Below are 72,089 nucleotides of genomic sequence, written 5' to 3' on the forward strand. Positions count from 1 at the left end.
GAAGTGCAGTCGAACGTCCATGGCAAGGACGGGATTCGAATCCTGAACCTGCAGTCTAGATTGTGCAAATCAGCCGCTAAACGCGACAACAATAAAAACGAGGAAATAATAAACGTGAGTGCAAAGTCTATCTTCAGTATAAGTGCGATAGGAACAAATGTGAAACGAGAAACAAGTGCCAGAATAAACGCGATATCGGACTCATAGAAAAAAAGCGGAGTAGCAACACAGGACTTTCCCCATTTCTTATCTGCGTCAAGAAAAAGTAAATAAATGTTTTGTTTTTAAAAAAAAAACTTGCTCGCGTTCCAGACTTCAAGGATAAGCTGTAAGCGATATGTTTTATCTGAATTTTATCAGCGTCTGGGTTTATGTTTATGAGATTCGAGTTTAATCAAACTTTCAAGAACCGACAAGGCCTAAAAATTCTGCTTTCCAAACGTTTCTTACCTGACTAAAAAATACACTCAAGTAAAAACGAAACTCCATGGGCAAAAGTCCTCTGAGGCAGTGTTTCTAAACCGACGGTCGGTGAGAGGTTGTCCTGAAGTTTGCGGGTTGCAGCCCGAGCTGGCAAGCACATGGAAAGAAGGAGTTTCGTTCGGGTTTCCCTGCGATAACAGAAAATTCTCTCACGACAGAAGCGCTGAACGATCCAACCGACCAATTAAGAAGCTGCCGGACGACCTCCATGAACGATTTTGTTTGCGCAGTAATTTTCACTAACAAATACATTGAAGTGAAAATATTCTGATTAATTGAAACCTTCCGGTGTCCGAAAAGGAACATTCCAATGAGCACTTACCAAATACATTTAATGATATTGGCGAGAGGAAACTGAAAGATTCCATTAGATCCAGTCGTTGCCATGTAATTTAAACCAAATTTTATGTCATCAACAAGCCTACACATAATCGAAATAATACTATCTATGATCATGCTATATTGTATTTATTAATATTAAATTTCAAGGGTACATATTAATTAACGTATAAAGTTTATAAAAGAAATGAGAAAGCCAATTGCAAGTAAAATTGTTGGGTTCGGGGCAGGGTGTTGCCACATGAAGGGAAATTTCCCTTCATGAAGGGAAGTTCGAACCAAATTTTAAACGAAATGGGATGAAAAATACCAAAATTTCATGGAAATTTTAAGACTCCAAACTCAAAAATAGTACAATTATGTACTATTTATTACTATTATATTTAAAGGTTTTTAGTGAAGGGAAAACTGAGTGCAGAAAGGGAAATTTTGCTCCTTCGAAAGGGAAATTATGCCATCAGATTGTGGCAACACTGTCGGGGCATCGAGTTTGAAAAAAGCCCGGGCTACGGGCTCACCAAGGTTGAGAACCGCTGCCCTAAGAGCCAGGGGAACCTCCCTGGTAGCATAGTGGTAACGTCGTCGCCTTGTAATCATGGGGTTCCGGGTTCGATACCCAGCGGAGGCACATAGTGGTTCGGATCCCACTTTAAACTGTAGGTCCAGTCCCGATTAGCCTTACTGTGCATAAAGTGGACTTAAAACATCAAACCTGGAACTGTAAGGGGCAGGGGCTGCCACACTGCTTTTTCAGTGGATGACACGTGTTCAGCCCATCGAGTCCCATTAGCCGCTGTTTTCAAATAGTTCTCCAGTTGTCCGCACGATGGAGCTCCCACCGGCAGCGAGGCAGGAGGCTTCGTGGGTCGCGTTCGTGGAGTGGGAAACCTCTCCTCCTCGTGATTAGTAGTGCTGTGCGCCAGAAGAAACGGGAGGGAGTCTTCTTCCTCTCAACGCAAACGGCTTTCCCACTCAGTCAGTTCATGAGGTGCAGCGTGCAGGCGGAAGCGAGATGCTCAAGGCTGCATAAATTAATACTAAGAAATTGAGCTAAATTCTTGGACTGAGTCGATACCAGTTTGAACCGACATTACATACAAGATGCTTTTTCTTGTGTAATTGAATTGGTGAAACAAAAGTAAGAACTGAAAGCATGTGCGTGTGACGCATTAAAATTGAAACTTTTATACTCGTATTATTAGAGGGTGAGTCAGTATAAACACTGCAGTTATATTTGTGTTGCTGTTGTTTCTTCATGCAGCACTAGGCGTGCTTTCTTCAACTTAGTGCTACCCAGGTTCGAAGTGCCTTCATCAGTTGCGTTGTCGCCACTCGAGTTTGAAAGAGACGTAGGAACGAGAGGGTGGGTTGGTTCCATTACGGTGATGGAATACCCTATTGCAGGGGTTCCCAAACTTTTTCGTTTCACAGCGTCCTTAGTGTTTCAAGATTTTTCCGCGGCGCCCAAGTCAGAATATAGGCCTAGAGGGAAAGGATGGGTAAAGTGGCCAGTGCGGGCAAAGTGGCCATGCGAGTTTTCTTCGCTGTATAGTGCTTCCGCCACGCGGGAGCTGGGCGAAACAGTCGCCACGGATGCTGTCAGTGTTGTCTGTGACTTTGAAGCGGGAGGCTGCACTTTTCTAGATGTGAACTCATTTTATTGTTTTTTCGCAAGTCTAATTTTAGCTAAGTGGTACAAATTGTTGATTATAGCTAAATAATAGTAACTGTTATAATTATATGCTCTTGTGCTGTTTGATCAGCGGGAAATAACCTTTTAAATGATGTGTGTTTGAAAACGCTAAGTCATGTAGGTTAGACGTTAGACCATAGTTTTTGTAATGGCGTCATTCCGGGAAAAGTGGCCACGAAACAGACAGACTCGAAAGGCAATGAAGGATGGATTAGATGTTTAAAATGTAAGAAGTGGGCACATGAAGACTGCGCCGGTTGTGACGAAGAAGATGATGAGTTTGAGTGCGAATTTTGCAAATAGGCCTACGCCTAATCCTTTATTGATAGACTATTGATTACGAATTACTATTTACTTTATCTTGTAAATATTTAATACTTAAGATGATACTTAAAAAACATAATACTTATTCTTAATGTGTATTACTTCAGCTTGTGTTGATTAAATACACAATCTGAATCAATGTCATTTGATTTGTTCATTTACGTATGCAGGTAAAATGGGAAGGGGCTGGTCACTTTACCCAACCTAGGCGGGCAAAGTGGCCACTTCGTACATTTTTTTTAAAACAAGTAACGTGCACGTTTCTAAACAACAAGAATTAAAAAAAAAAAAATTAGAAGTAAAGTTATTATACTTACTATTGGTCTATGTTTCTATAACTTTGCTGACTAAAAAGGTATGATAAGAATTCATCAAACCTTAGAGTGGCCAATTTACCCTTCCTTCCCCTATAACCAGAGCCGCAACCACGAATTCACGTCGGGGGGGGGGGGGGGGGGAGGGGGGAAGTCTCAGAATAAACGTACCAATAATAATAATAATAATAATAATAGTAATAATAGAAACGTTATTATCCTCGTAAATTACGCAAAAAGGGGGTAAAAGTTGGTGCTAAAGCATTTGTATGGAGCAAACTATTTAAAGAAAATTTAAACACTTTCAATTTCACATTATCTAATAATGGGAAACAAACTGTATTTTTGAATGGCAGAAAATGCATGATAAATGCCTTCCGAATATAATTCTTTTTGTGCATATAACATGTATAACTTTTATGTACAACATATATTTTACACATATGCAACACGGAGCAAAGTAAAATAAGAAAATATATATGCAACATGCTATCGCTAAATTGTGTATGTATTCAAAGTTTATATACAACATATATTACTTAAATACATTACATTAGAGAAAACAACTATACTGCGAGCAAGAAAATTTTTAGATCAAATTTTTTGCAAACTGAAAACAATATTGCTTCATCAGGGCGCAAATAATCTTACGGGGAGCCATGGCCGACTCCTAGCTACGGCTCTGAACTTGGACTGAGAAAAGCAGGCATTGCGAGCGAAGCAAGCAAGAAAATTTTACGAAATGTGTATATATTTGCATAAAATTTGAATCGAGGAAGGCAATTGCCCCTCTGTGCTCCCCCTGCAGATGTCCTTGGCCATCAATGTTTCCCTTCCTTGCAAGGGGCAATGCTTCCCTTGTGGTTGCGCCGCTGTATATAACACTTGTAACGCTCACTTAGTGTGGTTAGGCTGCGTGTCTTAAGTTAAGAAATAAACACATATTTCAAATTCAGAAACATTTTAAGTGTAAAAAGTACTAAATAAGCATATATTTGGAACAATCATATCATTTCAGTGAAAATATTGACACATTTCGCGACGCTCCTGTAAGCCAGTCATGGCGCCCCAGGGATGTTGGTCTGAAAGGTATGTAATTTGTTGTGATCAATGCATGCTATTGTCTCCGTTTGAGTTGATTTAGTTTGTGTTTTAAGTCCACTTTATGCACAGTAAGGCTAATCGGGACTGGGCCTACAATTTAAAGTGGGACCCGTACCACTATGTACTTCCACCGGGTATCGAACCCGGGACCCCTTCATTACACGGCAACGACGCTACCACTGCGCCATCGACGATGCCCTTTATAGTCCCTGTGTCTGTGTGCACAAGTGTATGACTGGTTTTACAAGTGAGTGGGTGTCCGTTTATCAATTTGACTCTCGTCATATAGGGATTAGCCAAAAGTAACACAAAAACGTCTCAAAAATTAGAGAACAATACAGAAATCCAAAAATAGTAATTCTAGCTTTTCTGGTGACGTTATTCGAACAACTGTTCTTGGTTACCAGCCAGGATAAGTAGGCGTTTACTTCCAACGTTCCTTGTTCTCATCATCAGATAATGATGATACCTCTCATTCCCTGATGACCAGTGCTTGAAGGATGTAGGGGTTATCCTCTTCCCGCTAGCAAAATTTTCGCAAAGCAACCCTTCAGCTGTCTCACTGTCACCATGTTCAAATTAGCATCCCCTCAACTAGTACTGAAGGCTTGGACAAACATCCCCCCAGATAAGAATTTCCACTTCAACCCTGTTAATGATGAGAGCAATGCATGCGCTCGACACCGTGGAAGTAAACATGGACTAACCTGACTGGTAACCAAAGCCCACCGGTTCAAATCACGTCGTCAGGGAAGCTACAAATCGTCTTGGATTGAATTGTTGTTATAAATCCACTTTATGCATAGATATGATGGTCGGGACTGATCTTGCAGTTGAATGTGGGATCCGAACCACTGTGATTGATTTGCTTTATTTTACTTCGCTTTTTGTGCCACTTTGGGCTACTTTGCGAAGATGGGGATGAGTGATGACGTGATGGAATTGATGAATGGACACTCACAAACATCCATGTCCAGCGCGATGTGCTAACCACTCCGCCACGGGGCCGGCCGGAACCACTGTGCAATGTGCATCCACCGGGTATCGAATCCGGGGCCCCTTAATTCACGATTCGTAATTTCGATTCTTTTATAGAGAGGGGAAACTGGGCAGAATTCGCCATCGTCAACACCTGCGACAGAAGATGCAGACACCAAGACGGGTCTCGTGCGGGGCACACCAACCCATAGAGCACAATATGGCTTCAGATACGTTAGCAACACATAAGTCGTGAAACATTGTAACATTGCGGCCATGTTGCAGAACATTACAGAAATGTTTCGGGTAAGTTTCAGTAATGTGGAAATGTCCGCGAACATAACACAACTTTGATAATGTTACAGAAACATGTAAATGTAACATTACCGACATTACAGAGACATTTCCATTAGGTTGCATAATATTTCAGTTACATTACTGCAATGGTATTTTATATTGGGGCTATATTGCATGTATTCATGCATAGCATTGCTGAGGGGGGTTATTGGGGTTAAGCTCCTTCAAAAATTATTACAATATTCGCTTGTAAATCATTTCCTCAAAATAGAATTCACAGGATTGTACTTAGAAAACTAGGTTTAGGCAAGATATTTAAATGTATTTATTTTACCTCTCATGAATTGTCGCAATTAATATAAGGGGATAAAAACTGCATAAAAGTACTGGATATGAATTCACTAATATCAGATAACAGGTAGAGCTAAAAAAAAAGAAAAAAAAAGAAACAAGTGAAAATGAAATATTGACAACTAAATCACTAAATTCTAAAATAACATCAAATTTGTATAAAAGAATAGTATTTTACATGCTATAATAAAGTTCTCCCTGGTTTGTAACACCATGTCATGAAGAAGATGGGATTTGAGTGATGTTATCAGCATCATGCTCCAGTCGCTATCCATCCCCTTTACCAATTGATGAGAGGGTGGCAGCATGTAAAACATTTTGCAGAATCATGGTCATCTGAAAATTCGATTCTGTCTGCATTTCTCAGGAATAACGTATATGTTCAACTTTCATGGTTTTTCAACCTACACAGTGGTCAAACTATCAGTATTACACAGCAATATTCCAAATGTTACAAATTGAGCATGTGGTTCGTTGCAACGAACGCCAGGAGGAAGACTAAATGTTAGAGCTAAATCTAAACTGGCCCTCCTAACCTAATACATTATTAGACCTGAGCGGAATTGTTAGGTTAGGAGGGCAAGGTTTAAGCTCTTAGAATTTAGTGTTGGTGTTCGTTGCAAGCTGGGTGTGTCCCGCACCGGACCCAGGCCAAGACACGGGACCAAACGTCACCAAAAATGAAGTCGACAAGTGTACAACCGAAAGGTGCCTGTTTCCATCATTCTCAGTGCCTATTTCCCTGCCTTTACAAGTTTTCAGTGCCTATGGAGGATGTTCCTGATTAAACAAACAAAAAAAAAAAGATCGATCTGACAATTCGATTGTCGATGGCGGGGATGTAACTTCCGGTTTGGCCAAGTTCCCAATGTAAACAAGTGGAATACATATTGCCTTCGAGTTCATTTTGTTATAAAGGATCGGATACAAAAAGGATCACTTAAAATTTTTAAGTGATATAGAGTGTAGCAATTCTATGTTGCTGCATGTTGAGAATACTTTCCTTCGGAAAGTTGGGAACTAAGTTTCTTCCTGTGTGGGCTACGTTTCTTCCCTCCCCAGCCAGGGAGGGATCAGGACGAAGGAATGGGAGAAGTGACAAATGAGCCAGCCCTGTATCCCTTCGACTGGACACGGTCCATCGTCGCCGAACTAATTTAGCTAACATGTGGCAGAAACTGGAGGATCCAGAGAACATCTAGGGGATGCTGTTCCCACGGTTTGGTCAAAACAACGCCGGACAATCTCATTGGGCCAGGGGGACACGCGATCCACCAAAAGCTACAGTTTTGGGAAATTGTTTGGAAGAGAGGACAGTATGTGACGAGGCTCGAAAAGGAACATTACCCGCCAAGATGCGTTAAGAACACAAGAGTGCGCCAGTAACTGATACGGTACAGAAGTGTGTTAAGACTCGTGTGATAAGAGTTCGAACCCGGGATAGTAAGGTACCATGAAGTTGTACACGTGTGTGTGGTAAAAGTGCCAGTTTGATTAAAGTGTCAATTGGAGATACGTTTTGGTTTACATGTGACAAGTGTATCCTTTTTATGACAAGTGTATCCTTCTTGTGTTAGGTTTATCTTTATTAATTAAATATGTTAAAATCCATATTTGTTTCCCTTATCTGCAAGATTAAGAAATTAAGTATCTGATCACTGGTAAATGCAACGGATAAACAAGACCAGGTAACGTTAGGTCGAGCTCTTGGCTCATAAATTCCCCTAGCTTCCCTGGCCGAATCCTGGAACGGACCGTTACTAACCTCCAAATCTGTTGTAAGAGAAACAAAAGTACCTCGAAAAAATTGGGAAGTTCACGAATCTTTTGGATATAAGGGACAATACTAATATATTCCAAGGGAATGTTGATCTTCTACCAACAGTTTCGTTTTTGAAAAGACTTCTCCAGGTTGAATGAAGCTTACATTAATTATAAACATTGAGATACTTCGATTACAACACTAAAAGAAATAATAATAATTACTACGCTTAAAATTATTGTTATACATTAATAATATATACATATTAAATAAATTTTATTCGAATTTTATAATTATTATTGTTGTTGTTTATTATTATCATGCTATTCGGTCCACAAGGCGAGTGAATATCCAGCGGAACTATTTTCCATTAATTATTTTACATTTCATAGTTACTATACTGAAATGCACAGTTATTGTATTTTGTTATTAACTTTTGCAAGTGTCGTTCAAGAAAGGACTTTAGAAGTTAGAAAAAAAAAGTTTATATTGTGTGACCTCATCTTCGATTATAATTTTTCGAATTCTGAAAACTGTGGAACCATTTATTCTTTGGATGAAATGGTAGAATATGAAAACATAGCCTGGTTCCTGTATTTTTCACTCATTTCTTTCGATCTAATGCATATTTTACATTGATTACTCTGTTCGAATACTAACCAAGTGAACTTTATTTCTGTTATTGACGATAAAATTAACAAACTTTCTGCTCTTTTGCAACTTGAAATGAAGGATGCCAATTTCAAGGGGGGAGGGGTCAATTGACCTACCGACCCCTATGGAGAGAGCGCTTATCAACAACCAAAAGGCATATGATTATAAATATATAGTTCCAACTTTTAAATTTAGTCAACACATGTGCGCTAGACAATTATAATTTTCGAAACACGTAAAATATTGCATTTGATTTGATGAAGTGCCGACTGCAGAGCCTATTTCCTCGTGTCCAACATTTTCGATTTACTGCCTAAATCCACTGATCTTTCCGTATCGGGTCTGTCTGAAAACGATGCATAGATAACCTAAGAACAATTGTTTGTTCCCTATCTCGTGTTGAAACCAAAAGCCACACAAATATTGTCGCCTTTTCCGAAGACACTGCCTTTACACCTTTGAATTCCATATTATTCTTTTCAAAACCGGAAGTGCAGTCCCCGCCCGCGCCAAGGAAGCATAGTAATGTAAATATAAGTTGAATTTTAATAGCGCCCATAAATCCGCACCTTAGTGAGGGCAGCAGCAAAGGTTCGTTTCAAGATCTTGTAAATGGAACTCGCTTTGTTGAGCATGAAGACTCCTGGCGCCGTTTCGGGGGCGAGGGAGATGCCCGAACAAGATATCTGCGATTCTAGAGCCTCTAGCTGCCGTTGCAAGAATTCGCATTCCAAGGCCCGATCTTGCCGCATGCGCAAATTCTTCCATCCACACTGAGTCTTCTCCAGCAGTGGGAACTGGTACACATTCTCACACTGACCGCACTTTCTTTCTCACACATGCACAACGGAATGCACAATAACCGCTGAACGAAGCTGCTCTTGTGATTTTTCCTTTCCACCAAAAGTTCAACCAAGGGCAGCTGCAATCTTACCACACACTTTCTCCTTGCATATGGACGCACTATACTATTGTCTGTCCGCTATAAGAACGGAGTCAATGTAAACAAATACACGTGGTCTGTGGGAAATCCTATTGGTTGTTTCGAATGAATGCTCGCGTGTGATAAAACGTAGCTGCTATATTGAAGTTGTGGGACCTTAGCTAGTATATTCATGGGCAAAATAGCAACAGATCTAACACACAGGGAAGGAACTATTTTCAGAAGTCACGTGGTTTTGTTTACCTTAACTTCGTTCTTACAGTGGATGGAGAATGATGAATAAGTACTCAGGAATGGAGGAAATTGTTTCAGGTGGGGTCTACGTCGGTGAATATTCTCTCTTCAGCTCTCATTCTTTATTCCTTCCTTCTTCTCTTCATCTTCTGTATTCTTACCATTCTTTTCATCTTCCTTAATCTATTTCTTCCTTCCTTTCCTTCTTTTCACTACTTCCTTCTTTTTACTATCTCTTTCTTTCTTTGTTTTTCTTTCCTTCTCTCTCTCCCCTCCTTCTTCTATTTATCTTTATTTTCTTCTCTCTCTACCTTCTTCTATGTCCCTATCATTTTCCCTTTCATTATTGCTTTCTTCCATCTCTATCTCTTGCTCTCTACCTTTGCTTCTATTTTCCTTCCATCTCTATTTTTTCTATCTTCCTTCTCTCTCCCTCTCACTTTGTGCATGTATGACGCCTTGTACTCAAGGAGTTCCGGGTTCGTTCTTGATGGAGACAGTGGTTCGGGTTCCACTGTAAACCGCAGGTTCACTCAAAATTGTCCCATTTGAGCATGAAGTGCACTTGAAAGAAATTCTGACTCTTGAATTCAATATACGAAGGAATAGAATGTTACTGATACTGGTGGAGAACCTTGCCAACTGCTTCCTTGCCGTTTCCGTTCAATTCTTCATCGTCGATATGCATAGAACCAAGCGAGTGACCATAGCGATGGACAATTTGCCTGACATTATTCCTAAATTCGACCGCACGATTCACCCCTTCCGGCAGGGTTTTCACGTCGCGATTCCACTTCCTCTCCCGCTCGCCAAAAGCCTTCATTGATCGACCATGGTGTGTGCAAGGCGGGTGGATAGCAGGTCAGTCGATAACGTGCAGCGAGAGCGCATTGGGCAACGAGAAAATAACGCAATCAAGTGGAGGTGAGCTACCATCAAATATTCGGTTATGGATACTTGAACGACGCTGTTGTTGTTTTTTTATTTCTTCAATTTTCCGTCCGTTTTGTAAAAGAGAGTTGTTCGAGAATTGTAATGGAAGTTGCATATTCTTCATAAGAAATCAACATATATGCAGATTAATGACAAGAAATCAAATATTTTGTGCGACTGTATTTTCCCTAAACTAAACATTCAACAATTGTCTATTTGGCGCAGCTTAGAATAAAGAAAGAAGAAGGGCCTTCTGCCTTACCTTCCCTCCATGAGTGTTGGGAGTACGTTGCAGCGATTTTTGCAGCCAGGCCAGGTAAAAGTGGCAGCAAGGTATGGAATGCGGTAACTTGTTTCAAGGAAGAATTCATCGAAACAAATGGTACTTTGCCTTAAAAGAAAACGGACTATAGTATTTTTTTGCACTCCACTAAAAATATTATTTTAAATGAAAGCACAATATATACCATTCATGTATAAAAAGGGATACATTAAATTTCATGTGAATTAAAGTATAAAATTTAAGAAATTTAATGTATTACTTTTCATACGTATATGAACGGTATATTTTCTGTTTTTATTTAAAATAATATTTTTAGTGGAGTGCAAAAAATAAACAAAAGTCCTTTTTAATTTCGCTTTAAAACCCGGTCTCTAGTAATAACCATTATAAACTTAGAAAATGAACCAATTTTATTCCAAATTTATTATTATATAAACTGGGAGACTTAATACTCGATACGCCAGATGAGTGAATATCCAGTAAAATTATTTTCCATTATTTTTTACATTTATTTATGAAATGAATTGTTATTGTATTTTGTCATTAACCGACGCCCATATGTGATTTGGTTTCGATTTTACGCTTGCGGGTAAAGTTCAAGGATATGTATCCCCAAATTGTCACCACTACATTCATACATTTTGTTCTGGGATAAGATTTCGCTGAGTTCAAAAATTTGTTTAGGATATCTATGCCAGCAGGAGGCCTGTGTAAGGTGTTGCATACTTACACATATATACAGAAAGAAATGATTGTTTAGACTAAAAACAAAAGTGTTGGTGACCAGCACACATTTGTTTCAATGACTCTACTATAGCAACAGTGTTTAAGTAATTCTAACCATTTGTTTAAAACTACCAAATAATTTCGTTCAAATCACATTTTTCTGTGGTTTCCAAGCTCAGAAATTTCTTTTTTAAATCAAACAAATCGGTTTCATTCTGTGTAATCACCATAACAGTTGAATTTCACTGGTGTTCAAATTTACAATTTGAAAAACAGTGACCTCCAGAGAAAATACGCTTCTCACGAAAAGTTCTTGAAGTAAGAGAAGTCGATTCATGTGTCACTTCACTAAAAATTAATTTTTTTCCAAGTAACCTATGTGAATCTTACCTGTGAGGGGCAAGGGGAACACATTTCCACCTCGGGGTTAGGGTTGGTTGTGATACCACATACCACCATCATGTAATAACTACATTAGAAACATTTTTCATTCTGGTGGTATTGTACAAGGCTTATTAATATTTTTGATGGTGAATTTTGGATTTTCAGTTTGCTAGAGTTTTTGAATTTCAGCAAATTTTTGTCAGTTCTGTGTGTGGTGCAAATACCTGTCATGTGCAATCAACCATGATTACCAAGTAAAAGTCAAAATTCTCATAGTTACCATGCACATTTGATGAAACTCCCCAATAGCTAGCTATATCCGCATGAAAATTCTACCCAGCATTCCCCAATCTTTTGCTCTGCTACAGTAATCACCAAATATGCACACAAATGTGGTAACTATCATTTACAATGCCACTAGTAGATAGCTGAAAGGATGCATCCAGGCTATGGAAACATGCACACATGCAAGAGCACACATTAAACACAAGACACATGTATCCGCCTATCCTACATAAGGAAAAACAGCATTCATGCAATGTATGGTAAGAAAACAAAAAAATACAATTTTCACTTTTAGTGTACTATTTTTTTTATGTACACAATATATTTCTCTTCACATTTATTTACAAAGAAAATCTAATCACTGTTTTATAGTACTTTCAACATATTTATTTTTTACTTAAAAAGTTCACTGTAGACTGTAGACATTATTCTTTGAACAACTGGTGATCATCACAGTTTCGATATCCTGCTGGACATAACTTCAATGTCTTAATAATGTTATTATTTATAATTATTACCTCACACTCCTAAACGTACACTCTCGCACAATAACGAAACAAGCAAACAAAAAAGCTGGAATTTCACTTAAAGAGATCCACGTTTTTTTTTCAAACATTCTCTCTGAATGGCAAAAAGCTCTTACATATTTCTCAGTCAGTCATCTTTGGTACGTAATTTCAGTTTGTTTGACAGTTAAGCGACAAACTAGAGTATACATATATTGTTTTTTTTATTTGAAGTGGTACTATTTTTTTCTTGTTACACACTGATCTGTTGTTTCAGCTGTACTAGATGCAGGGAAACTTTTGAAGTTGCATAATCAAAACTTGAAAAAAATATCGATATGCTGCATGTGATATGTAAATACTGTTATATACATCGTCCCAGTTCCCCCCGCAAAACATTTGCTTTTTTTGCATATATTTCGTGCATGTGAGCATTCGATAGCTCAAGTTGTTTTTCTCTTTTAAAATGAAAACAAAGGGTAAAAAATATATGCCACTGTGTAAGGAACTTACCATTGTACACAGATATAGTATGTACATAATTTTCTTTTACAACATATTACACACCAAACATATTAATAGAATATATATAATTGTTCAAAGATACAAAATATATGTACTCAACTTGTTTTGACAAGTTATGCTAGAAACCGATACAGTAGCTGATTAAGAAATACTGTGAAATCCAAAACAGTAAAACCGAGTCTAACTGTAAATATACTCTTGAGTAAGAAAACATTACTTGAAAAAGTAACGAATGTGATCTGATTAACATTTACATATATGCATACACCTATATATATATATTTATATTACACAAAACAAGCGTTACAGGAAAATTTTATTGTCATTCCTATTTGCATAGTGTTATGTCTTTTCGAATGGCAACTGAAGCTGGATAATCTAGGCAACATTATCTACAGAAGCAACAGAAGGTTAGGCTCAATATTTAATTTCATATGCGATTTCTCCTTTCTTTTTCACCATGCTAATAAATAATCACAATGGTATGTTTTTTAAAATGCATAAATTTACTCCACAAAGACATGTCTCTAAACACATTAACAATGCATATTACTTTCAAAACTAATCCTCCAAAAATGCAGAAATATACTATACGCCTTGCATCATACTTCATAATGTAACACAAGTGATGAAAGTGGCACTGAAGTGTAAAAAATAAATAAAAAACTTAAACAACACAGATTCGACATATTAAAAACACAAAAAATAAGGACTTAAAATGTTTTGGGAGACAAAAACAAGTGGGTAGGATAGCTTTGGCATCTTCACTACACAGCATTAAAATGTTTTTCTTCACTGGCTTGCTTTCCCTTGCCTAACAATGTAACTTTCACAAAATTGCATTGGCTGAATGGCAACAATTAAAAAAAAATTCTGCCTGTCAATGGAATGAAAAGAATTTGCCAAAAACATGTCACATTGTTATGGTAATATTTTTTCGAACATGTTAGCAGGCAGTTGCGATTGAACCACAATATCTTGCATCGCTGAATGCGTTTAATAAACTTCAAAAGTTTCCCGACAGGCTGCATCGTGTAGAATAGTCTTTAGTGACAAAAGAACCACTTAAAATATGTAAAAATCATTGTGTAATATCATCCTGCATTTTTTTCCCAGGTTGGCTCCAATACGGTTGCCTCACCATGTAGTGGTACGGTGTAAGTTTTTGTGTCTGACCGGTGGATTGCAGCACATACTGGGCAGGCAGAGTGTATGTGAAGAAGGCACAGGAATGATTCTGTGGAGGAGCATCCTGGTGACGATTAATCCCCGTTCACCTTCACCGTCCTCCATGGCCAGGCGTTGCAGTTCTTCTGACTTGTAAAGACAGAAACTGAGAGTTAGGCCTAGCTGAACATGTTTCTGCAATCATTTTTTTGCATATGTAAAAAAACCATTTGCAGACATGGTAAAAATAGTGAACAACAGTCAGCCTAAACAATGGCTTAAGCCTAGTGTTAGTAAACATTGATGAATAGAAATGCACTCTTAAAGAAGAAAAATAGAAAAATTATTAGGGTTGGAAAGAGAAGAAATAGTGCAAGGTTGTGTTAGTGGAATTTTTTAGCATGTGGAATGCTAGGAGGTAAACATACATATTTGGTGGAGAAAAAATACACTTACACAAATATAAAAAGAGCGTGATAGGTTTGTCCTGTGCCATTGGCCACCGGAATAAGGCAAGAAACGAAGCTATAACATCACTACGAATCTTTTTGCATGATTAACATATGCTTCCAATGGTTGTTGATAGCTTGTGATCCTTTTTTGTCACAAGTTCAACTTAATGCTCCCCCTTCCAAATTGATTGTTTCAACACAACAATGCAGGATTTAAAAATTTAATTCATCTTCATGTAACATCTCGACTGCTGTAGGTCAACTTAAAGAATAGGTTAAGGTATCACTAGTTGCGCAGGATGAAAAAATAAAATAAAATGCCAACTAAAAAATAGATGGTCATGGAAATAAAGCAACATAATATACAATACACAAGATGCAAAAATAATAACCACTTAAGTCTACAATACATTACTGTGCAATGTATTCTTAAATAAGCATATGAATAATGACGATCAAGCTTCAAAAATGCATTTACTCTCATCTAGTATCCCTACACATACCATAAGGTCATGATTAACACTCTAGCCCTGAGATTTAAATATCTGATCGTCTATTCCTGATTAGTATTTTCGAACTATCCCACTGCATGGAACAAGTAGAAGTGATCATATGAATGGCATTAGGGTGGCATAAATTTACTGGTATGCCAACATGCATATATAACTTGTGTCCAGCATGCAGAAGTTTCGAATATTTTTTTAAAGGAAGTTTCATGGTTTTTCGTAGTTACAATAAGCTTGTGAACAGTTCTCTAGCTGAAAATTCCATTCCAAATCATTAGAAATTACATTTTTTAAAAAATAATATATTCCTTCTCGTACTATTAACTCGTGTACCACTTTTTACTGTACCAGTCCTCATCGTATATCGGCAGTGTCATGAAAAAGAAAACAATAACCCATTCTGCACAAAGAAAGCTACCAGTAACTTCTTATTCTCCAATAATGTTTCATACACAAGGTGTATAGTCAAGTTCAAAGATACGAATACCCAAATTGCCCATCACCATATTCACGCTCAGTTTCCATAATGTTTGAAAATTGTAACAAAACTGTACACCGGACCAAAAAAAAAAAAGAAAAAAGCACAAGAGAAGAACGAAAACATTGACAGTAAACGAGTACAAGTACCTATGAACCTGACTGTACTACAAGACGTGTGTGAAATGAAATCTCTTTCTGCAATATCGTTACACTGCACAATTCCATATGTGTGGGGTGTGGCATGCTATTATGTGCTAGTTACGCCCGACAGAGTTTTAAAATGTTGAATACAAATTGCCCGTCACTGATTTCGTTCATTTTATCTCACAACTTGTGATTTTTCTAAGGAATTGAACTGTTCTGATGCTGTTGCAGAAGTTGCAACTTCTTCGTTGTTGTTGATCAATTCTTGAACTTAGCACTGCGATGGACAATTTGCCCGGCAATATTTATGATTGAGTGATTTGGTTTATTTTACTTCGCTTTTCTGCCACTGTTGGCTAATCGCGCAGATGAGGATGAATGATCACCTGACGAAATTCATGAAGGGACACTCACAAAGAACACCCATGCCCAGGTCGGGATTTGAACACGGGACCCCTCCCACTGTGCTTTAGGATAATTAAGGTTTTACTCGTATTTCTCTAGCGATGGGTATTATAACCCAGGGCACTACTTCAACAAGACATTATGCCACGGTTTTATTTACACGGTGCGAGATTTCGCACAAACTTGAATTCTCGGACTTATGCGCAGTGGCGTATTAACAAACTTATCTTGTGGGGAATGCTGACACCCCCCTCCTCACCCTCCCACACACAATTTTTTCTTTCATCTGCTGTCTGGTGGACCAATCTACACGAATAGTTTTCAAGCCCTGCTAGATTGAGCGTGAGGGCACGCATAAAAAACTAGCACCGTGTAAAGCGCATTTATTATATTCTGTCAAAATATCAGGGCTTGGAGGTAATGTACATCGAATATTCATGAACAAAAATGAAGTTTTAGATACACAATAATAATAATTCGTTACTTAGAACGAAAGCATCAGCACGTTGGCTATGTCTGCACAGAATATTCTCCTGAACAACTGAAATGTTGGACAGACATCAAACGACTACAGTCCGTTACGTGGTCCATCAGCACTTTAAGAGCAAAGGTCTGTCAAGAGGGCTTTCCACCTCGAAGTCAGGGCATCGAGTCCCATCGCCGCTGTAATCTGGCTTTCCAGACCGGGGTTCCGTGCCTCACGAAGCTGGGTTAACTTCTGTCCCGGCGGGGATCGAACACGGGACAGCTCGCATCAAAGACGAGATGGCCAAACGAACGACCACGTGGCAGCTCAGAAACAAGATGACCGTCCAGAAAGGAAAGGGGGCAGGAGAGGGGCATGATCTCACAGAAGAATGGATGCTGGGATACAATTACACATTCCATGGAAGCACTTGCAGCTCAATAGCATCACGTTACATTATTGGGGAGAGATAATTACAAGTAACAATGGCGTGTGTGGTTTTATTTTATACCACTTTCCTGGCTCCGTATTGAGCAACTCCATCTGGCGGCTGACCTTGAAGGCTATTTCTGTCCCCCAATCATTTTCCGGGGCGTGTGGTCCGATGAGTGTCAACAAACTCAGTTGCGAAGTAAAAGCTGGAGGGGTCACATCACTCTCCCGAAGCAACGTTGCCAAGCGTACTTCTGTTCTTGCCAGTTGTCTTTATATGACAGTGTGTCCGCCTGCATTCCGACCTGTGGGTGGTCCTTTCGGAAACTTTACCGTTCAGGACCGCGTGTACAGTTGTATACTTGTCGTCCTGATTCCAACCTTACTTTACTTCAAAGAAAGTTCCGAAAAATCAGTTTTCCTCCTAACAATCACATGTCAGGTCCACGTGGAGTCCAATAAATCCTCCCCTGAAACCTTTCCCACCAATAGCGTTCGTCCAAGAAATGACAGCTCTCGTCAAGTCCACGTGGAGTAAATGAGATGTTGCTAATCCAGTTTCTTTAGAGACTTTTGAACCGACGTTGCGGTTGCGTTATCTTTGCTAGGTTGTGTTATTGTGTTGTGCTATTTTTTTATACAATATAAAGACCTTGGGAGTACAACCAGGCAGTGAATGAATTGATGTCTAAACACTGCAGGCAAAAGGGACAGCAGCGCTTTACAGAAAAACAGGTGGTGGCTCAAAACCAGATACGGTTCCGGTCAGCTTCCTCTGGGGTTGTGTCAAAGATGCCGAACTGGCACTACGTTCAAGACTTCAGCTATACCCTAAGTCTTCTAAGCAACAGCAGTTCGGCATCTTTGACACAACCTCAGAGGAAGCTGACCGGAAGCGTATCTGGTTGTGAGCCACCACCTGTTTTTCTGCAAAGCGCTTTTGTCACTTTTGCCTGCAGTGTTTAGGCATTCATTCACTGCTACGTTTTACTCCCATGGTATTTATATTGCATAAAAAGAAAATAGCACAACACAATAACACAACCTATACCGCGTTTGTTAGAACCTGTCCTGTTTCCCGCCCTAGGGACCGCTCGACAGTTTCGGTGCCAATGAGAAACGAGGAAAAAAATCGTCTGCTGGGCAGCGAGGAGCGAATGGAAGCCAGAAGAGAGGCGCTTACGTAGACTCTGTTGCCACGTTGCGTATTTTAATTGGCTGCCTGGCTTTGACTTTGCCCAGCACGGAGAAAATTCAGCGATCAGCTAGCGCGGGAACCGGGACAAGTTGTAACAAACGCGGTATAGCAAAGATAAAGAACCGCAACCTCGCATTCAGTAATCTCTAAAGAAACTGAATTAGCAACATCTCATTTACTCCACGTGGAGTTGACAAGAGCTGTCATTTCTTGGACGGACGCTATTGGTGGGAAAGGTTTCAGGGGAGGATTTACTGGACTCCACGTGGACCTGATATATGGTTGTAAGAGGGAAGGTTGCCTTGAAGACCAGCACTATACCATTAATCCCGCTGATTCCTGGTGCTGACAACACCATTGCCCGAAAATACTCTTTCTCGCTTTACGGTACGTTTGGCAACATGTGCTGGACCCAACGCCCACTTCTTTCGTCCTTGTGACTCGAAATAGGCCGATCTCAGTCGAAGAAAATTCAACTGATCGCCGATGCGCTGTTTCCCCTGTTTCCCAGCCGCCAATTGGAGTTGCGTTCAGTATAATCGTGACGATGATGAAGGGGTACTTACATCAGGAATATCCACGACCTTATGCAGGGACCAGAACCCGAAAGGTTCGGTGACGATATCCGAGTCTACCACCCAACGCCCGAGGCGTCAGATATACGGTAAGGATTATGAAAGTTTACTTTCAGCAACAAATAAAAACAACGGGTAAAGAAAGGCACATCTACCCCATGCACATTTCAACATGCCGTGTAGGTATATAATTTTGGAGATGAAGTGATCAGCACAACCTGCAGGGTTGCCTACAGGTACCAACTAATTACAACCTAATCAGAGTCGCAGGGACATCGCAGTTTTGTGCGCAAAAAAGGGAGGGGGGGGGTTTAAACTAGGAAATACACACAGCATTCGCGCCCAGGGCGTAGAAATCTCTAGCTAAGGTTCAGAGTCCACATGGGCGTCCGGAAGGGGGGGCAAAGGGGGGCCGTGCCCCCCCCCCCCTGGAAAATGAAAGTCAACCAAAAATTATGTATTTCACACATAACATTTCATTTTAGCCACAATAATATGTGTTAATTATTGCATGAACACCATAAATTCAAATTTAAGCAATGATTTTTTAGGGAACAACACTCTTTTGTGGGAAAATGTGACTTTTTGCCCCCCCCCCTGGAAAACAAATACCTTCCTTGCCCCTCCCTGGAAAAAATCCTGCGGACGTCCATGAGAGTCCATATTCAATAGTTACAATTTTTGTGTTTCCTACGAGATCTTGATTAGGAAAAATAAATCTTTTAATATTGACAGAATCCCTATTACTCGTATATTAGCAAACGAAGCGCACAGAGCTGAAACAATTTTGTTCTGGTTCTGAAACAGACCATGCAGATAGGACGAATACAGACAAAGGTATTTTATAGTGATTATGTGGGGTTATCAAACAGGCAGCACAGATAGTGTGGTTAGTGAACTTCTACAATTACGTAACCTAAACTATCCAACTCAACCTAACCTAACAAATGAGGGTGCTGTCGCTTCAAAGACAACCAAGACCAGTACGTATTGGTAACCCCTCACCACCTAGTAGAGAAGTGTACGTTTTAGTAAACTTGTTGATTGATTTGGTGTTTTTTGCACAGTAAGGCTAATCGGGACTGGACCTACAGTTTGAAGTTGAATCCGAACCAGTATGTGCCTCCACCGGGTATCCAGCCAGGGACGCCTTGATTACAAGGTGACGACGCTACCACTGCGCCATCGGGGATGCCCAAGAAATACCGGGTGATCCGTTTGAGAAGTCATAAAAGTAAACCTTTATACACAAGAGGTTAATGTACGTATCTCTGAGCAGCTTGTTGTAATATAAGGAGAAAGGATGTAAGTTTCGAATGAGTGGAGGTTCACTGACTTCAGCTGCGTGGCGGCAGTAGCATGCCTGAAATACTCGAAAATTTTGCATACCATACGACACACTGTGTGCGCTGTTGTGCCGTGATCACCACCTTTGTTACCATGCACATTAGCGCCGCCATGTGGCCAAAGTCTGTAAACCTCCACTCATACGAAACTTGCATCCTTTGTGCTTATACGCTCGGAGATATGTACATTAACCTTTTGTGTATAAAGGTCTACTTTTCTGACATCTCAAACGGATCACCTTTTAGTTTCGCTAACCAAAGATTTCTTGAAATAGGCGCTAAAAAAAAATATTATTCACCAGAACGAAATTCCTTTAGAAATCACATGTACTTACTTACCAAATAAGTTGATCAAAATTACTAAATTTGGTAAAGAGTACATTTTTTTTTTGTTTGCCTACGCAAATGTGTTTGGTTAATAGAAATAAATAAATTTTATTAGTGTAAGACCATTGGCAAAATAACCTCGAAATTAGCACATACGAAAGGAACTATTTCTGTTAACTTTGTCTTTAGAGTGGGTGAAATAGGGTGGATAAACATTGCCCAATTCGCAGTCCGCGTGGCGATTTGCAAAAGTGCGATGACACTTTCTCCATCATTTGCAGAGCAAAATAAAAGTTTTTCAATTACAGTGCAAGAGAGCCGGCGGATGTCTCAAGGTTTATGCTCATTAATCAAGAGGGTTTAATGTTAAGAAAAGTCTATAGTACAACACAGTGCAGCGAGAAAACACTTCTACTCAATGAGCAGAGCTTTGCGGCTTAAATATTTCGATATTACGCGTGAGTGTGCACACAATGTGCTTTCCTTAAATTATTTTTGTCATGCATATACAATTACAAACAAAAAATTAATGTGTGGATTGAAAAATATTCATATACTTCGGTGCGATGTAGAGAAAGGAAGTTTAACAATGTTATATATATATATATATATATGAGATAGTTCAAGGAAGAAGAGATGACAGCTTCTGGAACGGTCAGAAGCAACATGAGGCCATCCTTCGGTTTTCATAACCGACTTTCAGAAAGGATTTAGTGATCGTCTAAAATATTTAGAATGCCTTAGAATTGTCCTGACCATTCTTCCGCGTAGTGAAATGGTTAGAACTATCGCCTTCGGTGCGAGTTGTCCCGGGTTCCATTCCCGGTGGCAGCCTCCAAAATGTCGGTGTTCACCCAGCATCGCGAGGACAATTGGGGTGTCACTTGACAAGAAGAAGTAGCGTGCTCCGGTCACGAAAGCCAGGTAACCGCGGCGATGGGACTCGATGCGTTGACCACGCGTCACCCAATGAAAATGGCTCTTGGCAGGGCCTGGCCCTCATAGGGCTGTTGTGTCGTGGTGTTTACTTTTGTAGTATGTGCTTCGAAATGCGTGTACGAGATCCCAAGATTTTGGACAAGGAATATAATGGCTTGGAAAGACTTGCGTCCTGGGTTTTGCAGAAGAAATGGTCAGAGTTTGAGGAAGCCTGAAAGCCTTTCTAAGACGAGAGCAGCTGGTGTCGACAAAGAGACTGTTTAGTCTTACTTGGAACTGCTGGGCAACCTACAGAGATTTCACACACACACACACACACATATATATAATATGGATGAAAGGACGTTAGCGTATTCCATTAAAATGATAGACATGTTTCACAAGCACGATCCCCGTACTTGTTATGTAATTCGTTGCAGGAAATATGAAGGTATGGTACCATGGCAGATGCGTTGGAGAAAAAAGGACAACATTTGTATGTAGTAAATTATTCCGAAATGACAGATTCAATTAGAAGTTCTTTAGATTTCATGGGCACGTGATGTAATTATTGTCTCACGAATGTTTTCCATTTTAGTTACATACACATTATTGAAATAATGCATTTGTTTCAATTCACGAAGAGAACCAATATTACATACTGTATTATTCATTGGCCCACATTGATATCAAATTAAACACACAGAATTTCTCAAAGTCAACGTGAGAAGCAAAATCAGAAAGCTTTTTTTCAGCGTTACTATTATTATAATTCACTTTAGTGATACATGCCCCTTAATAGTGCATGATGCACTGTGCAACATCAACTTTTCCCTTAATTTGAAATTGTATGTCAACCTATCCAAATTACCCACTTTTACCCTTTGTTGTTTACTATTTCGACACCCGAGACGAGATCGCGGTGCCAAGGCTTGTGTCGTATCTTCTCGATACTATTCCTACTTTCGGAGGAGGAAAATAGAATAGGAGGAGGGGCGGGGGGGGGTTATGTCTCCATGACCTGTCTCCATTGCGGCAAGTTTTGGAAAGCGTTGAAAGATTTTGGATCTTGTGTAATTTGTTATTTAGCGTCGCTCTTCTGCACCGCGACGATGAGGATGATTATGACTAGATGAAATGAAGGAAGGGACACTCACGAGGAACGGCCCATGCTCATGGCCGGGATTCGAACCCACGAACGTCGGTGGCAGTCAACCGGAATGCAATGAGAAAAGTCCTTCGAATGGCTGCTATGGAGATACTTTAGTTCAGAGCTCCGAATCTACAACACTTATCGTCAGGGTGCGAAATATGAGCGGGATTTTCCCTGATACACGACATTATATTAGCAATTAAGAACGGGCTGATTTAGGAGGTGGGTCCATGAGACCTGCCTTCAGCTTTTGTGAATTGAACTCCGTCATGCTGTTTTAACATGCACAAATAATTCTGGTCACACTTATGTGCTGGGTTTGGAATGTTCTGATTGTTACGGTCGAAACAGTCGCATATTGAAGTAATTTTGGTGCATAAACACGAGACGAGAAAACGACTTTCGGAAACTCGTACTGCACCAAAGTCTCGAACGAGTTTTCTCCAAACCTGTGTGGTGGAGTGGTTAGCGTTACGAACTACGAAACCAGAGGCTTCATGTTCGAACCATGGGGGCATGCATAGCTCGTTTTATTAGACGAAAACACGAAATGTGAAATAACATATTGTAGTGTTAATTTTATTTTCAAAGTTGTGAGGTGCATTTTGCTACCATGCTTCGTCACGAAATCCAGCAAAATGCGAAATAAACTCTTAAGACACGAAAGTTAGGATTTATTTACCGATCCGACAAATTCTGAAGTCTGGATTATTCTGCTCGTCATGCAAATCACGGAAAATTGATTAATTCATCTGTAAATATGTGAGAAGCAAAAAAGGGACTCCTTTACACAGGAATAACCTTAATACTCTAACAACTACATAAATGTGCTACGGGAAGGGAAGTGTTTCTCTTGTGTAATAAGTGTAGTTTTTTAATCAAGTTTATGATTTTGTTCATCATTTTAACACTGAAATGCGATTTTATATATTGCTTTTGATCCCGAGATATAACATGTTTTTGTACGGAAATCTTTTATGTTTTATTCACCATACCATATATGTGGCTCTAGGCATGGATGAACCATTGAGTTTGTTCCATCATAAATTGAATCATTCATCCTCATCGTCGCGATCAACCCAAGATGTAGAAATCTATGTACAAGCGAAATAGATAGAGAGAGGGAGACATTCTCGTCGATTTTTACCGAGGTCTGTCTCGTTCTCCGTCTCGTCTGGACAAGTCCTCGAAGAGGCTGTTTTTTTCTTGTCTCGATTTTCAAAAGTTCTTCTCCGTCTCGTCTCGAAATTTGGGGAGATCTGCCTCCTGGATGGCGTAGTGGTAACGTCGTCGCCTTGTAATTAACGAGTCCAGGGTTCGATACCCGGTGGAGGCACATTGCGCAGTGGTCCCAATTCAACTTTAAACTGTAGGTCCAGTCCCGATTAGCCTATCTGTGCATAAATTGGACTTAAAACAAAAACTCAAACTTGGGGAGTCCTTTCCGTTGGATTCGCTACTGCAAAGAAGCAAAGTTTCATCAGCCAGGCAGTGGCGGCGATTAGGAGGGCGAGGGGAGCGGTCGCCCCCACCTTACGCCAGATTTGCCCCCCTATGCTAAACCTTATCTACAAAGGGAAATATACCGTCTTGCCACCCCCCCCCCCCCGTTTTGGCACATTGCCCCCCCCCCCAGGTTTTGGAACCCAATCGCCGCCACTACTGCCAGGAATGTTTTCATCCACCTCCCGTAAATAATAATTTAGAACAAATATTCCCCAAATGAAAACTTGTCCAAGAGAAAAGAACCGTTTCATACGAACAGTGGGATGCATAAGTATTGCCAAGCAAATTGTCCATCACCATTTTCACGCACTGTATTTTACCCAATTGAAACAAAATGCCAAACAAGCTGCTGGCAAACTTTGCACCGGCATAAATGGAAAATCTATTCCTTAGCAATACTTGTGCTGAGATCCATGAGTATTACCGTGAGTACTCCTATGTGTTTTTAAGCGATGGATTTTTCTGTATGCTGGTGCAGAAGTTATCAACAGCTTGTTTTGAGTTTTCTTTCAATTCTTGAAGCTCTTATTTGGTAAAATAAAGTGCACGAACATGGCGATGGACAATTCGCACGGTAATACTCATGGATCCCACTGTACAAAGGACTACAATGGCTGAAAACCTATTTAAAAATTGTTACCCAGGTAAATAGTCAAGAAATTCTCAACAATAGTTTAAGATTATGTTATTCTTGACTAAAATAGAGTAATCTAATAAATTAACACTTTTAATGCAAGGAGTTTAAAAACGGGAAAATCTACATCCTTAAAGGCATCTTCATTCGCTGCTTGCACGAAAGGATGGGAGTGAATGAACAACTCTTCACGGTTATTCATATACGAAGAAAGGTATGAAGAATACTTCATTTTAATGTTATCCCAGTTGCAATAACAATAGCACAATAAAATTAACCAGTAATCACTAACAGTGGAACAGCAAGTTGGCGGGGAAGATATTGCGTGGAAAAATGAACATACAGAATCTAAGTTGTGTCAAATGACACAGATATTTGACTCCTGTCCATACATTATTCATGGTCGACTTCTGCTACATCAACATACACACGGGGGAATGATTGAGTTTGTGTTCAAGTCCACTTCATGCACAGTAAGGCTAATCGGGACTGTACCTACAGTTTAAAGTGGGATCCGAACCACTATGAGCCTCCACCGGGTATCGAACCTGGGACCCCTTGATTACAAGGCGACGACGATACCACTGCGCCATCGGGGAGGCCCACAAAGGGTCAATTTCATAGGCTGTTGCGTGTGATGCACAATGCATCATTCGAGAAAACCAGACACGATCGTTAGAAAGAAACCAAAATTACGCGTTCAGCTGTGTCAATCGATGCATTAAAAGTGCATCGAACTGAGTTTATGCATTTCGGAATAGGTGTCGGTGTGATTTCCTTGTATCTAACGTCCTCTGCAAGCTTCCCATCGCAATCGCAAAAGCTAACCGGAATGTCACAGGAAATGCTTCCTTGCAAATGCTATGACATTTTTGAATGCATTTATGCCAGCAAAAATGCAAAGGAAAAAATTACAGCTGAAAATTGAAGGTTGTTCAAAATATTGGTTAACATTGGTGTGTGTAAGTATTCCACTGTAATTTAGGCTATATACATCAATTTACCAATTTTTTTGCTTTAAAATATTCACGAATTAAGTCAGATTATTAAATTACATTTTACGTTATTACATAATTCAGTTTCTTCACACAAAACCGGTGCAAAAGAAAAAATGTTCGAATTTTGCATAATTTCCATGCTGTATTTAGATTCTGTGAAAGTGTTGCGATTGCTCTCGTCTAAATCGGGACAAAAAATTTATATGCGAGTTTAGTTGTCTTAAGTAACTAACTAACTAACTCTCTAGCCCTCTTAAACCCGAAGGTTCATGGCTGCAGTTGTCTTAAGTTCCAAAAGAAATTAGCAAAGCGAAGTTTACAACAAAATTGATGCATATCGCATGGTTTGGGGTATCAGATTCCACTGCAATCATTTCCTCTTTGGGAAATATCCTATTCAACTTTCAACTCGCAGCTCTTTCGGTTTTTGATCACGAACCGGGAAGAGAGCTTGAGAAATCCGCCTCACCTCATTCTTAGCCCGAATCCAAAGCTCAGGGTGTAAAATTCAACGACAGCGCCAGAGGTTTTTTTTTTTACTCTTCTTGGTAAAGAAATACCACCCATATCACGAAACAATCAAGCCTCACTAGAGATTCGAACCCAGGGCCATTCTTTTCACAAGGGCCGGCCCCCGTGGCGGATTGGTTAGCACATCGCCCTACGACGCCAGGGGTCCCGGGTTCGAATCCCGGCCTGGGCCTGGATGTTTGGGAGTGTACATTCATCAATTTCATCACATCATCCGCCATCCACATCTTTGCAAATTAGCCAAAAGTGGCACAAAAGCGAAGTAAAATAAAGCAAATTAATCAATCAATCGTTTCACAAGGAACCCTAATAAGAAAAAAAAAACACGGTCAAAAGAGAACCAATACGATTAACCAACATCTAATTTTCAATAGTAATAGGCTATAATTAAGCCTCGTTACCATATTAAAAACACTAAATTTGCTGACCAAGGCAGTTTATTTACTTTTAAAAACACTATACTATTTTTAAATCTTAATAAACTGCCTTGTTCAGCAAATTTAGTGTATCTAATTTTCGTCTGCATTCCATCCATTACTTTGTATCCTGCGCGTTCTTCATGTTCAAAAGTATGAAAACCTTGAAATCACAAAATTGGCGGCTTTACAAATTGTGATAGGCGCCAAACATCGCCAAAAATTACGATGTCGCATTTCGCGGCTTTGCGAACGCTAACCTTATTTTGACAAATATGATTATCCTAGCTGGGTATGCAACTTGCCGAATGTTTGTGTTCCGCGGGTTGGCAGCGTGAAAGGGGGTTCGCTCCTTGCTCGAGTTGTATCGAACTGGCGGCAAATTGGAGCCGGATACGAGCCGTATAGAGAGCGTAGACCTACCAACATACCTGTGTCTATGACCTTGAAGCGGTGGCGCCTGATCTCACTCGCAAAGCAAAAATTTCCCTGTTTTCACAAAAGCTCCTTCGCTATTGATTGATTACTATCTATTATAAAACAAATTAATTATTACGCTTATATCTTTGGTATATTAGAAATTCTCTTTCGCGACGCCTGCACAGGAAAAGATTGCACAACACAGCGCTCAAAATGTGTGTATTGACGAATACCGTAACACACTGAAGTCCATAAACTGCTAAATGGCGCAATTTTGATTCATGAAAATACAGAGAGAAATCAATGCAAAGGTAATTTTATCAGCCGCTGTTCCGTTCCACGCACTCAAAATACATCAAATTGGACAGATCAAACACGATAATGTCAGGTACACGTTTAACCGTGTCAAATCATGCTCCGAAAGTGCAGATATTTGTTTGCAAGCATTTCGAGTTCTGTCCCATGTGAGGAAAGTAACGGAAAGCTACATACTTCCCCTTTCTTAGAAAAACCTATACACAATTCAGAAAATATATTATACACAGGCATGTAAGATATTGGTGTGCTGGGTATCAAAGCAACGATGAACCGAGATGGGAAATAACTATTTTTTTCACTAATGCTTGCAATACTTGTTAACTGCAATTACAATTATTACTATAGAAACCGGATTTCTAGGTACATAAATATTTTCTCTGCTCGCAACAGATTTACAAATTCGTAACAAGAGCTTGATGACTACTTTTATTTCGCAAAGTTTGTCAAGAAGCCAATTAATGCTCAGATAGGCATTGGGACTGGGCCTACAGTTTGAAATGGATGCGAGTCACTCTGTGCAATATGAACCCACCAGGGGATCTAATCTGGGACCCCTTGAATACAGGGCGACTGGAGTGGGACCCAATCCACTGCGCAATGAACATGCACCGGGGGACCGAGCCCGGGACTTCTTGATAAGAAGGCGACAATATTACTACCACGCCATTGGGGAGGCACGAATTTTATGCCACATAAAAGCACTTGTTTTTTATTTTTTTGATATGTAAATATGTACATACTTCCTAATATCTAGTTGTAACAGCATGAAACAGATTTTGTCTATCAAACGAAATTTTACACTCTTTGTAAAATTTTCTTAATTCTTCTCAAGATTTGAAAGAAAGGAGAAGAAGTATTACGATTTTAATAGCCTGGAACTTATTCTGGTCAGTATCATTCAGTTCGTCTGATTCCTAATTTAACCTATTACATGCCAGATTGAAATTTGTAATATATTTCTTCCCTGGTGTTTCTAATGGAACAGTTAGTATAACCAGAGGTTATCCATGATATGCTATTTGACAAATGTGCTTATGGTATGTAGCACGTTATATTTTTGGGTTATTCACTACGTTTTCAATACTCATTCGCTCAAAACGTATTGCGTTTGTATTAAATGTCCACACTAATGTTTCTCACAATTCCCAGAATCAGGTTGCTTTGGGGGGGGGGGGGTTTATTGTACAGTAGATCCAGTACAGGGTGCGAAAATCCTGGGGGACGGGTTCCTCCACCAACAGCATTGGACTAAAAAACCGCCCTCGACAAAAATTCCCGGGGGGAGGAGAGTTTTTGTTGTAACAACAAATTATAAGCAATTAGTTTTGACTTCAAATATACTATACTAAGGATAATATTGAAAACGCACACTATATTTTTAAGATACCATTAACAGATCTACACCAATAGCAATAGGCTATATACACAGTAAAAGAAGAATGCAAGACAAATATAAGTAGATGGAATCTAATTGTATTAATATAAAGCAAAAACCAAACAAAACCTATTTCATTTCAACTATTACATAATATAAGTAAAGAGCGTTCAGTATAGGACGCCGAATTTGAATCGAGTGCTATTGTTTTGTTTCGAGGTTGGCAGACCTGTTTTTACCAATGTTGGCATCTGTTGTCATCAATTGTTTTGACTCGTTTGTTGTGGTTTCCTTCCGAAAATCCTCGAATAATCCAGGAGCGTGAAATCCATCCATCCGCTGAGAACGACTGTGTGGTGTGGGTTTTGGCAGGTGGAGTGTGATCTTACACCGTGCGATTTCTTCTTATGGGGGTTTGTAAAATCACAGGTGTACGCCAACAAACCACGAACCCTTTTGGAACTGAAGGCGGAAATCATACGGGTGGTTGGAGCCATCGGGACAGACATCTGCGAGAGGGTTGTCAATAATTTTCTGGAGCGTAGAAATGCATGCAGACTCAGTAGGGGTGGACATATGCCTGACATTGTCTTTCATATGTAAAAGGGAGACGTTACTGCTTACATATATGTGAAATATAATTATTTTCATGATACTTTCTCTATTTTTATTTAATTTTCTAATTCGGCGTCCTATACGGAACACCCTATATTTCAACTATTTTGTAATTTTATTGACATCTTTAACCAGTTAGTAAAGGAACTAGTTTGCTACTTTATAAATATCTGAGATTTGTTTATAAAAGTAACAAATTGATTCCTCTATATGTATTTAATAATAATGTGTTGTCAAATATTTAGTAATGTATTTGATATTTAATGACATTATAAATATTGTTGAATTGTTAAGTCCACTTTATGCACAGAAAGGCTAATCGGGACTGGACCTACAGTTTAAAGTGGAATCCGAACCACTGTGTCATGTGCCTCCACCAGGTATCGAACCCGGGACCCCTTGGTGACATTATAAATAGGTGTGTGTGTGTGTGTAGATTCTTTCTCCTCCCCACCAGTCTTCAATGATTTTGCATCCTGATCCAGTATCAATAAGCGTATATACAGGGTGATTGGTAATTCGACCTATTCCTGGAAAGGGGTAATACTAGAGCACATTTGCAACAAATTTGACCCTATGCATCGGGGGTCGGAAATCAATGGGTTTCGAGTTATTGCAGTTTGTAGATTTTTCGTGACATATTCCGACTTGCGACCAAAAAACTACTAATTGTGAAAAAACTACTACACCCTGGGCACTTAATCGACATGTTGCTAACAGCTGACGAACGAGTGACTACTGGGGGAAAAATCATGCCCAAAATTCCCATACCCACAGAATGAAACAGTCATTAGAGCACACGTCATGAAGAAATTTGGAAATTATCGTTTAAATCGAAGAGGATTACTCAAAAAAATGGTAACACACTTAGCGTAAAAATTACGGAAAAAACTTCCTCGTTTCATAAGCTCTCCAAAAAGATACAAATGTTGTCAACTGGCACACGGGTTGGGGGAAAAATCTGAATAAAAAGCGGAGAAGGCGCGTTGTAGACTTCTTTGTAAAGTGAAAAGAAGTTGTCGGTTGTGAGAAATAAAGGAACAAAAATTAGTGAAATAATAATGTTATTTACCATTCTCATGATTCCAGGTTGTCACAATTAACTGTTACGAAAACTACAAATCCTGTTCAAATTGCCTCCCCGGTTGCGTATGCAAGCATGCAGCCTGCGGCGTACTTCAGACACAGGTCACTCGCGTTGACACTCAGTCTCTTATGTATTGGGCGGCTGTCACAATTCTCTCTCTCAACTCTTCTTGGGAATCCACTGGTGTACTTAGACTAACTCTTTCATGTGACCCCAAATGTAAAAGTCGCATGGCGTCAAATCCGGACTCCTCGCCCGCCAGGGTTTTGGGCCGCCTCGACCAATCCATCGCATGGGATAATTGTCGTCCCGCCACTGTCGCACACCCCGGAAATAGTGGGCTAGGCAGTCATCATTTTCGAAAATCATACCCCTTTTTGTGGCGAGCGGCACATCCTCCAGCAGCGTCTTCAATTCTTCCCTTAGTTTTCGTAGGTAATGCCGTTTAGGTTTTGTGGCAGAAAGAATGGCCCGATCACATGATTGTGAATGATTCCCATTTAGTGAGAATTTTCTCTGGTGAGCCTTTTCTTTAGATTTTCTTGGGTTATGACCCTTAGGGGCCCAAAAATGCACATTATGAAAATTCTTAATACCATCGCGGTCGAATTTGGATTCGTCCGTCCACAGAATTCTTGTCAGATGAAGCGGGTCTACAACGCGCCTTCTCCGCTTTTAATTCAGATTTTTCCCCCAACCCGTGTGCCAGTTGACAACATTTGTATCTTTTTGGAGAGCTTATGAAACTAGGAAGTTTTTTCCGTAATTTTTACGCTAAGTGTGTTACCATTTCTTTGAGTAATCCTTTTGGATTTAAACGAAAATTTCCAAATTTCTTCATGACGTGTGCTGCAATGACTGTTTCTTTCTGTGGGTATGGGAATTTTGGGCATTAATTTTTTTCCCAGTAGTCACTCATTCGTCAGCTGTTAGCAACATGTCGATTAAGTGCCCAGGGTGTAGTAGTTTTTTGGTCGCAAGTCGGAATATGTCACGAAAATCTACAAACTGCAATAACTCGAAACCCATCGATTTCCGACCCCCGGTGCATAGGGTCAAATTTTTTGCAAATGTGCTCTAGTATTACCCCTTTCAAGGAATAGGTCGAATTACCAATCACCCTGTATATATCATAAAACACTCAAAATGAATTTAGCATAAACGAGAAGGGGGTCACAGGGTGGGGCCGTACAGGTTCCTGGATATCACAGACCTGAGAGTGGAATAGAAAGAAGACTGTAAAAAATACCAACTGGGGAGGTAATGTCATTATCCTTAGTCTTACGTCACAAAACGCTGCCGACATCCAACATGGCGCCTATATGGACCCATTAAGGGCGTTCCCGGAGGGAGATCTGGGTGGGCTTTAGCCACCTTCCTACCCACATAAATACCCTACATGGCAGCTTTGAGGATCATTTGCGGAAGAGCAGGATCGGCAAATACAGGCGGGGGGGAAAAGGCAGATAGAGGAACACGCAGAATAAACGAAAGGCGTACAAAAATACATGATGAGGAGCAGTAGCGTAACCAGGACTTTTTTTTCTCGAATAAGGCTGGAATTGTACAAAGGTGCATATTACGTAGCTGCCTTCTGAAAAGGGGGGGGGGGTACACAATAATATATTTCGAAATTACCATTTTTCAGAGTTAGTTTTAAAAGTTGTTCAAAGACAAAAATTGTAACAGGGGCCAGTTTAAGGAGGGTTTGCACTTACCCCGAGTTCTTAACTGCTTCCATTTGAAAATATTTGGGGGGGGGGGGGCTGGAGCTCCATAAGCTCACCCTCCTTTGCATACACCAGTGGCTAGGAGGAGACATACAGAAACAGAGGAAGAAAGACGGAGAAGGAAAGAATGAAAGAGAAATTGATGGAGAAATACAGACAGAAAGAAAGCAATAAGTATAGAAAGAATGAAAAGACATCAGCGAAGATAGGAAAAGGGAGGGGAAAAAGAATAAAATAACTATTTAGAGACACAGAGGCGGAAAGAGAAAGAAAAAGAAATACGTAATGAAAAAAAAACAGAGACCGAAAGGTATAAAACGAGGGAGAAAGTGGATCTTGCTAGCTCTCCCGTGTTGTCCACCCTTCAAACCACCAAACGAAATTTTATTGCGATGCCACTGGGCGCAATGCTTATACATTTCCAGGGCCAGCTTTAGTGCACACAAAGGAGACAACACTAACTAACTAACTCCCTAGCCTTCTTAAACCCGAAGGTTCATGGCTGCAGCAACACAGGCCTTCCATCTGTCCCTATCTTGAGCAAGTTCTATATACTCTTTTCCATCCCTACCAATTTCCCTTAGGTCCATCTCAACGCTATCCCTCCATCTTCGTCTTGGCCTTCCTACAGGTCTCTTACCATCAGGTTTCCCAACAAGAATCCTGTAAACTCCTCTTTCCTCTCCCATTCGTGCCACATGGCCTGCCCACCTAAGTCTTCTTGATTTAATTATTCTAATAATATCTGGACATGAATACAAATTATGTAGTTCTAAATTATGTAACCTTCTCCACTCACCTGTCTCCTCATCCCTTTTAGGTCCAAAGATTTTTCTAAGGATCTTATTTTCAAATACTCTCAATTTATGTTCCTTTTTCAATGTAAGGGACCAAGTTTCACATCCATATAATACTACAGCCAAAATTACGGTTTTGTATATTTTAACTTTTAGTTTCTTAGATATTAAACGAGAAGACAAAAGTTTATGAAGAGAGAAGTAACATGCATTTCCTGAATTAAGCCTACTTTTTATTTCCTCTTTAATATAATTTTCATTTGTTAATATTACTCCTAAGTATTTGAATTTGGAAACTGGTTCAAACGAGTTGTTATCAATAATTAGATTTTGATTATTACCTAACACTTGGTTTCGGCCTGTAAGCATATATTTAGTTTTCTCTTTGTTAACTTCCAAACCTATCTCTTTAGCAGTTTTGAAAAATATTTTAGCATTATTCTTAATTGTATTCACATCATCCCCCAGTAAGTCTACATCATCTGCATATGCTAACAACTGAGTCACACCATTTAATTTTAGTCCTTCTTTAGTTTCTTTTACCTTCCTTACAGCATATTCTAAGGCAAAATTAAAGAGCAATGGAGATAATGCATCTCCTTGTTTTAACCCATCATGAATTGTAAATTTGTCAGACATATTAATACCCACACGAATTTTACTTTCTGTTTCACTGGTGCATATTTTTATCATACTAACAAGCTTCTTAGGTATTCCAAACACAACACAAGGAGACAACACAATTTATTAACTTTTAATCAGACAATGTTTTGCGAAAACAAAAGTTTATTACAGCTAGGCTTTTCAGGATTTTGTGTAATATTCTTGTAATAAGATAGTAAATTTCCCGTTTAAAACTGCAAAAAATTCACTTTTCCAACATTTCCCCTTCATCTTTGACAAATTGCAATCGACATTACAAAAATATAGTATTACTATCTCGATGTATTAAAAGAGTTCATGAAGAAAGACATTAGGTTATACTGAATGGTTGAAAATAAGGAATTGACAAGGACGATTATTAATACCAAACATTCAAAATATGAAAATTTTCATAAACATAAAGTTTATGCCAATTTCAAAAGTTAGATGACAGTGAGAAGCGAACATACAAATTAATGAATAAAGTAAGAATTATTAAAAAAGTAATTATTAACAGTAAAGTGGAGATTGTTAAGGACAAAGTAAGTATTATTAGAGAAAAAGTAAGAATTATTAACAGAAATTATGAATGAAAGATGGAAAGCAAAATTTGTTGAGTGGAAAGTTAGGACTACTAACGAATGGCAAGAATTATTAAGTGAAAAATAAGAAGTGTTGTGTAAAGAAATAAAGTATTATTAATGAAGAGTAAGAATTATTAAGTGCAATGTAGGGTTTATTGAGGGAAATAAAAATTATTTAGTGCAAAATAAGGATTATTGACGGGAAGAAGGTATTACGTAGTGCAAAGTAAGGACTATTGGAGTAAGAATTATTAAGTACAAACAAATGGGGAGTAAGAATTATGAAGTGCAAAATAATGATTACTGAGAAGTAAGAAACATTAAGCAAAATAAAGAATTATTAGCAGAAAGTAAGAATTAGGGTAAGTAAGGAGTATTAACGATTTATTATTAAGAATTTATAATCGAATTAAATTCAGACTGTATTAATTGTGTTGCGTGGTGCTAAAAGAGCTCAGAAGTGTGAGTGTGTCTGTGTGTGTTAATGGTGCAAAGTCAATGCCTTGTGGCAACAATGATCTAATATATAAACACTTATGGTTTTGTTACATTTCTGTATTATTTCCTTTTAACACAATATCCTCCGAGTATTCGGTATCAAGTGTTTATACCGAGACATATTGTCAGAGGCTGCATAAATACAAATAAATATATATGTATAAATATTTAACACGTTTTGCGTTTAGTCACAGCCAACTTTTCTTTACTCGTTTTCCACATTGACTTTGGCATGTCATTTCTACACAGAATTTGAAATGCATCAAAGCAAGGTTGATGTATACTTTTAATGCATCAATTGGCATATCTGAAATGATCATGTCAACTGATGCATTTTTAGTACATCACACTGAAAGCATCTGATAAAAATACCATTTGGTGCATTTCTCTGTCTATTTTGAAACAGCAAAATGCATCACTGACCCAACAAATAGGAATTGTTTGTGTCAGTTGACACATTTTGGGTTCTGTGAGTATACAGAACTGAATCAAGCTTTGAGTCTAAAATGTTATGCATTTCAAATTATGGTTTCTCAAAGGGGTGTTAGAAAATGTCTTGGGAGTTTCACAGCAGAAAAAAAATATGTCCTCACTGAAATCCACATTTTGCCCTTCCTCGAAGCTACTTCTTAAGCACACGCTAAATATTTGTGCCAAAAGTATCAACGAATGTGGAAAAAGTACCCTCAAGTAACATATTTTGACTTATATGTGTGTCTGTATACAAATATCTGTTGTTCAGATTACAACATTAGGCTCTCTGGAATAGTGTGCGTATTCAGAGGAGAGGGGGGGGGTCCATGTTGAGTATATGTGCTGCTTTTGTTTGCCAACAATAACACGAGAGGTTTGGTTCGAGTTGCTGTTTTAAGTCCACTTTATGCACAGTAAGGCTATTCGGGACTGGACCTACAGTTTAAAGCGGGATCCGAAACACTTGTGCTTCCACCGGGTATCGAACCCGGGAACCCTTGATTACAAGGCAATGACGCTACCACTGCGCCATGGGGGAGGCCCAATTCCACGAGAGGAATCATATTGCTGGAACCTTCGCATGTGAAGATTAGGACAGCCGAAAAACATAACTCACAAGATCTTGATTTAACGTGAAGGAAATAGGAAAGTAAATAAATCAACAAGAACAAGGAATACAGAAGGAAAAGGTAGAAAAGATGGATGTATAAACATTGCATAAAATTAGAAGAAATTGAAGTACAAGGAAAGAAAGAAGGAAGGAAGAAGAAGATATAACAATAAAAGGAAAAACAGGGAGAATGAAAGAAAAGGCAGGAAATAACTAAGGAAGGAAGGACGTGAAGAATACAGATGGGAAAGGGAGAAAAGAAGGGATAAGAAAGGAATGAGGGAAGAGGACAGTAATAAAGAACACAAAAAGTAAAATAAAGGAAAGAAATAGTAAAGGAAGAGAAGACGATTATGAAACAAAAAAGGAGAAAAGAGAAGTAAAGAAAGGAAGGGAAAATCTGAAAAGGGAGGAATGAAGAAAAATTAGGACAAAAAAGGACAATTGAAAGAAGAAGGATGTATATGAGGGAGAGGAAGATGGAAAACAGATAAATTTAATAAAGTTTGTTATTTGCAAACAAGTACAATTGTTATAAGACGTAATGAAAGTAGACAGGGACCAAAAATCCAGGAAAACAGAATTTCGATGGATACTGAACGGTGAGTTCAAATGAAAAGTGATTACAGATTTCGTAGTACAACGCCTAAAAATATGAATAAACATTATTGCATCATTATCGTCCCTTCACAGTTCATGCAGTGGGCGAGCATCCCTCCCTTCCACTTTCCTCCCTTGTGGATTTCGTTGTTTCCACCCCCCTAAAGAGTACCATGCCGAGGACAAACCCATCACGTTCCACCTGAGCTGGAAATTAAGGGATGGTCCAAAGAAGAGACGAATATGAAACTTACCTTCCGAACAGCGGATGCCAGAGGTGTGGTCCAGGGGTCGGAAGCTGCGAGGACTGGTCCAGCTGCAAGGGGTTGCCGTCGGAGGACACCTCCTCCTTGAGGCGAGAGGTGGTGGTCACTTTGGCCCTGGAGTCATCCGCGGATTTCCTCCCCGACAGGTCGATCGGCTGGGAGGGTATCGGCAGCAGGTGGGGCAACGACGTCGGGGGGTGCTGGTGGTTGGTTCCTTTGGAAAGTGCCGCCAGGAGGTGGCTGTTACCAGTCTCCGCTTTGGGCTTCGATCGCGGGCTAGAGAGGAGATTGAGGAGCGACTTGCACGTCACCGTGGGTCGCCCGTTGTCCTTGGGCTTCATCTCCGCCTTCGGTCCTTGCTTCGACGCCAGGAGGCGCTGGTGCAGCTGGGAGGAGGGTTGGGACGTGCAGCTAGGGCTCGCAGACTTGCCAGGGCCGTTGAACTGGTGCTGCGGACTGGCGGACAGCTTGCGCGTCAGGTGCGGATACCTGCTGTTGGAGTCCACGGGCGATTGGGACGCGCTGCTTTTGGTGCACCGGTTGTTTGACGCCAAAGCCTCCCGCCACAAGCTCAGCGCCTGTTGAAACTCGATCTGGCTCTTGTAGTCCGCCGGGAGAGAGGAGAACGGGTTCAGGAACGGATACTGACCCGTGGGGGTGTTCTGGAGCACCGGGTTCGAGTACGGGAACATGGCGCTCAGCATGGCCATGACTTCACGGTTGCCCCCGCAGGCCGCCACTGCCTCTAGCTGGCTCATGTAGGGGAGCCAGAGCATGTTCTGCAGCGCCGTCGCGGTTGCCGCGTCCAGTTCGGCCCCGCCGTTGTTGTTCCTCCGGGCTTGCTGCTTCGTGGAATCCACTCCGGCACCGCGAGGCCTCGAATCCGCGCCTCTCATCTTCGCCTCCGGGTTACCGGAGCCGTAACCGTAGGACTGCTGCCGATGCCATTCCTGGGCGCCCGTGAGGAAGGCACCCAGGTTGTTTCCGGGCTGGGAGACCAGCAGCGGGACCTCCTTCTCCGGTTCCTGAACCAAGGATTGAAGTCTGTTGATCGAGACGACCAGGAGGTCGGGGTCGTGCAGGAGGTGAGGGTACGCCAGTATCTCCGGCAGTCGCAGCTCCGGTCTGGACAGCAGTCGGGGGATCTCTTTGGCAGGGTTGGTGATGAGGGACGCGAGGCGCGTCCTGGGGACTAGCAAAGGGTCAGGTATGGAGATGTCCGGATCGGACAACACCTGCTTCAGCTGCGTCGCAGGATCGGGCGACCTCCTGGATTCGTGCGACGTCAGCAGCTCCAGCAGCCTGGATCGTGTAGGGGTGCTCACCCTTCCGGGTTCGGGGGTTTGGTTCCTCTGGGGTGACGATGCGACTTTGGTCTCTATCTCCTGCTGCTTCACCTTGACGTCGTGGGGAATGTCTCTGCTCAGGAGGTTCTTCAGCGTGATGTCCTCCAGTTTCGGTTTCTTCGCCGGAGGATCCTCGATCTTCGGAGACGCACGTGGTTTCTCGCTCCGCTCACAGATGGCAGGACGTGCGCGTTTCGGGCTCGCTGCCGGCGACTCCGTCTGGGGGGCGTGGCGGCCGGCGCTCGGGCCGAGGTCCAGGGGAACGCACTGCTGGTCCTGCTTCACCCTGGGCGACGAGAGAAGGGTTTCCAGGAACGCCGACTTCTGCCGCACCTCCTGATGAGCGGGTTTCACGTAAGGGGGAGGCGAGTCTCCGGACTTGAGCGTCGGCGTCGGGATCTTCAGTGGTATCCGTAACTTGTCGCCGCTGGCGCGTCTCTTCCGAATGCTCAAATCCGTTGGTAGGTCTTCGTCTTGCTCGGTAAACAGCCCGAGACATCTCGGTGACGGCTTTGGAATGGGGCCGACGGACTCCTCTGGGTCTATCTGCACCGTGAGGCCCTGGTCGACGGGCTTCGATTCCTGGATGTCCTCTTTGGAGTCTTCCTGAACGCATTCCTCCTCCTCGGGTTTCACGCTCTTCGCGTCGTTTGAGTTCTCCTCCTCCAGGTTGGACTCGGTCTCCAGGTTCCGACACGAATCATCGTCATTTTCTGACTCTTCCTTCTGGTCCGCTTCCTTTGGCGTCTCCCGAGGAGGGGACTGGGAGGGGGCCTTCTGGCACGTCGCCGACGCCAGACGCTCTGTCCTGGGTATCGCCCTCCAGCCTTGCGGGGTCTTGGTCAGCCTGATCCTGTTCCTCTTGTCGTAGTCCTCGCACAGCACCTCCACGATGGTGGTGTTCTGCTGCTTCACCCACACGAATATGGGGTTCACTCGGGGGTTGGCGGGCGGCTCCTCTGGCGCCGGGGAGGAGATGCTGGAGGAGGGCAGCGACGCCGACGCCTTGTGGTGATGGTGGTGGTGATGGTGCGAGGTGAACGACGACGACCTCCTCTTCCGCTTCTTGCGGCACCGCGTCGACTCCTTCCGGTGCACGGATTTCCTCCGGAGGGCCTTCCGGTGCAACTTCCGGGATGGACTAGGGGCGGGGGAGGGTGAGGATGAAGGGGGGTCGCGCGAGTGATCGATCACCGCGCAGCACTTCACCAGCTTGGGTGGTTCCTCGGACACGGCCGACACCAAATCGTCCACGAGGAGGCGCACGTCGGTCCCGGACTCGACGCTGCTCCGGCGCCCGTTCGCAGGTTCCTGCCGTTCGAGCCGCGGCGGCAGGTCCTCGTCGCCCTGGGGGCGAGCGGCCCTGTTCAGCACCGCGTCCACGGTCACTCGCCCTTCGGCGCTCAGCGACTGCAGCAGGTCAGTGGGGAGCAGCTTCAGGACGACCGAACACTCCTTCTGCTCCCCCGCTGGCAGCGCCGGCGACTTCTCACTAGCATCACTATCATCCTGGCCCTCCGACGGTATTTCACCGTCGGTCGACGAGAGCTCGCTCACCGCACACTCTTCTGCATCCACACTCCTGTCAAAAACACCACACGCACTTCCACCTCCGACTCCTTGAACACACAAACACTGAACGTTGTCGCTCTCCGAAACAGCTCCGGTACTATTATTATTGGTAACATCACTAAAACTTTCAGATTTGGGTTCGCCACCCCCTGTCCCCACACTCACCATGCTAATTCCACCATATGTTTCCTTGCTGTCATCCTGTTCGCCGATGCACCGTGGGGTCTCGTGGAGGGGGTAGCTGCCCGACAGGGGGATGAGGGGTGGCATCTGAGGCAGGCATTCCTCGGGGAACTCCCCTTCGTCCTCGTCGACGAAGGATATCCCGAAGTCCCGAGCTCGATGCTCGCTCACTTGGTTCAACTGTAAATTCCCTCGGAACCACTGCCGCAGTTCGACAGTAGAGCTCATTTCTAGAGGGGGGCGGGCACAGCTCCGAGAGCTCCCTGGAGCTATCGCTCGGAGCTAGCGGCCGTCTTCGACGTCCGAAAACATGGCCGAAACGTTCACGACACTGCGAAACAAACACTGCACTTCCCGAGACGGCGGGGGAGGCCTATTCAGGCTCTCCCAGCGCAACATGGAATTCTTGCACTTGCCATGTCCCTAGCTCGCTCGCGGTCCAACTGCCACTGATCCGTCGGGCGCGCAACCTCGGGAGCCGAACATTGCCGAACGACCGACCCGATGCCGCACGAAGCCGTGACGTCACGGGCAGAGGGCGCTGAGGACTTTGGCTCCGAGGGGTGTTCCCGTGACACTCGGTGCTCGTGCGTTCCCCCCTCCTCCCCTCCCGCCTCTTTCCCCCTTCCCCGCCGTGATGGTTTAGCGATGTCCTTGACTTGCCACGTCAAAGCCCTCAGCCCGCTCTTGTACGTACACTCTTTCAACCTCGCTCGTGCTCCAGGGCTGCCAACTTTACAGGCAGGGAACCACAACCTTACGGAACGTCTTGCAAAAGGGTACTGCGGCGGTCTCGATTATCGAATCCAACATGCGCGCTCGTCTTTTGTTTCAATCTAAGCAAGTTGGCCATTAGTAACGTCACATTTCTCTCCCCCCGCCTCCAACCTTTCCATGCTGCGAGACAAACAAGTTGAGCTCGCGCGTTAATCCATTTATGGTCCTGTTTATCTCTTATCTTCCTTTATATTCCACCCTAGTTTCTGCACTTAGAAAATGTTACGCGTTCTACTTGAGGCAGACAGTAACAATGTTACACAAACATTGGCATAATAAATACAAATAATTCGTTTCCATACTCAAACATAAGGTGTCCAGACATACTCTTTTTAAGAGTATTATACTCTTTTAGAGGTTCATATACTCTATACTCTTTTCAATTTGCAAAAATCTCCAAATATACTCTTTTCCTTGATATTTAATTTCATTCATTATTTTACGCGTAAAAATGCCTTAAAATCCACAGAACGGAAAACGTCAAGATGTCAACAAACTGAAGTATTTACTCCTTGACTCAAGAATTTCCTATGAACAATTTCAAGTGTCATTTTCATATTCCATCAACAAGCAAAACATATTTCAAATTCATTGGAATTTAATTATAATGATTAGGGCTGATACGATACCACTTTGAACCGATACCGATGCGATACTCTTACCGATGCGATACTCTTACCGATTCCCACCGATACCGATAAATATACTTGAAAATTGCAATAATTAAAATTTGTTAAAAATATTGATCAATATTGGTGTGCAAATATTCTCCTCCAATTATATGCATCAACATAACAAGAAATTTGCTTTAGAATATTCAAGAATTGCATCAGAATATTAAAATAGATATTATGTAGTCTCAAAATATAGTTTTTTGTGCAAAATTAGTGTAAAATAAAAAGGAAGTTTTAATTTTGCATATTAGACTGTCAAGAAGTCGCGCGGGATTTTTGCGGACCCCGTGAAAGAGCAAAATGCATGCGCACCTTCAACCTATAGACTATACTCTTTTTGGTCAACAAATATCTGGTCACCCTACTCAAACATTCACTGTCCCACTGCATTTCGTAAAGCTATTCTAGACTTTACAAGGTTTGTTAATAAAGCTATTATTACAGAACTAGTAGTTAAATTTGTTGCTCATTTACTCGAGGTTTGTAAAGAACTTCCGAAAAGAGTTCATCAACTCCTCCATCTTGTGCAAAGGTGTGAATAACGAACTACAGGGTGTGGTCAGGAGTTGTTGGTTCGAGTTTTCACAAGAGTGACATCTGCTTCTCAAGCCATGGCTGCTTGCATCACCGTTGTTTGTGTTGTCCTTCTCATCTTCCTATTTCTCTGTCTTCGTTCAATCTCTTTTTCCTCTTCCGCTTCTCTTACCATTTTTATTCCTTTCTCTATCTATTTATCTTATTGTTATATCTCCTTCTCTTCCTCGTCTTTCTCTCGCGTAATATCGATCCCTCTGTCTTCCTTCCTTTGTTCTTTTTCTCATTTTTTCTATCTTCCTACTCTTTCCTATTTATTGTAATCTCATACTTTCTTTTCAAGGACGTATAATGAAGAGTTTTCTGGAAAGGGGCCTGCTCTCGACGAGAAAAAAGAACAGTGTGTTGGAAATTTTGATTCGATATTTGTTATTTACCGTCGATTTTCCAACTTTGGCTAATCGCGAAGATGAGGATGATATGATGAAATTAATGAAAGGACACTCATGCTGCGTTGTCGAAAAAGTTAAACTCAGATAGCAGCAAATTTAAGATTTTCGAGGTGTTCTTCACAGAATATATGTGAAATGTACACCAACGCTAAAGACATCACAGAAAATACGACGTTTGCATTATTTATCGACTTGGCCTGCATGAAAAAGTATTTAGTATGTAATGTTTCCACAACTTCCAATCCATTTCGGGCAATTATTGACATTTTTCGGTGTTTTTGCGATTGTAAGAAATAAGATTCTTGCATACAGGTCACAGATGCATTTCCGTGTGATTTCAGTGAACCTTCCCTGCAGAACATGAAAGCATGAGCCAATCAATAGTAGAGCAGTGCAATCTGGGAGGGGCACGGGCCCTGGGAGCCTGGTAACTTCAATGCAAGGGGACAAACCTCTCATTATATTCGTGCAGTTTACTCCTTTCTAGCCGGTATGTACTGTCAGTTTTACAAAAGTTTCATGTAAGGTCAGTGATTGGGCTAATGACGATTGTAAGCACGGAAATTTACTATGTTCATGTATACAAGTTTACATCTGGACGGCCCCCCGTGGCGGACTGGTTTTACACATCACGCTACGACGCCAGGGGTCCCGGGTTCGAATCCCAGCCTGGACATTAAGGTTTGTGAATGTCCATTCATCAATTTCATCACATCATCACTCATCCCCATCTTCGCAAATTAGCCAACAGTGGCACAAAAGCCAAGTAAAATAAAATCAATTAATTAAACTTTACATCTGCGCAATATTTAGGTTGCTAATGTGGGCCTCCCCTATATCGCACTGGTAGCGTTGTTGCCTTGTAATCAAAGGATAACGGGTTCGATACCCGGTGGAGGCACATGGCACAGTGGTTCGGATCCCACTTTAAACTGTAGGTCCAGTCCCTTTCTGTGCATAAAGTGGACTTAAAGCAACAATTCAATTCAAATTCAAGGTTGCTAATGTCAATATTGTATCGTTATGGACAGTCTTACCACAATCACGAAACACAATTTTCCTCCCAAAGGTGCAAATTCACTCTGGAAAAAGTAGACGATATATGAAAATTCTGACAAACATTAGCTTTAAATTTGCTGACTTATTGCAATAAATCTAAAAGTTAGGTGATACCTAAGGCAAGGTAAAGTTCCCCGTGCACATTGCCCCGTGCCATGAAGGCACATAGAGGGGATTAGGAAGGTAAGGCTCCGCACATTCTCGTTCTCGGCCAATTTTTGAAGGTGATGTGATCAGCACCACACACCGGACGCCTTTTACGGTTACCAAAACGTAACCAACGTGTTTGTGTGTGTGTGTCCATGTCCTCCTTATAGGGATAAATTGACATTACACGTACTGCACTTATGCCGATCCTTACTTTTCAAAAAAACATGATGAAAGTTGTTTGCCACCGGGCGGATATCATACTTTTTGTCTCAATAATATCATTTACAGGCCTTGGACCAATTACAGTCTTTTTGTCGTACCCTGTACTGTAATGGAACACGTGGAGGGGTCGATGAATGAGTAAATGTTTACTTCGGGGACAATCTAAATTCTTTCCAAAAAATAAAGTTACTTTACATCGAAATAGCCAATCTCCTGGGCAGACCCAGGATTTTTCGAGGGAAGGGGCAGGTATAAATATATTTATCGGGGGTTCGAACAAAGTGTATCAGAAATAATAATAATAAAATCAAAATAATAATAATAATTAATAATAATAATATATGTTTAAATTAATGCATTAATATAATTGATAGGTCTATTAAATCACTTAATATTGTATTGTTATTATTTCATGAATAGGTAAAAAGAAGGTAAAGAATAGAGATATAGCATTACGTATTCATTATCAAAATAAAAAAAATGTGGAACAAAGAGAAGTTCCGAAATGCTGTAAGGTTGCTTGAATTAAGATATTTTATGTCACTTTTCTGCCAAGTCTAATCGCAACGATGAGGATGAGTGACGACATGATGAAATTGATATAATAATAATAATAATTGCTATTACGTATTAATTTATATAGAGAACATGTCTAAATGTGAGTCAATCAAAAAAAACGAGACATTTTAGCATGATAGCTGCTTGGAATAAATTCGGGACAGGGATTAAAATGAATGGACCGTCCCAACTAAATCGGATCTGATAGCCTTGCATCAATGGTTATAAAACCAAAGCCACTCAATATTGCAGACTGAAGAATTCTGGAGGCTGCCAACAAAACCCATTCATTTATGCAATGACAAAATCGAATTTTTTACAAATTTTGAAAAATGGACGATGTTATTTTCGTAGCTTTTTTACAGGTTCATATTTAAATATTTCAAAACTAGAGGGGGGGCGTATGGCCCACATGGCCCCTCCCCTGGGTATGGTCCTGGTCCTGGGTAAGTAATGCTTGGAACTCCATAGAAATTCTCGCTTCGAGTGAGAACACTTTCTGAGCTTAGTCGCGTCTTTACTGGCATACCTACGCAAGTTTTTGAGTTTACATTGATTGTATTAGGTTATGTTACGTCGCCTTTCTGCCTTATTTGGCTAACGCATAGACAACACAACTCCTACAGAGGATTACACTGGCCGTGATTCCAGACGCCAGAGCCTCGTTAGTATACAAAATGCAGTCCAAGGTGTTATGTAGAAGATAGGTTGGGTGCCTTCCAAACGTTTCACCCTTACACCTCTTAAGCCCACTTTGTGTATATACCTGTACGATACATAACATTACATACAGTTTTAAAACCTAAATCTCTCACATAATCTACAACGTTTATTTGCAACATTTTGCCAAATCTCTTCACTCAAAAATTCTATCAGCCTCGCATTGAAACAGCTTCACAAAAATTTGCTTCCTTTTCGCATTTCAAGACGAAACAAGATTGTACAAAAACTCCTAAGCGATCTGAAGTTATGAGTTTTTGCAATAAACATCATGCCGCGACGCGAACTTCTCTTTCTTTAACACGCCTGAAGTGTAGAGAATAAAATACAGGGGAAAAATCGACCAGAAATTCATATCAGTGAGATGATGATGCTGATTCTGGAGTTGGCAACGTGATTTCTTATGAGTTGGCAACGTGATTTCTTATGAGTTGGCAACGTGATTTCTTATGAGTTGGTAACCTGATTTCCTATGGGTTGGCAACGTGATTTCCTATGAGTTGGCAACCTGTTTTCTTATGAGTTGGCAACGTGATTTCTTATGAGTTGGCAACCTGATTTCTTAGGAGTTGGTAAATTTATTTCTATTCATAGCCTAAGACCACGTGACATAATGAGATAGCCCAGATCTTGGACTCTGTATACGCCACTGATATATATATATATATATATATATATATATATATAAACATTCCACCAAAATCATTTCTACACACTTCTGTGGTTAGTAAAAGAAAAACAGAATGTCAACACTTACCTGCCGTCATGAATCCGAGAACTGGACGTCCGTGATCCATTTCAAGAGGACATCTTCACTCACAGACGAAGCACAGGTCTCCCGTGATAAGATCTTGCAGCGAACAGAAACGAAACAAACAAACACCGAGTATAGCAAGTTTTTTCTCGCGTGAGGCATTCGCAAATTTCACTTCTTCGCTCTCTCGGTTTGTCCTAGGGATCGATCGTATCAAGGTGAGACAAGACATTGGGTCTAGGTCTCCTCTCGAGTCTCGAAATATATAGCTACTATAAACCACAGGCGCCGACTCCATGGCTTGGGGGGGGGGGGTTCGAGCCCCCCCCCCCAATGTTAACGATGTGGGGGCAGAGCCCCCAAATAATTTTGCTTAAGAGGATCTAATGTATTATTTTGCTTCTCTTGTAAAGTTTACTCTGAATTGTGCTGTCCGCCCACAGGTACCCCCGGAGTTTCTTCCATGTACCCACTTTATACGACGCTGGGTGGTCGCCGGAACCGCTGAACAGGTGGAAAGAATCCCGGTTCTTCCCCCGCCGGGTATCGAACTCGGGTTCCTCGGATGGTAGTCAGACGCCCTTAGCGGCAACTTCCCCCATCACACTTCATTCACTCATATCATTTTACTCAAATCTCTATTTCAGTTCTTTCAGGAGAGACAATCACAAACATCCATGTCCGAACCGGGATTCGAACCCGGGACACTACAGCGCGCCGTGCTAACCACTCCGCCACGAAGGTCAACCGTGACAAATTACCGCGGCTCATAATGGATTCTTTGCAAACAACTAATTGTTATGTGTCACTGTGGAGAGATGTGTTTTAAGAATATTTATGTTGGGTATAAGCTTGATTTATCATTTCCTGAACGAAACATTAGATAAGATAAAGAGAGATACCCCAGCTTCTTTATGAACAGCTGAGAGGTCGGATTCAAAAAAACATGGTTCAATATTATACGATTCCCTTCATACATCGCTTATGGAGTTATCCATGCATCTCAAAAATCCGGCAAAACGTCTTATATTCACCCTTACTCCCAATATGGCATTTCATCTCCCCCTGAGATGGAGAATTATGGAGCAACCCCTCTTACCGTTACTTACAAAACCGTATCATTCTTCTTGGGGAGTTACAAATAACCAATCGTGAAAGCTGGGCAGATTTCTTCCTAGCTTTACAGACTAGATAGATGAATCTCGGTGGAGAAGAGTTTACTGCGAGACAAATAATCTTTATAGAGAGGCTGCAAATCCTTGGATCGACTCAATGACCCATGATACCTGTACCCGTACTTCCATACGAGTACATACATTACTATTATTATTATTATTATGTATTAAATGTGTAATCTTCATTCTTCTCACCTCAATGCTTGTTTGATTGAATGATTTCGTTTATTTTACTTCGCTTTTATGCTACTTTTGACTAATCACGAAGATGAGGATGAGTGATGATATGATGAAATTTATGAGGGGAGACTCGCAAAGAACATCCATGCTCAGGCCGTGATTCGAACCCGCGACCTCTGACGTTGTAGCGCGTTGTGATAACCACTCCAACATGGAGCTCGGCTCACTTCATGTACCCAACACCAGTGTTGGGTGACGTATCGTAAATACGATATATCGCTATGTTGAAAAATATCGTCCAGGCGATATCAACTAGACGATATATAGCCACGATATTTTGGCGATACATATCGTTGAGACGACATATCGCCGATTTCACGATACGGAAAAATATCGTACAGTATCGTCCGTGACGATATCTTCTTGACGATATATCGCGACATGAAACTCCCCGATATCGTCCATCCCTACAACACTGCACATTGTCCAGGATTCCAAACCGAAGCCGTGCAAAGTCATTTGCCTCATCCCTTTTGTGAAGATTAGAAAGGGAATTTGTGAATTTGTTCGTTTCATCTCCTCAAACTTGTTTTGGTTTGGTTCATTTTACTTCTGTTTTCAACCACTTTTGGCTAATCGCGAAGGTGATTTGTTACTTCAGTAAAACTTTCCATTCTCACCTTGTTCGTTTTGTAGCAACCAGAACCGAAGAGCAATAGCTTATACGACCACATCACACTTCCCGATATGTCTCCAGCTGAAGATAACTATTAGTCGAGATCAACCTAGACGGATCTGAAAAGCGACGAGAAAGCTGAAATCCAATCTCTCTGCACTTACCTTGGCGTCGAGGGTGATGCATCTTCCGCGTCTTGTGTTCTTGGAGGTCGGTATCTTCAGCGAAGGACATTCTTCTACTTCCGCTCCCGACCTACAAGAAAAACAATAATCAATAGACTCTTCATAGGAAGATCTGGCGGCCGGTGCGGGGGATTGGGGGGTAAGACAAAGTGAGAGCAGGTGATGGAGATAGGAGGAGAGAGAGAGAGAGAGAGAGAGAGAGAGAGAGAGAGAGAGAGAGAGAGAGAGAGAGAGAGAGAGAAGAATGGTATAGTGAGAATGAAAGAGTTATGGATGAAAAAGATAGGTGAGACAGGTAGAGAAGGATTTGTTGATTTTTGTTATATAACGTCGATTTTCTGCCACTTTTGGCTAATCGTGACGATGAGGATGAGTGATGATATTATGAAATTGATGCAGGACACATTCACAAAGAACATCCATGCCCAGGTTGTGACTCAAACCGGGAATCTCAGCCACCACAGCGCACTGTGATAACTATTCGGTCACGGAGAAGAGGAAGACATAAACGGATGAAGGTACTGAGAGAGAGAAAGAGAGTGTGTGTGTGTGTGTGGAGAGAACTAGTGAGAAAGATATGTGTGGTTGAAAAGAGCAAAGGTTTATCCAGATATTGGGGTGTAAGGGTAAATTTGGATAAATTGACCATAAATTGGGACTTGTGTACAAAAATAGGGGGTATTGGGGAGAAATCATTTGTAGAGAGGGGGGAAGATATGTGTGTGTGCGTGCATGAAAGGGATAGGTGAGACCGGGAGAGAAAGAGGGAAGATTGGCAGTAAATGTGAGATGAAACAGACGGAGAGAGAGAGAGAAGAGATAGGCAAATGGATGGAGGAATGAAAGGAGAAAAAGAATTGCAGACAGAAAGAGAGGGAGGGAGGGTATTAGAGGTTGCCGAAGGAGGATTGAGGATCCGCGATGATCCAGTTGGCAGGACGTGTGGCTACCGCGAGAACATAGGATCGAGTCGAGATTTGGATCTCTCACGTTCACTGAGAGCGGTTTCGGGTTACATTCATGGTAGAAGATCTCGGTATTGACGTGAGAACAATTTGGGTGCTACTTGAAAGTCGCTTGACGGGAGGTTTGGAAGTTGATTGTGGAGGATACCAGTTCTCACCAAGAGAGAGAGAGAGAGAGAGAGAGAGAGAGAGAGAGAGAGAGAGAGAGAGAGAGAGAGAGAGAGAGAGAGAAAACAGCGGGTTTCAAAGAGGGACACAGATATAATGAAACAGACAGAAGCGGGCGGAGAGAAGAAGAGAAAAAGAGATAGAGTGGGAAAGAGAGAGAGAGAAAGAAAGACAGAAAAAGAGAGAGAAAGAGAGAAAAATAGAGAGAAAGGGAAAGAAAAAGAGAGAGAGAAAGAGAGAGAGAGAAAGAGAAAGGGAGAGGGAAAAAAAGAGAGAGAAAAACGAAAGAGAGAGAGAGAAAAACGAAAGAGAGAGAGAGAAAGAGAGAGAGAAAGAGAGAGAGAGAAAGAGAGAGAGAGAAAGAGAGAGAGAGAGAGAGAAAGAGAGAGGGAGAGGGGGAGAGAGAGAGCTACAGTGATTCATAAAGACTTCTGCAAATTATGAAGCACCAGAAAAGAACAATATCTTTTATCCAAGGCAGTCAACGAAATCGAATTCTTCTTACCAAAACTTAAAAATCTTCACTTATGTCGCTTACGACACAAACAAACGAGAAAATATTTACAACAGTACATGTTTGCAATATTCTGACTAATTATTTCCTATAACTAAATTGTACTAATGACCTGCTGTAACGAATGCGAGAAATGAACACAAAGTTACATTCCTCAACGTTCAACATCAAACATAAAAATAAAGATAAAGTAAACAAATATGATCAATGGTAATTGTTGTCCGTGCTATTTATTAGGAAAATACATACGTTAAAGACACAATCGTAGAACCTCAGATTTCTCTAGCTTAAAATTATACCACTTTTTCTCTCTAATTTTCTCAGTGAATCTCATCTTCATTCCCTAATTATCTCTATAAATCTTGTATTTCTTCTCCCCCCCTTTCAATGTCTCTAATATTTTCTCTAAATCTCTGTATAATTCTTTTCTTGTTTCTGTCTCCACTAACTCTCTAGCCTTCTTAAACCCGAAGGTTTATGTTTGCAGCAACACAAACCTTCCATCTGTCCCTCTCCTGTGGGCAGGATCAATCCACTCTTTTTCCTTCTTTACCGATTACTTTCCGTTAGGTCCATCTCAACATTATCCCTCCATCTTCGTCTTGGCCTTCCTACAGGTCTCTTACCATCAGGTTTCCCAAGAAGAAGCCTGTAAACTCTTCTTTCCTGTCTCATTTTCTCTAACTCTCTCTGTAATTTCTGTTTCAATTCATTTCATTTCTCTGATTCTCTCTAAAATTCTTATCTTTCTTCTCTCTCCCTTCCCTCTCTTACACACACACTTCGAATTTGCTACTTCTTCCTGTTTCTCCTTCGCTCATTCTTACTCTGCCTAAGTGTTAGTTGACTCAGGGCGATTTTGTCTTGTTGCGAAGGCACTGCACCACTCGAGATGAAATTTATGTAATTCTTGATACGGAAACTCGGGGAGCGTCAGTTTACGTTTGGGACAGGCCAGCAAGCTACAAGAAAAAGAACATTTACCATCAAGTTGGGGGACGAAAGGGAGGCGCAACATTTGTTGCAAGGAACGCCAGATTCTATTCTCGACCAGGGCACAATAAATCTCTACCCACAGCCATGGTCTCTTGCAGGAAATTCTCCAAGAAGGATGGTATTGGGTGAAAATGAAAAGCTTCTCGTAAACAGGGGACAACACGAAAAATGTAAGATATACGTTTGAAAGTGTATGGAATGTACTTTCCAGAGAAGCCACCAGATGAAGTCTGGATGCAGGAGACTCTCGTAGGGAAGAGGCAGAACACATGACACTGGACAACAGTGTTTTATTTTGGCAGTTGACACATAGCTCCGTATGAAGGCCTCCACCCACCTCGCCACTGTTTGATAGGGCATGACATGCACACCCAGAGCTTCCCGTAGCTCACCCAGAGCTTCCCGTAGCTCTGTATGGCATTCCCGTGTATTTCTGTCGTGGAGAACTGCTATTTTAACGTACGAATGTTTCCCCCTGCTTCATGACCTCCATTTTGAAACGCTGTCACTCACCGACTGAATGTGGGTGCGTGTTTACTACCCCATCTTTGTTTACATACACAATTTGGTGGCGTCTTTCCGAAGTACATTCCATACACTTTCAAATGTATATCTTAGATTTTTCGTGCTGTCCCCTGTTTTCGAGAAAAAAAATAGTTGCCGTGACTTATGACTTAAACCTCGTATATTGTGTTAAGAGCAATAGAGAGAGAGAGAGAGGAAGGAAATTTAGAGAGACTTTATGCACAGTAAGGCTAATTGAGACTGGACCTACAGTTCCTAAAGTGGGATCCGAAACACTATGTTTCTCCACCGGGTATCGAACCCAGAACCCCTTGATTACAAGGCGACGACGCTACCACTGCGCCATCTGGGAGGACACAGGTGAAAGAGGGAACAGAAAGAAAGATGCCAGCGAGAGACAGAGAGAGGAAGGGGAGAAGCTCAGAGGTAGAGAGGTAAAGCAGACAGAAGAAAAAGAGTAAGGAAATAAAAAGGAGAAAACAGGGTGGGGAGGGAAAGAGAAAGGAAGAATATTCTAATGAAACGAAATTGCTTCTCGAGTGATAAAGAAGGAAAGACAATAACTAGAGCTCGGAAGTTGAAGACCTATCAATTGCCAAAAAAGGCCTATAAAAAGACCTAAATATATCAAAAAAAGAACCTAAAAACGAAAAAAAGGACGTATAAATGTGATCCAAATTAATTAATAACGTCAGTTTTAATTACATATTTAATGAATATAAAAAATACAAAATTCTGGTGGTATGGAACACACAGTGCGAAAAAACTATATGAATGAAATGCATCTTCTTTCAGTCCAAAAATGTTTTTCTCTCGTTTCAGAGATGGTTCAAATATTTTTTTTACTACAGAAAGGATGTTTAAGAGGTGATGAACTGATGATGATTCGAATTGAGAATGAGCATGAAAAATGTAGTCGATAGAAGGTGAAGTTGCAAAAAGAATCCGTTAAGACATAAAAAAGGCTAAAAAAGGACCAATAAGCCAAAAAACGCCGAAAAAGGCAAAAAAGGACAAATAAAACCCACCTTTTTCTGGCCTACAATGACCCAAAATGAACATATATTATGTTGGGCCTCGTCTTCGGACACTAGGGAAAAAAAGGATTTTTCCTCAACTTCCGAGCGCTAATAATAAGATTCGAGAGCTGTGGTAGAAAGAAAAAGTAAAAAATTGGAGAGAGAATGAAGGAAAAAGAATAGAAACAATAGAACAAATGGATGACTGATATTTTCCCCCGTGCCCCATGGCATAATCTACAAAGTAAAAAGTGCAATTCGCACAATGGACTTCGAGTGACTGATTTGTTTAGAGCGCACGCAAAAACAGAAAAGGTTAAAAAAGCTAGGTAGTAGCGGCAAGAAAGAAGCTCTTCCAGCTGTGGAATGAATTAACCCAGGCGAGAAACACCCAACGGTTGGCAGCCTTGCGCCCACAGCTCGTCGTGCAGAGGATCAACATACGCACGCACAAACCCACCGTGCCGTGACGAATGTGGTTGACGTCTAGCCCGCAAGAAGCGCCCCCTGTTTTCTTCCCGGCTGTGGAGGAATGCGCTTGTTGCATCGCCTGTTCACAGATGGCGTTGGTGTACTGTTCCCGTGCGAGCCGCCAGTGTTGCCAACGGTACACAATTTTCACCATACATATCTTGGCATACGGATATCCAGAATTTTGAATCGGGGAGGGGGAAGGTATGAGAACATTTTTAGGGGTGCCTAATTGAAGATTTAGGACAAAATGTGCTCCCTTTTGGGGAAAATTATGGTCGGATCACGAAATATGTGAGGTGGAGCTGTTAGAGAGATGCGTGGATAAATCACTGCGTTGAGTCGTTGTCAAATTTTGTTATAAGTTCATTTTATGTTTGGTTAGGCTAATCGGGACTAGACTCACAGTTAAAAGTAGGATCAGACCAGTGGGCAATGTGCCTCCACCGATGATCGAACACGGAACCCCCTTGATTAGAAGCGGACGATGTGCCGTGAAACCCAAGGTTCGATTCTGGTCCATTAAAAAAAAATAGAGAAGATAATATCACATCTGCAGGTACGTAGCGAACTTTATTTCCCTTTTGACAAAAAGAGTAGAAATCAGTGTGCTGGAAAAAAAAATCGTTTGTGGAAAACACTACTTGTAAAGCACGTACCTGTCACTGTGCATATTAATTGTGTCAACTATATTCACAAAATACTTGTCACAGGCCAAAGTGTTATTCAAAACATTAAACTCGCATACCAGAAAATTATAATTCTTGTCGTGATCTTTACAGAATATGTGCGAATTGAAATCTGCGAGAAACGCTAAAAATATCGCGCAAAACGCTACACTTGCATTATTTCGCTAGCGTACACTCATGAAAATGTGTTTAGCATCGTGTCCACTGCAATCTCTTAGCCAATTCGGGAAGCGATTGACGTTTTTCAATGTTACCGTGATTAAGAAAAATGACGTCATTGCATACAGGGCACAGATGCAACCTTTGCGTGTGCTTTCAATCAACCTTTCCTGCAGAACATGAAAGCATTAGACAATCAACGCAGAATACTGCCAAAATATGTAAACGAAAGCTTACTTTTGTTTTTTTAACAATCTCCAATAGTAGGGCAGCGAAATGTGGCAGTATTTCAGAAGTCTCCGTTACATATCTCATGCCCCATACCAACGTCTCTATACAGCTCTGCAAACTTATTGTGATTTGTATTTTCAAATTTAAAACAATACGACTGTTTTTCTTTTTTACAAAGTTACCACCATATTCAGTTGACATTTTTATTAAGAAATGTTGGGTGCAGGGAAAAATCGCACGTCAAGGGTGGCGTTGACCCAGAAAGCTTTGCCGTATTTCCTAAGGCTCGCTTGAGACGAAAGCATTTTCCTTAACATTTATGCCACGACCAAAAAGCTAATGTGTAAAGTGAGAAATGTTATGACATATTTCATGACATTTCTCAAGGATAGGCTCGGTCCGAATCATTTTTCGTAGCGTAACCAATCAGAAGCGACCTCTAGGTCACGAGTGCAGTTGTAATGGCGGCCGCGTGAGATGTAAACAACGTATCACTTCACACTTTTAAACGACGATAACTATTCAACCGAGAGGAATATCGCTGCGTATTAAATGGTTTTAGGTAGAGAAGCAATGGCACTGATTAAATACATACTTTACAACGTTTACTGTCCACGTATGGAATAATATTTTAGTTTTTTCAATTGTAAACACCACGCACTCGCCATATATGGTATAACTCGACGTACCTTTCATGCTGTATATGTTATGCATTGTAATAGCAAGAGCTACCCGAAAAGTTCCATGAAATGCTTCCGTGAAAAGTACTATCTGCTATAAGATGTTAGGAAACATTTACATAGCATTTATGCTAGCAAAAATGTTAAGGGAAATGCTTTCGTCTAAAGCCGGCCTAACTGTTATTTATTTCACGTCGCTCCTCTGCCTTTTAAGGTTAATTGCAACGATGAGGATGAATGGTGATTTGAAGGAATTGAACACCCGGAATGTCATTTGTAGGGCGCCATGAGTACTTCTCTTAGAATTAAGCCTGGTCGGAAGGGTTGGTGTGACTAGATCACACTGCGGTAGCAAAAGTAAGCCCAGTTAGAATAGGGACATGGAAGGTCCAGGGAGATTGGAGAGTTTCTTTTTATTAACTCCGGGCAAGACCAAGTACCTAGGAATCCCTTTGAAAGAGAATGAGGCAACAAGGTTACTATTAGAGGAAAAGGTCTAAATATGGGCCCCCCTTTTTATGTTGTCATTTTCGGAGGAAAAAATTAATACATATCAAGCTCCTGCCTTTAATAAAATGCATATCTATGAAATATATACTTAAATGTAATAGCATGCCAAAGTATAGAAGGTCTCCATTTTTCATGAAAAGAAGGAATTTCCAAAAAATGGTAAAATGATGTATTTCAAAATTGTGGTCTAAATATCGGCTACTACTGGCAATATCACAAAAAGCAATTAAAATTTAAAGAGACAGTCATTTACTGTTAAAACATTATAAAATTCATATTTATGAATAATCTGTTGTTTCGAAAATCACGCGGAATGAGAAAAATCGAAATTAAGAAAAACATCCAAATATTTGTTGAAAATGTGATCTCAACATTAGACCTCATGTCATAGCCCATATTTAGACCATCACGTTTTTTTCTTCTCAATTTATTTTCGCTCTCTGTGGTACATATTTCACAAACAAATCATGGCATTATGAAAGCCCACATTTGTTTTGTGTACCGCTAATATCATAACCTATACAAAGCAGATGAGAATTCAGAAAACTCTGAGTTAAAACATACCTGCTAAAAGTTTTCGGAGATCGCAATTCGATAACAGAGTCTAAGGCCGAAACTAACCACCACATTATCTTGCGAATTGGTGCCGCAACCTTTGTCCTTGACAGATAACCAGTTCCAATAGCCTCTGCCAGGCTGCAACACCCGGGAGCGCTGATAACTCCAAAACCCATATTTAAACCTTCGCCCATATTTAGACCTTCTCTTCTAACCTCACGTATTCCTTACGTAATTTGTACCAGCAGACTACTTTCGTTCATTGAGTACTTTTTATAAATAAATTAGTTCAGACGGCTAGCGCTCTCGCCTGTGGTGCGAATGATCCCGGGTTCGATTCCTGATGAGCCCCAATAATTTTGATGTTGACCTAGCAATAGGGAGCTTACTTGGAAAACTGAAGTCAGGTCCCGAAAGCTAGAGAACGCCGGCTTTTCGTTGGGTGACGTATGGTCGCTACTGGATCCTCAATTTGAATTTTACGTGGTATTTATACTCATGGGTGACAAATGACCTAGTGTGGATGCCAGAGCGGTCTAATCATTAATGCTCAATCACAATCATTTTTCTTTTCTATTTTGATGTGTGTAATGTGTATATTGTAAACCAGGAAATAAAGAGAATGATTATGGAAAAGAAATACGAGGCAACAAGTGAATTAGGAGCAAATGACGTCCTTGTTTAATGAAACGCACCTTATGCGGGTGGAGGCGAGGTGCTTCGGTGCTCATATTTCTGTCAATTCTTATTGTTAGTATGTCCTTGGCTTCTAGTCACTACATCATTGAACATCTGACAACTGTTTTCCTCGACGCTTTATATTTCATGCAGGTCTTAAAATCCATGGTCGTTTCTTATTGACTTTTGCACAATTCGATCAAGATACCTGGGGGGAGGGCGTAAAAGCGGCCGGAGCGTGGTGCTGATTGCATCACCTCCAAAATGGTCGAGATCGACAATGTGTGGGTCCCTACCCGCACATTCCCTAAATGTGCCTTCGTGCAAGGGGAACTTTACCTTTTTACCTTCATGAAGCCTGTAGTATCCGGATATCAGTATTATCCGTACTATCAGGATATTAGGATGTCAAAATTATCCGCATATTCGGCCATCCGGAAATTCGGATATCCAGATCATCTTTTGCATCAGAAACGGATAATTTAAATTCCGGATTTTGTGGACCTCGCTAGTGTAAAGGCACATTTCCTTTAACATTTATGTTAGCATAAATACTATGTAAATGCTTCCAAAAAATCTTACAGCAGATAGTACTTTAAACGAAAGCATTTCACGTAAAATTCCGGTTAGCTTTTGCGATTACAATGTATAATACGTACAGCACAAAAATCACATCGAGTTACCAGTGACGCATATTGGATCCAAGATATGGGCTATCACACTATGTCACGTGGTCGGTCCTACGCTATGAATAGAAATACATTTACCAACTCCTAAGAAATCAGGTTGCCAACCCATAAGAAATCAGGTTGCCAACTCATAGGAAATCATGTTGGCAACCCATAACAAATCAGGTTGCCAACTCATAGGAAATCAGGTTACCAACTCAAAGAAAATCAGGTTACCAACTCATAGAAAATCAGGTTACCAACTCATAAGAAATCAGGTTCCCAACTCCAGAATCAGCATCATCAGCTCACTGATATGAATAATAATATTTACAATTTCTGATCGATTTTTCTCCTGAATTTTATTCTCTAGACTTCAGGCTTCGCAGGTAGCCTAGAATATGCGCTCCTGAGTTACGCCATCTATGGTGAGTGCACGACGTTCGCAATTGAAACAACTAAAATATTCTTCCATACATGTACAGTAAACGTTGTAAAGTATGCATTTAAGCAGCGCCATTGTTTTATACCTAAAACCTTTCTATAGGCAACGTTATTCCTCTCGGTTGAATAGTTATCGGCTTTTAAAAATGTGAAGTGGCACTCACACGCTGCCGCCATTACATCTGCACTCGTGACCTAGAGGCCGCTTCTGATTGGTTACCGTACGAAAAATGCTACGGAAATAGAGCCGGTTCTATTCTTGAGAAATGCCATGAAATATGCCATAACATTTCTCACTTTCCACGGTAGCTTTTTGCTCATGGCATAAATGTTAAAAGAAATGCTAGGGAAAAATGCTTTCGTCTAAAGCCCCTATCACACGGAACTGGATTTCTAGTAGGAATGCCCTAGTTGGCGCTGAACTATCTTTCTAGGTAGCAATCATGGCCGCCTGGCTGACTGCTTGACTGGTTTGGAGGAAGAGGACATGTTCTAATTGCTACTTGCTTTCCTCGACTGGATTCTGTGGAACAGCCAATCAGAGCAAAGTTTCGCCATGTGAAGATAATCTGCGAGTGTGCAAAGGAGCGATTTTGTCTGTGGTTTCCGAGTGTTACTCCAGCAATGTATAACGTATACAGCATGAAAGGCGCGTTGAGTTACACCATCTATGCTAAGGGCACGGTGTTTACATTTGAAACAACTAAAATATTCTTCCATACGTGTACAGTTAACGTTGTAATGTATGTATTTAAGCAGCGCCATTGATTTGTACCTAATAACGTTTTATACGAAACGTTGTTTCTCTCGGTTGAATAGTTATCAGCTTTTAAAAATGTGAAGTGATACATTGTATACATCTCACGCGGACGCCATTACAACTTCCCTCGTATGGGAACAAAAGTCTATCGACAAGTACGCTGATAAGTATCGTGTGAGGCGAAAACTAGCAAATTGGTAGCCAAGTCCAGCGCCAACTAGGGCATACCTACTGGAAACCCAGTTCCGTGTGATGCGGCTTAAAGCGAGCAGTATTCATGTGAACAAACTCGCGGAAGTGTTGCAAGTTCTGAAATGAAATACGTCAATTTTGCACCCCCTGGTTTCTCCTTCGACAAGCGACAGCGAAGATTGATCAATCATACGACCCCATCACTCTCGCAGATGGTTTGCAACACTTGCCCTGGCAGCAGACAAAAAGCCGTGTATTAGCTCCTGGTGATTCCGACTCGCAGGGGGGTCCCGCAGGTGCAGTGGCAAACACCGACACCCTTTCTTGCTCTTTATCGCTGCATTGTAAAGTTGGCAGCCCTGGACAAGGCTTTATCTCGTTCTGGAAAGGAAGTTTCGGTTATGAAGCGAGGGACGGGAGGGAGGCGTGTGGGTGGGTGCGGTTCTGTGGAGATGTTGAGGGGAGAGAGGAGTGTGTGTGTGTGTTTTCAAATCTCGGCGCACGTGCTACTCGCCTCGGAGTAGCCTGCTTGGCTGGAATCGAGTCGGGAAAGGGAATAAGAAATAGCGGGAAGCTATAAAGTTATCGGAAAAGAATTGATTAAATTATGTTATTTAAATTCGCTTTTCTGCCGATTTTGGTTAATCACTACTATGCGGATGAGATGGCTGAAGGAACAATCACAAACACATATGGACGTCACAACAGACAGTGAAGTAGTCTCGACATTTTCACAGCGTCATGTCATGACTCATCCTCATCGTAGCGATTAGCCAAGAGCGGAAGAAAAGCGACGCTAAATAAAAAAATAACACTTTCTTTCATTTTGCTTTTCTACCTTTTTTTTCAATTTCAACTTTCTTTCCTGTGTCTTTCCTTGTACTTTCTCTATTGACTATTTCCTTTACTGCTTTCTCTACCCGGTTCTTCTATTTTATCTTTCCCTCTCTCTAGCTTGTCATACTTCTCTCATCCTTCATCGATGTCTCCCCACTTTCTTCCTTCTCACTTTCTTTTACACATTTCTAGCTTTCCCTCTCGCCTACTTTTCGTCTCGCCACCAAGTTTCCGTGTTCGAGTCCTGGCCTGGGACATCAATTCCATCTAATCGTCATTTACCTTCATTGGAGAGCAACCTAACTGCGATCGGTTGACTTGCACTCGGCTGACATCGTTTATTTTCGTGTCCCAAGGTGCCGAACGCCGCTCGCGGCACCAAACGCAAAGAGACCAGAATTGGGGACACTTCGTGTTGCCAAACCAATTGTCAGCACATAGTTTCCTTCCCCGAGTGATTGTAAACGCGGTGAGGGCTGCTTAAGATCCCTCTGATTAGGGGGGGGGGGCAAAAGCCGTGATGAAAGTTCAGTCGGGAAGAAAGAAAAACCTCATTTACCTAGTGTTTTAGGTTCATTGAATTGATGGGTATATGGAGCATGGAGCAACGTAAAATGAGAAAATTCATATGCGACATGTAAATATTTCCTATATATATATCAGGAATATGGAATAAAGCAATCCTTTAACTATAATTTCCAGTCATTAAAAATTTGTTAACTTCTCTTATTTTTTTGCCCGTGGTATTTAAACTTCAACTCTGCATGACCCTATTCACCCTTACGAGTTCGGGTGAATCGGGTCACATGTAAAGGGTGAATCGGGTCAGGTACCTAATGTTGATATTAGTCTATTATTTCCACTACAAACCTTATGTTCAGAGGGTAGGACCTTATCTTTTGCTCGCACATTTTCCACAGATAAACTTTGTTCTCCTTTGTGCAGTCACACATATCCTGTGATAACCATCATTGGATTTTCTTGCAACCGTACCCAATCAAACAATTTCGCAGGGTGGTTGTATTAGTACTTGAGACCTGCCACCTTAATCTTATTGATTATAACTGATAAAGGATTAGGAGATAGTCGGATTGAACATAGTAATACGATACCTCAATGAATACTTTAAGGAACACGGGTTTAATTTTTCTGAAATGTTTTCAGAACTACAAAATATATACAAAAAACGAAAAGCTGAATTTTCAATGAGTGGAAAAATTGTCGTCCAGTATCGGCCAGTCAATATTTTAATTTTAGGTGGTAGTAACTATTGATAAATGCTTAAGTTTTATGAAGAAACTGTGTACGAAGGTATGGTAGTTAACAAATGTGGAAATAAAGTCCGTTAAAGCGGAGTTCAAATCACATTTTTACAATAGTCACAAAAATGCAAAATATTTTTTGGTCTACGCATTCAACATGTGTCAAACTCCACATTCGGTACACTGAGTCCAATCTTCCTCAAATGACTCTAGACAAATTATGCATTGTGCAGTTTCTACAGTTGTCTTCTTTGTATTCTTATTTACTGAGGGGCATAAACGTATTCTCCAAGTCTTTCATATACGAAAGTAATTGCTTTCCCATTTCGTCCTCAAACGTCTTCTTAAATCAGTCCATCTCAGTGTCAGGTTCACATCCATACCACGTTGAATTGCTCTCAATCTATCTCCTAACGTGCTTCTTAAACATTATATACTAGCTGCTTGTCTTGCTGTCATTTTGTTTGTCATTACCTCATTTACCGCCTCTTTCATTGCCTCTTCAGTCCATTTACCTCTTTTGTTGCCCTCCTCGTCTGACATCTTACTCTGAAAACAAAAGCAAGCAGGCCTGCAGTAGGTGCGTACGAAATTCTGTGTGGCCGATACTGGACGACACTTCGCTGGCCGATACTGTACGATCATTAGGTGGTGACAAAAGTTCCGATCACACGTTGTTTATAATCAATTTGCTAGACTATTTACAGGTTTTCGTATCCTTATAGAATACTGATAAACTGAATCTGACAATAAAATCAAACACTTACCTCGAACATGAATACCAGGGCCCTAGAAATAACTTCTCTCACGCAGCCACTTACTTGACTCTTCACAGCAACACAGGCACAGCTCTCACAATACTGCGTGAAAGCAGGTTATCCCGAACTATACTCCTACTCCCGTGAACTACTGTTATGTAGCGTCAAATGTCCGAACTAGCAATTGGCCGATACTGTAGGACGGCCGGTACTGTACGACTCTCCCCTATTCTTTCCTTCATCACTGACGTTATCCGACTCCGAACATGATGATGATGAGCCTGCGAGCGCTTGACAAATTCGAACGCAACATTTCTCACATCACTGGGGTCGAGGTAAAAACCACGCGAACATAATTTGAGTAACTACGATGCCAGGTCATCCTTCTGCTCCGCGTTCAAAGTAGCTTACCCCTTTTTTCTCAGGAATTTCTCCTGTCAACTCTGTATTCTTCTTTGAAGACAGAAATAAGGAACACCAAAGAGTTCTGCGGCATATCGTTGGTTCTTCCTACCTTCCCTAAATGACTTAATCACTTTCTTCTGCGTGTCCTCGTCATTCTACGAAGTTGAATTTTTGCTTGTATATTTAACCATCTGTGGAGACAAATTAATTTAGAAGCCTCTTTCAGGGGAAAAGGGGCATAACATGTGTTAACCCTATTCGCCCAAAAGTAGAGCATTTTTCTGTTCATCAGTTGGATACACTGTATCAACGACAAAGATGGCGGTAAATCCTATAATCTCATCTCACAAATGGTCTTTAAAATATCGCATGTAGTACAGTTCAACGCAAATAAATACAAAGTGCCATTTTTAAAACACGCTTTTCAGAATTTGTGCCGAATGTGGCTAAATCTATAAGAAATACTAAAAAAAAAATATATAAAATACTACTTGAGAATGTGTGTTAGCGTGTAATTTTATATACCTCAACTTCGAAGCAGCATTGGGTAACGATTAACGTTATGGATACGGTGGAAAAAGGAAAAAATTGGGGTGGTTTCAGCGAATCTTCTATGCATAACATGAAACCATGGGGCAATCAAAACATACTGGTGTCATTTTGGAATTCAGCGCCCCGAAATCTACAACGAGGTCGCTTTTGCCTTTGTCGGCCCGCGCCCTGTGAGCCCATGGTTTGAAGGTTGCCAATGAAGAGCCGAAGACCGTGGGAGACCCCTGGTGGCGGCGTGGGAAAAGAATGTAGCCACTGGTCTCAATTGCAAGCACTGTAAACACGGCGAGGGGGAAAGAAGTGCAGGAGAGAACGAAAATAAAGAAATTAAAAAGAGAAGCGGAGAGGAATTTGCACGTGGTTGCACTGTGTGATGGCCCTACCCACACAATCTCCGCTTGTTGACTTTACGCCGAACATTACAGTCTCTCCCCCACTTAAAAAGAAAAAAAACACCTCACACGTCAGTGTTTCCATCCGAAGAAACAGCAAATTAACCAGGTTTTGCATAAGAACCACGAAATCATAGGATTAAAAGCGATGAACGGGTGTCACCCATCTTCTGGCAGGGCCTGGCTAAAAAAAAAAAAGACGGGTCTCCCTTATCGCACAACGCCAGAGCAACCTTGTGTTCTGACGTCACCGGGAAATGCTTTTATTGTTAGACAAAATGCCTAAGTTGTTAGGTTAGGCTAGTAGCTGGGTTTAGTTCTCTTAGCATAAATAATAAATTATGAGTGTATTTATGCTAATAGAACCAAACATAACAGAGCTATCAACGTAGGCATTCCTCGTCTGAAGTCAGAAGGAAAGGTTGTCCTAGCGTTGTGCGATAAGGGAGACGCACAAAAGACCCAAGAACATTCTGAAATACATAACCAAGGGTGCCTGCAGGATGTTTTCTCAAGGCAGAGGGGGCAGCAGTGCTCAAAGTAGGGGGAACGTGGAGAATCCCATCCTGCCAATTAAGAAATTTCTCATAAGGCATTTTCCACTAGAATAATTTGCATAGACGTCCCCAACCCAATGCACTTTCTCCATGCTGATCCACACAAGCATCCCCCCCCCCCCCACCTTTGCCAGCTAGAAATTTCCACTTCGCAAGAGTAAGGTTTCATATCTTGCGATTCATCATTGAGAATATTGAATATTGTGAACATTATTACCACTACTGAAAAGAGATTTGGGGGTTCGGAGCCCCAAGTATGGGGAGCGCAAGCATTTCCTCCTAAATGACAAACGTTAAAAAAGAGGAAATTTTTAAATTTCACAAACGATTTTACAGAAGTGTTATATGTTACATATATATTCGATATATTTCTGAATTCTGATGACATGAAACTCAAATCAAAAGAATTTTGTCTCGCATATTCGTACCTATTATTAGAAACTTGCGGCTCACCGCGCGGGCAGCGGCAAATGACGCAAATGCTTTGAAATCAAAACCTCAAGATGAAGGGCGGCGACAACGCAGGAGACGCAAAAGTCCAAGAATCTTTCTTTGTTGGAAGAAAAGTTTCTTGTCCTTGCGTTGCAACTGAGTGTGTTGTATTTCCTTACTTTGAAATTGAACACGGAAACAACATTAACCATTATTTGCCAATACAAAATTTTGTTACGAATCTTGACATTGAAGCATAGGCGTGCGCAGACCCTCTGATTAAGGGGGGGGCAAAAGCCTTGAAAGTTCAGTCTGGGAAGAAAAACCTCATTTTATCTCACTGTTTTAGTTTTATTGCATTGATGGGTATTTGTGTGTGTGTGTGTGTGTGTGTGTGTGTATATATATATATTATTTAAATACAATACATAATCAATTCATCCGCCCCATAACAAACCAACAGCAAAAATGATATAAATGGTATCTGAAATGTGTGCGCTCCTTTTCCTCCAAACCAAACTATCATAAGAGCAACTGTCTGAAGCACTTGTACCTTTCGTGGTACAAACGACGGGCCTCTACAGCATTGCCATCTGCCAAACCATACATGAAGTGCATGTCTGCTCGTTCCTGATTGCCGTACAAGGTCTCAATAAGGCCCACTCAGCATGTACCACTCGTCAAATAGCTGGTTGTGTTACAGGAAACCACCTGTGGAAGATAGACAAATTCCAGTGAGCATATGTTATGACAGCCTATAACTCGGAAAACAAACATTTCCGGACCTATGTTCATATAAACACTTTTCATTGTTTACATGTAAGGAACACACTCGTAAAGTTATGCCACCTATTTCTGGGACACCCTGTATATTTCACATGTATAATTTGATTTCTGTCATGCTAATTTACATAAATTATTATGTATTGTGGGGTGGGTGCAGGAATGCGATAATTTCAAATTCAACTGGTGTTTTTTGAGGGGGCAGCACTATTATCGGGGTAATATGCGACATGGAAAAATATCTTGCTTGTCCCTTCGTGGAAAGAAACTGAGGACGTCCATGATTAAGGGGGGCGATTGTCCCCCCCCCCGTGCGCACGCCTATGCATTGAAGCAGTTGTCTATGACCCCCAAAAGAGGACACATCCACATTTTCCTAAAAACCCTACCGCCTCGCATTCCGTAGCTCCGAATGATCTCACAGGTTTGAATATTTGAAGAAGTCTGTTGGTCACAACGGAAATGCAACGGGGGAAAAAAAAACAAAAAAAAAACAAGGAGATTAAAATTCAAAAGCTCGCTCGCTTATGAGTTCCTGGAATTAACCTTATCTCGACAGTGCTTCCACCTAGGCGGCGAACAATAACAACTCCCACGTGCGAAACTGGCCGTTAGTTGTAAAAATAACTGTCAAAGGGAAAAGATAGAGAAAAAAAGTGACTGCGTAGAAAAAAAAAACACGCGTTGCAGGCGAAATACGATACGTGACCGCAAAGGAGCAAAAGGAATGACTCAGGCAGAGCCGAAGCGACTTAAAGAGATCTTTTTGCGGCTCGACGAAGTCGGATATTGAAGTACTTTACAAGGGAAAAAGGAAGATATGGCGATAGAGTGTTTCCAACTCTTGCACAATTTTACCTTCCTCGGTGAAAAAAGGGGCTCATTCCTTGAATTGAGTTTGTGCCAATGGGTTGGTTGGTGGTGAGAGAACAGCGATAGGAAAGTCAGGGATTCTTCCCCAGCATTCGCTAACCATAATCCAACAAAGGAAAGATGCTCTAAATGCAATCCATTGATGCAGAAGAGATGATCTACATTATTATCCATTATCCAATATAGGAAAGGGGCCGTGATTTCATCATCCAACAAAGATGCTGTAAAGTCAGCTCCCAACCAAGCATATATGCTGTAAACTCAGCTCTCAACAAAGCATAGATGCTGTAAACTCAGCTTCCAACCAAGCATAGATGCTGTAAACTCAGATCTCAACAAAGCATAGATGCGGTAAACTCAGCTCTCAACAAAGCATAGATGCTGTAAACTCAGCTTCCAACCAAGCATAGATGCTGTAAACTCAGCTCTCCACCAAGCATAGATGCTGTAAACTCAGCTCTCAACAAAGCATAAATGCTGTAAACTCAGCTTCCAACCAAGCATAGATGCTGTAAACTCAGCTCTCAACAAAGCATAGATGCTGTAAACTCAGCTCTCCACAAAGCATAGATGCTGTAAACTCAGCTCTCAACAAAGCATAGATGCTGTAAACTCGGCTCTCAACAAAGCATAGATGCTGTAAACTCAGCTCTCAACAAAGCATAGATGCTGTAAACTCGGCTCTCAACAAAGCATAGATGCTGTAAACTCAGCTCTCAACAAAGCATAGATGCTGTAAACTCGGCTCTCAACAAAGCATAGATGCTGTAAACTCGGCTCTCAACAAAGCATAGATGCTGTAAACTCGGCTCTCAACAAAGCATAGATGCTGTAAACTCAGCTCTCAACAAAGCATAGATGCTGTAAACTCAGCTCTCAACAAAGCATAGATGCTGTAAACTCAGCTCTCAACAAAGCATAGATGCTGTAAACTCGGCTCTCAACAAAGCATAGATGCTGTAAACTCGGCTCTCAACAAAGCATAGATGCTGTAAACTCGGCTCTCAACAAAGCATAGATGCTGTAAACTCGGCTCTCAACAAAGCATAGATGCTGTAAACTCGGCTCTCAACAAAGCATAGATGCTGTAAACTCGGCTCTCAACAAAGCATAGATGCTGTAAACTCAGCTCTCAACAAAGCATAGATGCTGTAAACTCGGCTCTCAACAAAGCATAGATGCTGTAAACTCGGCTCTCAACAAAGCATAGATGCTGTAAACTCGGCTCTCAACAAAGCATAGATGCTGTAAACTCGGCTCTCAACAAAGCATAGATGCTGTAAACTCCGCTCTCAACAAAGCATAGATGCTGTAAACTTGGCTCTCAACAAAGCATAGATGCTGTAAACTCAGCTCTCAACAAAGCATAGATGCTGTAAACTCAGCTCTCAACAAAGCATAGATGCTGTAAACTCAGCTCTCAACAAAGCATAGATGCTGGGCTCTCAACAAAGCATAGATGCTGTAAACTTGGCTCTCAACAAAGCATAGATGCTGTAAACTCAGCTCTCAACAAAGCATAGATGCTGTAAACTCAGCTCTCAACAAAGCATAGATGCTGTAAACTCAGCTCTGAACAAAAACATAGATGCTCTAAACTCAGCTCTCAACAAGACATAGATGCTGTAAACTCAGCACTTAACACGACATAGATGCTGTAAACGTAGCTCTCAACAAGACATAGATACTGTAAATGTAGCTCCAAGGCGATTCGTTCGAAAATTTGAGAGATATAACATAAAAGAGTACCCGTGAGCCCTGATTATCGTTATTTTTAAAAGTAACAAAGGTGGAGTCATCAAGAAAAGTAAGTGTTACTTCCACAGAACGAGAATTCTGCACGATACCTTTTCCTTGCCCTTTCTAAAACCTTGCAAACCTTCTCGCCAAATTCCTCCCTTCCCGAAATGCAGATTTCTGCTTCGTTCCCCCCCACTTTTTTAGGTAACATCTTGGGCGCGAGCACAGTGTAGCATTGCCTTCGTTTTGTTCTTCGCACAAGAGAAGAAGAAGAAGAAAATGGCTGACTCAGTCCCACGCCAGATGACGGCCTCGATTAATATCCACATAACAGTGAAGGCGAGAGACGAGGTGGAAGGAAAGGGGGGGACAAAGAAACAGCAAGGAACAGCCAAATTTCTGCACGCGTGGCAATTTCAACACACAACGCTGTCCGGTGCAGAGTGGTATCACTACAGAGATCTCGGGAGTGGAAGACAAGTCAACTGGTGTCAAATAGTGTTGCGGGAAAGGCGCTAACAGTTCGACGACAGTCCAACAGAGAGCTCTGTCATACAGTCTTTTCGTCATCCATGAGCAATAATAACTAGATACATCTTGGTTTCAGTAGAGCTTGATTGATTGATTAAAATATACAAAACAGTAATTCTGCCTGTAGTATTATATGGGTGTGAAACTTGGACCCTTACATTGAAAGAGGAACACAAATTGAGAGTATTTGAAAATAAGATCCTTAGGAAAATCTTTGGACCTAAAAGGGATGAGGAGACAGGTGAGTGGAGAAGGTTACATAATTTAGAACTACATAATTTGTATTCATGTCCAGATATTATTAGAATAATTAAATCAAGAAGACTTAGGTGGGCAGGCCATGTGGCACGAATGGGAGAGGAAAGAGGAGTTTACAGGATTCTTGTTGGGAAACCTGATGGTAAGAGACCTGTAGGAAGGCCAAGACGAAGATGGAGGGACAACGTTGAGATGGACCTAAAGGAAATCGGTAGGGATGGAAAAGAGTATTTAGATCTTGCTCAAGATAGGGACAGATGGAAGGCCTGTGTTGCTGCAGCCATGAACCTTCGGGTTTGAGAAGGCTAGAGAGTTAGTTAGTTAGTTTGATTGATTGAGTTGGTGTTTTAAGTTCACTTTATGCACAGTAAGGATAATCGGAACTGGGCCTACAGTTTAAAGTGGAATCCGAGCCACTATGTACCTCCACCGGGTATCGAACCCGGGACCCCTTGATTACAAGGCGACGACGCTTCCACAACTTCTAGCGCCTCCATCAAGGTTTTCGGCGAGAACTCCGATTTTATCGACGCGTGTGCAAAATTCATGCCGGTGTCGGTGTCGTCTGCGATAACAAGTCCAACATAATATCGGTACCTGTGCTAGCGCTCTTACTTAGACGAACTGTAACGCCATCTTCCCGTGAACTCAAGAAACTCCCACAGTTGCCAAACATTTCGGAAAAGAAAAACTGTTGCCAGCAGGACGAAGCCGTACACTTTATTTACGAACATTGTGTACACTCGACGGCAAGGATAATGGTGGGCTAATAGCCCATCGCATTTTCCGTTCTTTCTTCTTCAGCACACTATGTTTTTCAAAGAATAAAACCAAAAGTTGTCCTCTGTTTGTTGGAGCTTGTGTTTTAATTATTCATTGCGGAAAATGGAGAAAATAAACGTGTTGATGGACATTTTGCCCAGTATTGTCGACTGTACGTGTCTATTCTTTGGCGACAAATCGCATGGACTCCAGAGGGGGGGGGAGGGGGAGTGAGATGGACATTTATCCTAATGCACCGACAAACGCTACCCACTTTGCAAAATTGCTCGCAGCACAGTCACCTCTCCCTTTTTCCATCACCGGGCCACTTCCCTAATCCTCCGCCAGGAGCGCTGGGCTCAGTTTCTCTGCACAAAAGAGGGTATGGAGCGAGTCTATAGGCATCCCGCGGTGACAAATGACTATATAATGCGCTAATCGGGAAAGGAAAGAGTGGCGTTGCATTGTTACAACCAGAACCTTTTCACTGAGCACGGACGGATCAATGTTTTCGGTTAGAGGACCTCTTTCTCTCTCTCTCTCTCTCTCTCTGCTCGGGGAGGGAGTGTTTGCGATGGAATCGTGTTAAGAGAAATGCCATGTAAATAAGGTTGGTTTTACCAGACGTCCTCTTTTACCCAGACATGTCCTCTTTTTCGGGTAATAAAATTGGTCCGGGGCGGGTTTTCAGGAAAATGGTGAAATGTCCTTTTTTCGGGGTATAAGACAACTGCTTCAACTTCAAGATTCGTAACAAAATTTTTATTTTTGTATCATGGCCGTAGGCAGGAAAAAATTTCGGAGGGGTTCACTTATAATTGTTCCCATGTGTGTCGCAAGAAATTTGAATATTAGAAATAATAATAATAACATTTATTAAATAATAATAATAATAATTAAAATTTTATAATAATAAACTAATTTATTCCAAATGTATTATTATTATTATTATTATTATTATTATTATTATTGCTGTCCTTATATCCTTGAGGTGAAAGCGGCCCCGGCGCCCACCCAGCGTCGAATAACATGGGTACCTGGGGGAAACCCTGGGGGGTAAAGGCGGTCAGGGGCGTGATGCTGATCACATCACCCCCACTCACGACCGGATCAAGAAAGTGTGGGGCGTTACCCCCACACCCCCTATATGCCTTCATGGCGTGGTGCTATGCACAGGGGAACACTTTACCTTTACCTTTATATCCTTGAGGAGACTTCTCTACTCTATCCATCAGAAGTATGAATATGCAGCACAATTATTTTTATAATAATTATTATTTTTTTGTACGTTTCATGCAGTGTGTACTGAAGTGCATAGTTATTATATTTTGTTATTAAATTTTAGATAGTTTTAAAGCTTTTTCCTGAAGGTAAGAGAAATTTTAGTCATATAGTTTATGTTGTTTGACCATTCACATAAAACTTAATTTTTGGAATTTTGAAAACTGTGGAACCAGTTATTCTTTGCATTAAAATGTTAAAACACAACCTGGTATTGTAACCTCAATTTTTCGATCTAACGCCGTTTTTCTTTGGTTATTCTGTTCGAATATTAACTAACTGGACTTTATTTCCGTTATTAACAATAAAACTAACACGTTCTGCTATTTTATAACTTTCAATAAACTATGTCAATTCGGAGGGAGGCAGGGGGGCGGTTCTATGGACCAGTTCGATCCCACTTTTCGACGCTCACATTGTTCCTATGCTTACCAAACAGCATTATATAAAACCACAATGCACTATACAAGTATGTGTTTTATAAGACCGCGTCTAGGTTAAATATATGTACTATATCGACCGCTGAGTGAAGGATAGTGAATGTAACGTACTACGAAGCTGTATATCCTAGGTTTGAACTCTTGTCAAGGGGTATAACCCATATCGAACAGGGAATTAGAAAGTTGGAACGAGAATTTTTGTAAAAAAAATAAAACATTCAAATGCTGACCAAGGCGAAATTTATTGTATAAATAAATATATACACTAAAAACATAACATTTCCACCCTCTGACAGCGTCTTCTTCAGACGAATATTCACAATAAATTGAAAGAGATCTTTGTTTAGTTTATGCAATAAATTTGCTTTGGTCAGCATTTGAATGTTTTATTAACATAGAAACAAGTCTTATCAGTGTTATCATTGAAAATTTTGGGACAATCACAAGGGAATTTTCAGTCTGATCGAGGAACAGCACTGGAAAGAGGACATCAGAAGTGAAAATGAAGGGGTTGCAGGTGAGCTGCAAGAATTAAACCCATTTCCCTCAATTTTCAGAATTCAGAATGTTTGAAAATTCTAGCTCGATCATTTCAGCATTGTCTCCCTGTTGTATTTCTGTGAAACTGCGAATAAAGTTTTGAAAATGTGTTACAAATTTTGGTTTCTGAACTTCCATTAATCCAACATGCCAGAAGTTTCGGGGGGGTTGTACCCTAACCCCCCTCTAAATACGGCCATGATTTGTATGTAATATTAATATTGTTTTCGTGTTCAAGTTAAGTTTAAGCATTTAAATTATGAGAACAATGATACGCAACACAAAAATTCAAAGTCTAGTTTTGTGTTCTTTCTTAAAAAAAATAATTATTGAAATACCGAATGTTTAAATAAAAGGTGATGAAATACTACATATGAATGGCTTATTGCAGAAAGGGACCTGAGTCACTTTTGCACAATTCTGAGAAAAACAAGAAAAATCGTATAATATTGAGAGTGTAAGAAAGAAATGTGCTGTTGTTGGCTCAAATTTTTAGCATAATGAATAGTTAATTTTGCAACCCTCAAAGCGCCCTCCTGCAGTATGCTGCTAGAGACAGAGGAGATGAAAAAGTTGTGACTCCGATACCTCAAAAATGTGACTCAGGTCCCTTTCTGCAATAAGCCATTCATATGTAAATTTTAATTGCAAATTATACAATAGATGTTGACCTGAAACACTACATTAATACAAAAATCTGTAATATAATAGTTTAGTTGTGTAAATTATATTTTCTTGTCTGTAGAAGTGTGAAATCTAAAAATGTCCTATTTTTTAACGTTTTTTATCTGGTAACCCAACATGTAAAGGCTTCCAAGAGCTTTGTAAGTTCGGAATCATGAGAATTCGTTCTCTCAGGCGAAACTGTCACAAACGTAGGAAATATTTCATACAGAATGCTGTGTATTGCATAGTTTTTCTTATGTTCATAAAACTCATTACATATTACACATATGTGTGTGTCCTAATAAGTTTTAATATATAGATCTACATGCAAAGTTTATTTTAATAAATAATTTGGAGGGTTTTTGTAATGTTAAGGTATTTTTTTCGTTGGGAAGAACTTGAAAGTTTCGGAGGGGCCACCCTTGGGTGGAATTATACACAACGGATATTGTACTACCGCTTCGTCCAACGACTTATCAATACAATATAATGCGATGTACGACCTGGCTACCAATTTAGGCAAAAGGGGAATTCACTGGATCTTCTCAGAAGATCCCAGGCACACACAACACTTATTGTATTGTTTCAGCAGGCCACGTATCTAGAAATACCATGAGCGTATATTCTAGGCTACTTAGGCTATCTGCGAAGCATGATGTCTAGAGAATAAAATACAGGAGGAAAATCTACCAGAAATTGTAAATATTATTATTCATATCGGTGAGATGATGATGATGATTCTGGAGTTGGCAACCTGATTTCTTATGAGTTGGTAACCTGATTTCCTA

At 41.0% G+C, this 72,089-nt stretch overlaps 1 protein-coding gene across 1 annotated transcript; it reads right to left on the reverse strand.

Moving 5' to 3' along the window:
* Positions 1-12,375: 12,375 nt before the first annotated feature.
* LOC145988516 (uncharacterized) lies at positions 12,376-40,444 on the reverse strand. Its single transcript, XM_083123404.1, has 2 exons — positions 36,777-40,444; positions 12,376-14,435 (listed from the first exon to the last, which is right to left on the reverse strand). Exons 1-2 carry the CDS (start codon positions 40,115-40,117, stop codon positions 14,381-14,383), a joined length of 3,396 nt encoding a protein of 1,131 aa, XP_082979530.1. The 5' UTR covers positions 40,118-40,444; the 3' UTR covers positions 12,376-14,380.
* Positions 40,445-72,089: the final 31,645 nt, after the last annotated feature.

The sequence above is a fragment of the Lepisma saccharinum genome, chromosome 6, assembly GCF_977018435.1.
Source record: "Lepisma saccharinum chromosome 6, izLepSacc3.1, whole genome shotgun sequence".
NCBI classification, from domain to species: domain Eukaryota; kingdom Metazoa; phylum Arthropoda; class Insecta; order Zygentoma; family Lepismatidae; genus Lepisma; species Lepisma saccharinum.

Excerpts from the sequence above, each read along its gene's own strand:
- LOC145988516 (XM_083123404.1), bottom strand. The coding sequence starts at position 40,117 with ATGAGCTCTACTGTCGAACTGCGGCAGTGGTTCCGAGGGAATTTACAG. Across the intron at positions 14,436-36,776 it reads TGGCATCCGCTGTTCGGAAG|TCAGAAGAACTGCAACGCCT; the intron begins GTAAGTTTCATA and ends TGTCTTTACAAG.